The sequence below is a fragment of the Rhinoraja longicauda genome, chromosome 41 (assembly GCF_053455715.1).
Source record: "Rhinoraja longicauda isolate Sanriku21f chromosome 41, sRhiLon1.1, whole genome shotgun sequence".
NCBI classification, from domain to species: domain Eukaryota; kingdom Metazoa; phylum Chordata; class Chondrichthyes; order Rajiformes; family Arhynchobatidae; genus Rhinoraja; species Rhinoraja longicauda.
Genome location: NC_135993.1, coordinates 4,376,868 through 4,448,956, shown reverse-complemented (window position 1 = coordinate 4,448,956; position 72,089 = coordinate 4,376,868). Strand labels below are relative to the sequence as shown.

Here is a 72,089-nt window from a genome sequence, read left to right as displayed (position 1 = left end):
AAAACCCCCACTGTCTCTTTTGGTTTAGAGGTACAGCGCGGAAACAGGCCCTTTGGCACACCGAGTCCACACCGACCAGTGATCCCGCATATTAACTACCCTACACACACTGGTGACATTTTTTGAACCTTTACACCAAGCTAATTAACCTACAAACCCGTGCGTCTTTGGAGCGTGGGAGGAAATTGAGAATCGCAAGCAGCCATAGTCAGGATGGAACCCGGGTCTCTGGTGCTCTGAGCATGCTGCGCATTACTGTCGCCATGGTGGAGGGGGGGTGGATATTTGAACTGGAAAATGAAGTGCGTATCAAGTAATAAATAACATAAAATCAAACATATTCCATCAATGGACAGAGCTTTGCCATGGAAATGGAGACAATTTAGAATATTAGTTCATGTGGCAACATATCAGCATCTGCTATGCTACTTTGTGGTTTTTACTTTAGTCAATGGTGATGTTCAGAACAATGGAGGTAGGAGTCTTGAGTTCTTCAGGCCTTGCCTCGGTATTACCATGAAGAGATGGGCTAGTTTGGAGATACAGCACGGAAACAGGCCCTTCGGCTCACCGATCTACCTGTGTTTAGCCAGTATCCCTCAAAATCTTTTCCTATCCAAGTACTTGTACATACTGTCTTTTAAATGTTGTTATTGTTACTGTGTTGTTTGCTCTCTGGCAGCAATCTATGAATTGTTCTATGAATCCAACACCCTCTGTCTGAAAAGATTGCCCCTCAGGTTCCTATTAAATCTTTCCCCTTTCATCTTAAAACAATGCTCTCTAGTTCTCGATTCCTCTTGAGTTATTGAGTCTTTGCCTCAGTATTACCATGAAGTTACCATGCTAGTTTAGAAATACAGCATGGAAACAGGCCTTCCGGCCCATGGAGCCATGGAAACAGGCCTTCCGGCCCATGGAGCCATGGAAACAGGCCATCCGGCCCATGGAGTCTGCACCGACCAGTGATCCTGTACACCAGCACTATGCTACACACAGGGACAATTTACAATTTTTACCAAAGCCAATTGACCTACAAACCTGGGTATTTCCTCTGTGGTTGACAATAGCATTGTAGACATGAATGTCACTTTACATTTATCAACACAAGCCTGGCTGAACAGATGAAAAAAGTTAATTAGTACAAAATTTAGAGTCATAGATTCACTGAGTCAAACTGCCTAGAAACAAGCCCTTCTGCCCAACTTGTCAACGTCTATCAAGATTCAGACTTTAGACATTTGAGATACAGCACAGAAACAGGCCCTTCAGCCCAATAAGTCCGCGCTGACCAGTGATCACTGGTACACTGACACTATCCTACACATCAGTCACAATTTACAATTTTAACAAAGCCAATTAACCTACAAACCTGTACATCTTTGTAGTGTGGGAGGAAACCAGAGCACCCGGAGAAAACCCACGCTGTCATCATGAGAACATACAAACTCCATACAGATAGCACCGATAGTCAGAGTAGTGTAAGAAAATAACTGCAGATGCTGGTACAAATCGGAGGTATTTATTTCTCAAAATGCTGGAGTAACTCAGCACGTCAGGCAGCATCTCAGGAGAGAAGGAATGGGTGACGTTTCGGGTCGAGACCCTTCTTCAGTAGTCTTCACCGGTAGTCAGGATCAAACCCGGGTCTTTGGCACTGTAAGGCAACAGCTCTTCTGTTATGCCACTGTGCCATCCCTTGATGCCCCATCTAAGATACTACCATTTGCCCATGTTTGGCTCATATCCCTCAAAATCTTTCCTATCCATGTACCTATCCAACTATCTTTAAAATGTTGTTATTGTAATTGTGTTGACTGCTTTCTATCGCAACTCGTTCGATGTATCCACCACCCTCCGTATGAAAAGGTTGCCCCTCAGGTTCCTATTAAATCTTTCCCCTTTCATCTTAAACCTATGCCCTCTAGTTCTTGATTCCAATACACTGGAAAAAAAGACCCTGTGAATTCACCACATCTATTCCCTTCATGATTTTATACATGTCTAAGAGATCTATAAACCACTGAGTCCATCCAGCATTTTGTTTGTTTAGAAAAATATTTAGAACAGAGAATATGGAACAGTACAGCACAAAAACTGAACCTTCAGCCACAATATCTGTACTGAGCCAAACGTTCACTATCTACCTGCACATAAGCCATATCCCTCCATTTCCTGCATATTCTTATGCCTATCCAAAAGTCTTTTAAATGCCATTAATGTATCTGTTTCAACCACCACCGATTTCGCCACCCTCTGTATAAAAAAACATGTCCTATCCATCTTGGTACAGTGCATGGGGCTGCGGCTCGATCAGCTGAAGTGCCTGTTTCCGCGTTGTATCTCTAAACTAAACTAAACTAAAACATCTACTTTAAACTTGGCCCTTCCAACCTTAAAGCTATAAAAGATTCTGCCTGTCTACCCAATCTACGCCTCACAATTTTATATATTTCCATACATAATACAGAATATCAGACAAATTGTTGAAAGCTGGATCAATAATATATTTTAGAATGGAATTATATAAAGATAGAAATAAATCTAATAGAAAATGGTTGCGAGGTTCTTCAAAGGATGCTAAATCCTTCTCTCAGATACTAGTACCGATGTTAGCTTATGGGGCCGAATGGCAGGATCTTCTGCCGTTTAACGTGACCAGTTCTGTGTAGTCAGCGCGAATGGTAATAAACCAGAGCTGCCCTTTCAGTGTTTATACATCTGCGTGTGTCAGTGCGCGGGCGCAGGTGAAAATGTCCTTTAAAATCAGAGTGTTTCTGTTCCACCTCCTCACCAATGCGCTGGGACAAGTTGAATTAACATGCTGTCTCGTTAATGAAAGACTCTTCATTTTTGACAGGCCAACTGGCCCGGTGTTAGGGGCGGGACAGGCTGACGCTGTAAACAAAAGCATGTTTCGATATCAGTCGCGTTGGAGAGGCCAGGGCGATAAAAACGGACTAAGAATAGAGGTTTGAGAACATGCGAGGGCTGACGACATAATCCTGCAGTTGCTTTTTGTTTTAAAAGGAGAAACAAACCCAAATTTAAATTTAAAAAAACCTTTTACTTCGCTTCGCTTGGAAGCCGAGATGAAAAACAGGGCTTCTGAGGGGATTAGGAAGCAAATCAGAAGTCCCAGCTTCACTGGAGACAAGAAGACAAAGGGCGCAGCCAAGAACCAGAAGACCTGGGTGAGACTTGCAACGGTCTTCGCTTATCTCCTCTGCGTGTCCATGACCGCTGTGATACTGGTGATTTACTACACTTTGATCTGGGAGCCGGTCCAATCGAAACCGAGACCCCCCAATAGCAATTTGACTGCGGTTCACACAGTTGCAACCGGCAACTTCAGCGCCGGCCTCAGACGGAGAAGCGGTCTGAGGGATTTCAACAATCTCCGACGGCAGAGGAGCCATTTGCGAAGCAGAAGCGATCGGGCTGACAATCTGATCGACCCGGAGTCTTGGAGGGGTAGCAGCGAGGTTGACCTCCCGGGCTTGGTGGCCACGGACAGCAGCGGTGGGCATCTGAAGGCTACCGACCGCCGGGTGGGAAGTACCGCCAGTGAAGGAGTCAACGCAGTGGACAGTGCCGACGCTTGGACCGCAAGCAGCGGGGCAGAGGCCGTAATGGGGCGGCTATTCGGAGCCACGGACAGCGGCAAACTCAGAGCGGCAGCCGCGGGTAGAGCGAGTCCAGTCGGGGAATATTTCAGTGCCGCGGACAGCGACAAGCTCAGAGCTAGTCCAGGCAGGGACCATTTCAGCACCACGGACAGCGACAAGCTCAGAGCAGCGCCGGCTCACAGAGCGAGTCCAGTCGGGGAATATTTCAGCACCACGGACAGCGACAAGCTCAGAGCAGCAGCCGCGGGTAGAGCGAGTCCAGACGGGGACCATTTCAGCACCGCGGACAGCGGCAAGCTCAGAGCTAGTCCAGTCAGGGACCATTTCAGCACCACGGGAAGGCGATGGGTCGCTGAGATCGAGGAAATCAGCAGCTTAGACAGCCGCCCTCCCACCTTCCCAACACCGCCGGCGTCTGGCCAGAATAAAGGAACATTCACCGGGTCCAATGTGGCGCACACAGGCCGCCCAGCAAACACTGAGGTGGTCTCTAAACGATGGACCATCGTCAGTGGAGGGGAATTGATTCATGAGGCCAGTACTCTTTTTACCGGTATTAAAAACGGTAAGTTACAGGCGATGGGAAGGGACAGGACCCTGACGAAGGAAGCAGGGCGCAGCTTTTCTATGGAGTCCCGTAAGAGAGATGTAGAGGTCAGATCAACAGATGATCGTGGCAATTACCTGCGGCCTGAAGCAAGCGAAATTAAAATGGATGAAAATGATGATGTGATATCTTTCGGCAGATACAACCAGTCTGGAAACAACCTAACTACTGCCAAACCTACAAAAGATCCAGGGCTGTTTCACACTCGCTCTACAAGGGCAAGCAACAGTCAGTTGCAGGCCAAGCTCTCTCACAAGTCCACCCCTAACAATCTGACCGGGATACAAAGTATACTTGAAAGATTGCAAATTTTGCACACAACTAGGAAGGAAGAAATAGATGGTTCCAGCGGTTTAGATAGTGACAGAGTGGGTCGAATGCCCATCGAACGTCCAGCAGAAAGCATAATCCAGGCACCATTGCCACCACCATCTACCAACTCAGCAGAGAAATGGACCAGCAGTAAATCCACTCACACTGAATCATCTAATCTTGGAGTCCACCAAATTCTACAAAGCCACAACAAAGACAAGCAACAGTCCACACCTACTTGGAAGAGAAGGCAGATGGAGACAAATACAAATACTATAACTAACACTTTACCAACAGTCCCAATTACATAGCTATACATAACATATTTTTTTATCATAGAAGATACTTTGCAATATATTTTAATGGTCTAGAACAATATATATTGCAATATTTTTAGTTTTTGGTATTTCACACTTTAGCGGCAAAATTGAACGTTGTAGAAGATAAAACTGTCAAACATGATAGCATATTTAAGAAAAAGGTATTTTGCAATATGTTGAATATCAACTATCATTTTACATGCTTCTTTTATTGTACGTAGTTTTAGGAATATCATGCATTTGAAGTATTTTGTACTACAAGATTAAACCCATGGTATCTGTCTCAAATCCTGCCATTTTTCCATTTTGAATTTCAATATCATATTTATTATGTGAACTACTTATGTATGCTTGTCAAACTCTCTAATTGTACTTGTTAATCTATAGAGGAAGTGCATCAGCATTATTTACAGGAGGATGCAATTTTGTTGCAACAATTTAGGCGCATAATCTTTATCATAGATATCAGATTAGGTAACATATAGTGAGAACAAGGACAGAATGTATGATTTAAAAATAGGAATTTTAAGTCGATTAAATCTATGTCCTCTGGTCCATTTATACTCCACCATACGTTAACACCACTTCAAGAGAACCTGGTCTCGACTTCCCATTAACAATGAGATTGAGTAGAGTCACAGAGTCTTACAGTGTGGAAACAAGCCCTTCGGCCGAACGTGCCCACACTGACCAACATGCCCCATCTGCCTGCATTTGCCAATATCCTCTAAACCTGTCCTATCCAAGTACTTGTCTAAATGTTTCTTAAACATTGTGATAGTACCTGCCTTAACTATCTCCTCTGTCAGCTCGTTGCATACACCTACCACCCTTTGCATGAGAAAGTTACCCCTCAGATTCCCATCAAATCTTTCCACCCTCACCTGACACCTATGGTTCTTGATTCTGCGTGAGAAGATGTGCACCTACCCGATCCATTCCTCTCATGATTTCGTACGCCTTTTGTACAGTAAAGTGGGAAGGAATTGGTTTGAATTCTATGTGTTACCATTCAGAAATACACTCCCAACTTCCTCTGGCAGTTCTACAGGGAACATATTAGGCTTCACAAAGATTGATCACCACATTTACAACATCGTTACATGTACGGACTTATCCCGATACACAACGATGCAGAACATTCAAATGTTTTTTTTTCTAACTGTGAAATCTGCAATAAAATTGTACAAAAATAATTCAGCTGCAATATTTATTGAGCTGTCACTCTGGAAAGATTTTTAAATGGAATTGCATCTCGTTGGCTGTTTTTAAAATATATTAAACATCTAAATTGTAAACTGGTGCCTGTAATGAAGATCTGTGTTCCGATGCATCTGGATGTGGTGAAATGTGTGACTTCATTTATATAGCTCCTTTCACTGCCTCTTGATTTCCAGGACCTGGGGCCACAGTTTAAGAATAAGGGTTAGGCCATTTAGAACGGAGATGAGGAAAAACGTTTTCACTCAGAGAGTTGTAAATCTGTGGAATTCTCTGCCTCAGAAGGCAGTGGAGGCCAATTCTCTGGATGCTTTCAAGAGAGAGCTAGATAGAGCTCTTAATGATAGTGGAGTCAGGGGGTATGGGGAGAAGGCAGGAACGGGGTACTGATTGTGGATGATCACCCATAATCACATTAAATGGCGGTGCTGGCTTGAAGGGCCAAATGGCCTACACCTATTGTCTATTGTGGTCATGCAGGAGGTAGGACAGCTGATTTATACCGAGCAAGGTTTCACAAACAACAATGTGATATTGAGCAGTTTATTTTATAGATATTGTGGCAATATGTGTCATGATGTACATCTTATCTCCGTTATCTCCACTAAACCCCATTTTTGTCTCTTCATCATTGCTCTTTGTCCAACCATCTGCCTATTAAAAGCTCCCCTCCCCTGTTCCATCTATCACTTGCCAGATTGTATTCTTCTCCCCCCCCCCCCCCCCTCCCCACCAACCACAATCAGTCTGAAGCAGGGTGTCAATATCCATATTCTCCAGAGGGCGGCACGGTGGCGCAGCGGTAGAGTTGCTGCCTTACAGCAAATGCAGCGCCGGAGACTCAGGTTCGATCCTGACTACGGGCGCCGTCTGTACGGAGTTTGTACGTTCTCCCCGTGACCTGCGTGGGTTTTCTCCGAGATCTTCGGTTTCCTCCCACACTCCAAAGACGTACAGGTTAGTAGGTTAATTGACTGGGTAATATGTAAAAAATTGTCCCTAGTGTGTGTAGGATAGTGTTAATGTGCGGGGATCACTGGGCAGCACGGACTCGGTGGGCCGAAGGGCCTGTTTCCGCGCTGAATCTCTAAATCTAAAAAAAATGTCACCTGTCCCTGCCGAGTTACTCCAGCACTTTGTGTCTTATTTTTGGTAAACCAGCTTATTGCGAACAGTTTGTAAACAGTTCCTTGTGTCTCATTTGTACTTCCACGTAAGTTCCACAACTGGTCAATGTGAACTCCGAGATTTCCTCAGCTAGATTTTAACCAAAGAAAGAAACATAAAGGTAGACTAAAAGGATTCATTTCGACAGGCACATGGATAGGACAGGTTTAGAGGGATATGGGCCAAATGCAGGCAGGTGGGACTAGTATAGATGGGACATGTTGGTCAGTGTGGGAAAGTTGGGCCGTAGGGCCTGTTTCCACACTATCACTCCATGACTCTATGGCTCAAAATGAACCTAATGCCGTGAACAAACAAATTATTGTTCTCTCATCTCTTTTTAGAAGCTTTTACTTACTGTTCCAAGTTGCCTATGTACAGAACGTTTTAATATATAACTGATTCGGCACAGTAAATTGTCAGGCGAATCAGTAGAATATTCAATGATATAACCCATCTTCTGGTTATAGAGTCATAGTCATATAGCATGGAAACAGGCCCTTCAGCCCAACTTCCCCATACCGACCAATATGTCCCAGATACACTAGTCCCACCTGCACGCATTTGGTCCATATCCCTCCAAACTAGTCCTATCCAAGTACCTGTTTAACTGTTTCTTAAATATTGGGATAGTCCCAGCATTCACTACCTCCTCTGGCAGCTCGTTCCATACACCCACCATATTTTGTAAAAGTTACCCCTCAGATTCCTATTAAATCTTTTCCCCTTCACCTTGAACCTATGTCCTCTGGTCCTCGATTCCCCTACTCTGGGCAAGAGACTCTGTGCATCTACCCGATCTATTCCTCTCATGGTTTTATACACCTCTATAAGATCATCCCTCATCCTCCTGCGCTCCAAGGAATAGAGGCCCAGCCTGCTCAACCTCTCCCGAAGGCCGAGACCCTCTAGTCCTGGCAATGTCCTTGTAAGTCTCTGTCGGCTTTCCAGTTTGAAAATTTGAAAATGTGCACATTTGAAACACAGACAAGTTTTGTAAAAATAATAACATTCCAATATTTAAATCAGTTTCCGCTTTCTGTCCTATTTATATGTACCTGTGAACATTATGTTGTGCATCTGTCAAATCAGCGGGCAAGAGACTTAATGTGAACATCTTGAATACTTGGATCCATTTGTAAGTTCAAAGTAATCTTCTAAGACTAAAGATTACTCTTTGTGTGGGAAGGAACTGCAGATGCCGGTTTAAACCGAAGATAGACCCAAAATGCTAAGATTAACTCAACGGGACAGGCAGCATCTCTGGAGAGAAGGAACGGGTGACGTATTGGGTCGAGGCCCTTCAGACTGATGTCAGGGGAGTGGGAGGTACATAGATAAGGAAGTGTATAGATAAGGAAGTAATAGGTGTGAAAACTGGACAAAGGGAATAGAGATCAAGTGAAAATCGTACTATCACAACGTTTAAGAAGCATTTGCACACTAGACAATAGACAATAGGTGCAGGAGGAGGCCATTCGGCCCTTCGAGCCAGCACTGCCATTCAATGTGATCATGGCTGATCATTCTCAATCAGTACCCCGTTCCTGCCTTCTCCCCATACCCCCTGACTCCGCTATCATTAAGAGCTCTATCTAGCTCTCTCTTGAATGCATTCAGAGAATTGGCCTCCACTGCCTTCTGAGGCAGAGAATTCCACAGATTCACAACTCTCTGACTGAAAATGTTTTTCCTCATCTCAGTTCTAAATGGCCTACCCCTTATTCCTAAATTGTGGCCCCTTGTTCTGGACTCCCCCAACATTGGGAACATGTTTCCTGCCTCTAACGTGTCCAACCCCTTAATAATCATATACGTTTCGATAAGATCTCTTCTCATCCTTCTAAATTCCTTGGGTTTTGGATAGGACAGGTTTAGAGTGGTATGGGCCAAATGCAGGCAGATGGGACGAGTATAGATGGGACATATCGGTCGGCATGGGCAAGTTGGGCTGAAGGGCTGTTTCCACGCTGTAGACTCTACTGGAAACATCCTCTCCACATCCACTCCATCCAGGCCTTTCATAATAATCAGCAGTTGAATTTCTGAAAATCCTTCTGAAAAGCCTTAAAGGCAAAAAACATTGAGTGGACTTTTGAGTGTTTCTTGAATCCAAGGTTTGTGAAGTATATAAACTCATGAGAGAAATAGATGGGGTCGATGCACAGAGTCTCTTGCCCAGTGTAGGGCATTAAAGGACCAGAGGGCATAGATTTAAGGTGAAGAGGGAAAGATTTTATAGGATTCTGAGGGGTAACCTTTTCACATAAAGGGTGGTGGGTACATGGAACAAAATGCTAGAGGAGGTAGTTGAGGCAGGGACTATTGCAACTTGCAAGAAGAAATTAGGCTCGTACATGGATAGGACATGTTTAGGGGGATATGGGCCAAACGCAGGAAAATGGGACTAGTGTAGATGGGAGATGTTGGTTAGCATGGGCAAATTGGGCCAAAGAGCCTGTTTCCACACATGTATAACTCCATGACTTGTGCAGAGGTTGGTCAAGTGGTTGCAAGTACATAGCTCCATGTGCCACCCGGTGGCAGCGCTGAGAGTTGCAGGGCCACTGTGTGTTCTGTTGTGGGAACAGAGTATGGTATCTTAGATGAGCACCATTTAATAGACACTTGGAGTGGTAAATGGGCCATAAACGTTTGGTGGGCTATGGACCAAATGCTACTCACTTAGATGGGGCATTTTTGTCGGCATGGACGAGTTTAGTTTAGTTTAGTTAGAGATACACCGCGGAAACAGGCCCTTCGGCCCACCGAGTCCGCGCCGACCAGCGATCCCCGCACACTAGCACTGTCCTACACACACTAGGTGCAGTTTAAAATTTTACCAAAGCCACCTAACCAACAAACCTGTACGTCCTTGGAGGAACCGAAGTTTCCTGGGAAAACCCATGCGGTCACGGGGAGAACATACAAACTCCGTACAGACAGCAGAACCCCTTAGTTAGGATCGAACCAGGGAAACCAGTAAGGATGACTGGGGTGGGCGATGTACGGAGAGAGAGAGGGGCTTCAAGGGTTACTTGAAATTAGAGAAATCAAAATTCATACCGTCGGGTTATAAGCTGCCCAAACAAAATATGGGGTGCTGTTACTAATTTCAAGTAACCATTGTATTCCCCCTCTCTCCATCCCTCCCCCAACCTAGTCATCCCACTAGTTTCATTGTCGTTCTGCTTCGTTTCATTTTTTGTATTCCCTCGTTATCACCTCCTTTTTCACAGCCAACAATGGACCATTGTGGGCTCCATCTTTCCTTGAAAATCCGTGTTTGCTTTGATTTGTTCTTTTCATACCAGTCTTTCATTCTGTTCTTTTGTATTTCATACCTTCATATCATACCTTCAATTTCATACCTCTATCTCCCCTGTCCCCTGACCCTCATCTTGAAGAAGGCTCTGGACCCAAAACGTCACCTATTCCTTCTCTCCAGAGATACTGCCTGACCCGCTGAGTTACTCCAGCATTTTGTGTCTTATCTTCGGTGTAAACCGCCATCTGTAGTTCTTTCCTACTAAGAATCTTTCAGTCCTCTGTGTTCAAAATGCCCAGAGAACTCAGCAGATCAAATAAACGGTAGGAACACAACACTTCATCTAAAAATGGACAGAAGCCACCAGTAGACAACACGACTCATGAAGGAGGCAGCACACAGTAACAGGGTGAGAAATGTGCTTTGGTAGTGCTAAAAACGACAAAAGTCACCAATAAAATCTCTGCTGCGTTATAAATAGCTCATCTTTAACATATGATTCTCACTTGCTTACAACATAAGAGGGTCAGAACTTATACTTAAGCACCACAACAAAATATTTACCTGTTACACTGCAACAAGGTAAATTGGATAGGAAAAAAACTGCAGATGCTGGTTTAAATCGAAGGTAGACACAAAATGCTGGAGTAACTCAGTGGGTCAGGCAGCATCTCTGGAGAGAAGGAATGGGTGACGTTTCGGGTCAAGACCCTCCATTCACAAATTGTCCCTAGTTGTTGTAGGGTAGTGTTAGTGTGCGGGGATCACTGGTCGGTGTGGACTTGGTGGGCCGAGGGGCCTGTTTCCGCGCTGTATCTCTAAACTAAGCTAAACAAGAGGAAATACAGCAAATGTTTAATTACTGCCCTTTCCCAAAGCACTTGGAAGCAACACAGGCGGAGAATAACTTGCCTGTAATTGCTGCCTATTCAGTTCAGCATCAACAGTTATTATTTTTATCACCAACATTATGTAAGTGGGGGATGTTCAGACAGCACCTGAAGGGCTTATTAAAAACCAGGGACACAGCTTCAAACAAATGTGTCGTGCCACGTGCTGTGGTCTTTACAAGGGACAATGTTGTCTCCCCTAATAGGTCTTCACTGTAGACTGAATATAAATAGCCTGTTAAACTATACATCAATAGCCCTGACTTAAAACCCAGCGTTATTTAAGGTGGTCTAATCCTCAACACAGGCTACCACTGCCTGCTCCTATTAATAGACTGAAATCAAAGTGCTGGAGGAACTCAGCGGGTCAGGCAGCATCTCAGGAGAAGAAGAAATGGGTGAGGGTCTCGACCCGAAACGTCACCCATTCCTTCTCTCCTGAGATGCTGCCTGACCCGCTGAGTTACTCCAGCATTTTGTGATACCTTCTTAGTGAGTTAGATTGGTTTATTTTTACCGTGTACCGAGGTACAGTGAAAAGTCTTTGTTGCGTGCTAACCAGTCAGTGGAAAGACAATACATGATTACAATCGAGCCACTTACAGTGTATAGATACATGATAAGGGAATAACGTTTAGTGCGAGGCAAAGCCAGTAAAGTCCGATTAAAGATAGTCCAAGGGTCACCAATGAGGTAGATAGTAGTTCAAGTCTGCTCTCTAGATGTGGGTCCATTCCCTCCACTGATGCTGCCTGACTTGCCCGGTTTTCCGGCGCTTTTCTTGTGCTCAAGATTCCAGAGACCAGTTTCTTGTATCTCTTATTCAAAGGCACGGTGGCACAGCTGGTGGAGCCACTGCCTCACAGCCCCAGAGACCCGTGTTCGATACCGACCTCGGGTGCTGTCTGTATGGAGTTTGTCTGAAGAAGGGTCTCAACCCGAAAACGTCACCCATTCCTTCTCTCCAGAGATGCTGCCTGACCCGCTGACTTACTCCAGCATTGTGTGCCTATTTGGAGTTTGTACAGTATCAGGAGGGGGAGCTGATAGGGGTGTGAGAGACAGGTTATTGGGAAATCAGTGGTGGAACGTGAGTAGGGGATTGCTCAGATGCGGGTTTCCAGTCTTATTTGAAACATTAGACATGAATATTTAAACATAGAGATCTTAAAAAACTGATTGCTTCAAAGCTCAGGAAGCCAATTCATTGTTAGTTGGTGATACAGCGCGGAAACAGGCCCTTCGGCCCAACTTGCCCACACCGGCCAACACGCCCCATCTACACTAGTCCCACCTGCCCGCGTTTGGTCCGTATTCCTCCAAACCTGTCCTATCCATGTACCTGTCTGTTTCTTAAACGTTGTGACAGTCCCTGCCTCAACTGGCTCCTCTGGCAGCTCGCTCCATACACCTTCCATTCAATAGACAATAGGTGCAGGAGGAGGCCATTCGGCCCTTTGAGCCAGCACCGTCATTCAATGTGATCATGGCTGATCATTCTCAATCAATACCCCGTTCCTGCCTTCTCCCCATACCCCGACTCCGCTATCCTTAAGAGCTTTATCTAGCTCTCTCTTGAATGCATTGTTAGTTCACCTGTATCCACCCATGACTTGCCAGGCTTTGTCCTGACCCACCGCTCTTTTCCAGCTTTCACTGCCTCCATTCCACCAGTTTGAAGGGTCACGACCCAAAATGTCATCTGTTCATTCCCTTCACAGATGCTGCCCGACACGCCGGTTCCTCCAGCACTTTGTTTTTTTGCTCGATTCCGGCATTTGCAGTTCCTTGTGTCTCAACGCGGCACGGTGTCTCAGCGGTAGAGTTGCCGCCTTACAGCGTTTGCAGCACCGGAGACCTGGGTTCATTCCCGACTAAGGGTGCTGTTTGTATGGAGTTTGTACGTTCTCCCCGTGACCTGCGTGGGTTTTCTCCGAGATCTTCGGTTTCCTCCCACACTCCAAAGATGTACGTGTTTGTAGGTTAATTGGCTTGGTAAATGTAAAAATTGTATATTGTCCCTAGTGGGTGTAGGATATTGTTAATGTGCGGGGATCGCTGGTCGGCGCGGACCCGGTGGGCCGAAAGGGCCTGTTTCCACGTTGTATCTTTAAACTAAACTACAAAACTAAACTAACAGCTTCTAACATTTTTGTTGACCACAGATGTGAAGCTTACTAGCCTGCAGTTAGCTTTCTATTTCCTGTCTTGTTTAAATAATAAGCACAAAATGCTGGAGTAACTCAGCGGGGCAGGCAGCATCTCTGGAGAGAAGGAATGGGTGACGTTGCGGGTCGAGACCCTTCTTCAGACTGATGTCAGGGGGGCGGGACAAAGGAAGGATATAGGTGGAGACAGGAAGATAGAGGGAGAACTGGGAAGGGGATGGGAAGAGAGGGACAGAGGAACTATCTAAAGTTGGAGAAGTCAATGTTCACACCGCTGGGCCTCACTATGGCACTGGAGGAGGACCATGACAGAGAGGTCAGACTGGGAGAGGGAGGGGGAGTTGAAGTGCTCGGCCACCGGGAGATCAGGTTGGTTAAGGCGGACTGAGCGAAGGTGTTGAGCGAAACGATCGCCGAGCCTGCGTTTGGTTTCGCCGATGTAAAGAAGTAGACATCTAGAGCAGCGGATGCAATAGAGGAGATTGGAGGAAATGTAGAATGGTTCATTGTTAGCTCTGTGGAAGGTGAGAACGAGGCTTTCACTCAGTGATATTTAACAAGGCAATGAATCTAGTCGGAGAACTAAGATGGGGGAGGGATGGAGAGAAAGGGAAAGGAAGGATTGCTTGAAGTTGGAGATAGCGCAGCGGTAGAGTTGCTGCTTTACAGCGACTGCAGCGCCGGAGACTCAGGTTTGATCCTGACTACGGGTGCTGCACTGTAAGGAGTTTGTACGTTCTCCCCGTGACCTGCGTGGGTTTACTCCAAGATCTTCGGTTTCCTCCCACACTCCAAAGACGTACAGGTATGTAGGTTAATTGGCTGGGTAAATGTAAAAAATTGTCCCTAGTGGGTGTAGGATAGTGTTAATGTACGGGGATCGCTGGGCGGCACGAACTTGGAGGGCCGAAAAGGCCTGTTTCCGGCTGTATATATATGATATGATATGATATCAATATTCATACTGCATCTGCATAAACCAGCATCTGAGATTCCTTCCTACACATTGCTTAAACAATAGTTACACTTTTAATTTTCCAATCAAATGGAAGTTTTTTCAAAACTGGAGAATTTTGTAAGATTTAAACCACCACACCCATCGCCCACTTCTTTAATGGCAACAACCTCACCCACCACCCCACTACATTGCTCAGTGCACCAGACTGTGTTTTGATGGGCGGCACAGCGGTAGAGTTGCTGCCTCACAGCGCCAGAGACCCGGGTTCGATCCTGTCTACCATGGGTGCTGTCTGAGTGTCGAGTTTGTACGTTCTCCCCGTGACAGCGTGGGTTTTCTCCGGGTGCTCCGGTTTCCATAGACGGGGAGGTTTGTAGGTTAAGCGGCTCCTGTACAAATTGTCCCGTGTGTAGGATGTATGGTAGTGTGCGAGGATTGCTGTTCGGTGCGGACTCGGTGGGCCGAAGGGCCTGTTTCCACATTGTATCTCAAAATTAATGTCAAGATGGGGAGCGGGGGGGGGGGGGGGGGGGGGGTTGGGGGGAAGATGCTGGAGAGCGAAGAACAAGAGGGACGGGAGCCGTCGGGAGAGGAGATCTTCATGCGAGCCATGGTCCACTTTATCCTGGAGGCTCTGGGTGGGAGCATCACCAAGGATAGGAAGGAGTGTGGGAGTACAGAGAAGGTTCACCAGATTGATTCCTGGGATGGCAGGACTTTCACATGAAGAAAGACTGGATAGACTCGGCTTGTACTCACTAGAATTTAGAAGATTGAGGGGGGATCTTATAGAAACTTACAAAATTCTTAAGGGGTTGGACAGGCTAGATGCAGGAAGATTGTTCCCGATGTTGGGGAAGTCCAGAACAAGGGGTCACAGTTTAAGGATAAGGGGGATGTCTTTTGGGACCGAGATGAGAAAGTTTTTTTTCACACAGAGAGTGGTGAATCTGTGGAATTCTCTGCCACAGAAGGTGGTTGAGGCCAGTTCTTTGGCTATATTTAAGAGGGAGTTAGACGTGGCCCTTGTGGCTAAAGGGATCAGGGGGTATGGGGAGAAGGCAGGTACGGGATACTGAGTTGGATGATCAGCCATGATCATATTGAATGGCGGTGCAGGCTCGAAGGGCCGAATGGCCTACTCCTGCACCTATTTTCTATGTTTCCAGGACACTGCTCCTTAATACACCGATCAGCCAAAACATTATGACCCGATGAGCCAAAACATTATGACCACCTGCCTAATATGCTGTTGGTCCTCCGTGTGCAGCCCCATACGCAGCAGGGTGCAGTGCACTGTGTATTGTGACACATTCCTCCTGTGACCACCATTAAAATTCTCTTTGACTTGTGCCACATTCGACCTTCTGTCAGTTCGGACCAGACGGGATAGCCTTCGTTGCCCTCGCGCATCGATGAGCCTTGGGCGCCCAACACCCTGTCTGTTGCCGGTTTGTGGTTTGTCCCTCCTCGGACCACTGTCGGTCAGTACTCACCACTGCTGACCGGGAGCACCCCACAAGCCTTGCCGTTTCAGAGATGCTCTGACCCAGTCGTCTGGCCATAACAATTTAGCCCTTGTCAAAGTCGCTCCTTCCCATTTCTCCTGCATCAACACATCAACTTCAAGAACTGACTGTTCACTTGCTGCCTAAGATATCCCACCCCTTAACAAGATAATCAATGTTATTCACTTCGCCTGTCAGTGGTCATAATGTTTTGGCTGATCGGTGTATATGTCTATTGCAGAGAACGAGCCCAGGTGAAGTTCATTAAAACCCGCTACGACAGGTCTTATCCTTACCTTGCTTCTGTCTTGTTCACACTCAAAAATCATCTTCTTCTAACATGTTCATTTATGTTTTCAAATCCCTCTATAATCTTCACTCCTTAGTAGGGCAGTATGGTGGCGCAGCGGTAGAGTTGCTGCCTCACAGCGCCAGAGACCCGGGTTCGATCCCAACTACGGGTGCTGCCTGTACGGAGTTTGCATGTTCTCCCTGTGACTGCGTGGGTTTCCTCCCACATCACAAAGACATTCATGCCACTTTGTAGGTTAATCAGCCTCTGTAAATTGCCCCCAATGTGTTGGGAGAGAATTAGTGTACAAGGCCATTGTTGGTCAGTGTGGACTCGGTGGAACAAATGGCCTGTTTCTATGCTGTATGCCTCAGAAGGCAGTGGAGGCCAATTCTCTGAATGTATTCAAGAGAGAGCAGGATAGAGCTCTTAAGGATAGTGGAGTCAGGGGGTACGGGGAGAAGGCACGGGGTACTGATTGAGAATGATCAGCCATGATCACATTGAATGGTGGTGCTGGCTCGAAGGGCCGAATGGCCTCCTGCTGCACCTATTGTATCTCTAAACTAAACATCTTTTCTATTGAGTGTTTTAAAAAAAATCTTTCACTATGTTTGCAAATAGAATTTTTAAAAAGGTCAATTAATATTTTATATTATGTAAAATTGTTCCTTGTAAAACTTCTACAACTGGAAAGTGGGTAGTTGCCTCAATAATAGTGTTGATGCTTTTGGCAAATTTCAACGATGGGATGAAAAATGATTACTATTTCTAGGGGCAGTTACACTTGTTATTTTTAAATGAATAAAAGGAAAAAATGTATAATGAATGCTTATGCTGTTTTCCTCTTGAGATTGGGAGACAACAGAAGACTCCATTTTGGAATAACAAGGAACTGCAGATGCTGGTTTACACTAAAGAAAGACCCAAAATGCTGGAGTAATTCAGCAAGTCAGGCAGCATTTCATTGGAGACCCTCGGACTATCTTTAATCTGACTTTACTGGACTTTATCACGCACTAAACATTATTTCCTTTACCCTGTATCTGTCCACTGAGGACAGCTCGATTGTAATTATATATAGTCTTCCTACCTTCCTACACACTCCAAAGATGTACAGGTTTGTAGGTCGTGTTGGACGGAACAGCAGATGCTGGTTTATACTGAAGATAGACAGAAAATGCTGGAGTAACTCAGTGGGACAGACAGCATCCCTGGAGAAAAGGAATTAGTGATGTTTTGGGTTGGGTCTAAAGAAGGGTTTCCGACCCGAAACGTCACCCAATCTTTTTCTTCAGAGATGCCGCCTGACTTGCTGAGCTACTCCAGAATTTTGTGTCTATTTTCAGGTTTGCAGATTAATTGGCTTATGTAATACTGCAAGTTTTCCATCGTGTGTAGGATAGTATTCATGTACGGGGATTGTTGGCTATCGCGCACTCGGTGGGCCGAAGGGCCTATTTCTGTGCTGTATTTCCTAAGGCCAAATATGCTGCCTGACCCGCTGAGTTACTCCAGCACGGTGTCCTTTACTGCCTTCTTCTGTTCTTGCTTTTCGGTGGTTTGAAGAATGGTGTGGAATTAATGTGAAATAAGCTTGCACAGTTCAAGGACTAATTGGGAAAGTGTTTGAGCAAGTGTAGGGCCTGCGCTCGCCAATAGAAAGAACGACTCCCAATTAAGGATTGCCCCTTAGTTACTGGGGGCTGATGTAACTCAAAGTAAATGGCTCAGGGTCTCAAGGAGTATGGAATGTACTGTCACGGTCTGGTTTATGTAGAATATCTTATAATTTAAGGAGTGGCGCAGCGGTAGAGTTGCTGCCTCACAGCGCCGGAGACCTGGGTTTGATCCTGACTACGGGTGCTGTCTGTACGGAGTTTGTACGTTCTCCCCGTGACCTGCGCGGTTTTTCTCCGAGATTTTTGGTTTCCTCCCACACTCCAAAAACTTACAGGTTTGTAGGTTAATTGGCTTGGTATAAATGAAAAATATGTCCCTGGTGTAGAATAGTGTTAATGTGCGGGGATCGCTGGTCAGTGCGGAGTCGATGGGCCGAAGGGCCTGTTTCCGAGCTGCATCTCTAAACTAAACTACAATTTACCATACGTTTATTTGTTGTGAAGTTGGTTTACAACACCATTCAAAAGACATTTGGACGGGTAGATTTTTTTTTAGATTTAGAGATACAGCGCGGAAACAGGTCCTTCGGCCCACCGGGTCCGCGCCGCCCAGCGATCCCCGTACATTAACACTATCCTACACACACTAGGGACAATTTTTGCATTTACCCAGTCAATTAACCTACAAACCTGTACGTCTTTGGAGTGTGGGAGGAAACCGAAGATCTCCGAGAAAACCCACGCAGGTCACGGGGAGAACGTACAAACTCCGTACAGATGGCGCCCGTAGTCAGGATTGAACCCGAGTCTCCGGCGCTGCATTCGCTGCAAGGCAGCAACTCTACCGCTGCGCCACCGTGGGTACACAGAAAGGAAAGGTTTAAGGGATAAAGGGCCAAATGCAGGCAGGTGGGACTAGTATAGATGGGCGATCTTGGTTGGCATGGGCAAGTTGGACCAAAGGCACAAAGTGCTGGAGTAACTCAGCTGGTCAGGCAGCATCTCTGGAGAAGGTGGATAGGTGATGTTTCGGGTCGAGACCCTTCTTCAGACCCGCCTTGGACCAAAGGTCTTGTTTCCTTACTGTGTGGTAAGAATCTAATTGTTCCACCCTGATATACATGACAACCACTCGACTTTGAAACACACACACAAACACAAGGAATATAAAGCCAGTCAACTGCATATCAAATGGTTTTCAAATCTGTAATTAGAAAATTTAAAAACCTCATTAAATTCACCCTCTTGGCACAATGAAAAACACTTTTTTTTTAAACAGTAAAACAGTAAATCTTCTTGTAAAGTAGCTACTCAAGAAAATAAGTTGCAGCATTCTCAAAAAAAAAATACTGTAGTGTTACAAAAAAATGACAATATAAATATTCTTAAACAAACCCAGGCAGAGGTGTTCAGTAGTCACTTCATCCATCCATTCATTCTGATGAAGGCACATGCTGTAACATAGCTCAAATACAACTTCCAGGACAAATCTGTGCAACGGGCTTGTTGGGATATTGACCTTCACAAGAACGCTCCCACTTCCACAGTGAGGCTTCAGAGATGTTTAAGACCTGTTTAACTTGTAGCTGGTTCCACTGCGCAATGGCAAGCTGAGGAAGTTCAGGACTAGTGCTTGGTGGATCAGATGAGTAGACGAGTCTAGTTTAGAGATGCAGCGCGGAAACAGGCCCTTCGGACCGAGCCCGCGTCGACCAGCGATCCCCGCACACTTGCACTTCCCCTACACATCCTAGGAACAATTTCACATTTATACCCAGCCAATTAACCTACCAACCTGCACGTCTTTGGAGTTTGGGAGGAAACAGAAGATCCCGGAGGAAACCCGCGCAGGTCACGGGGAGAACGTACAAACTCCGCACAGACTAGCGTCGTGGTCAGGACTGAACCCGGGTCTCCGGCGCTGTGAGGCAGTAGCTCAACCCTAACTCCTGAAGTAGAGGGTAGAAGTCCAGTGGCCGAAGCAAACAAAAAGGACAGATCTGGCTCTGCGTTCCTCATCTCCACACTGTGGTCACTAGTGAGTTCTGGCCAGTGGTTAGTGGAGTATGGGAGTAGTGGAGCCAACAATGGGAACAGACCCTCGACAGCCTCGTTGACCAGTAGTTCAAATAGGACATAAACCCGGGTTAAGTCAAAACAAATCCTCGCACATTAATCTTCACACCCAAAATTCCAGCCAGTTAGCTCCAATAAATCTATGGTCCAAACTATTTTGTAAGTGTGAGAAAGTTACTTCGATTTCAAGATATTTGGAACTGCTGGGATTTTGCCGATTTACATTGTGATAGTTGCTGCCCTCCTTCAATGTAGAAGCCTTTCAGCTTGGCATTTCACGCATTGCTCTGGTGCTAAGAGTGGATCAATCTGCTGACTAGCATTACAAGAAAATCCATTCCCTCAGCCAGTCCTTCTGACCTGCATATGAAAAGTGCATCAAGCAGTTCTTAACCCTGGAGAGAAACTCTTAAGATTACTCTGAGATGGACAGAACTTAGAACGGGGTTTTACAACATTTTGGTTAATAGGATGAAACGGTTTACCTAAAGTAAGAACCAGACTGGTCAGAGGGACTGGCACATGCTGGGGATAGGCTTACACAAGGGATCTGACTCTGGCTCATGTTCTAATGGGACCAGACATCACGAGTCTCACCCACCTGCCCTCTTCCTTCATGGCCACAGCTGCAGGGTGTGAGTGAACAGATAGCTTCCCTTCAGAGACAAGTGGCCACACAATGTTGAAAGTGACTGCCAGTGATTTTTCACATGCATCACTTTTAGGTGACCATCCTGCACTCGCTGGAAAACATTATTGGCACAAGTTGCCACGGTTTGATCATCTGTTCCGTGTTCCTTTCCCCGATTAAATTTTCCATTGCTGCGAAACCATGACACCCGCCCAGAGCCCAAGACACCCATTTAGTCCCACATCGATGCCGGGAGGTGATGAAGGTGGAGCGTCCAGCACTGGTGATCGATCACCAAGGACACAGTTACCATTGTAATGACGTCACCTCCTGCAGAATTCACAGTCGACTCGGTTCCGAGACTTACGATGCAGTGCTTGGTGGAGGTCATGCGAAACGAGACTCGACTTTAAACTCGCTTCCACAGCCAGCTCAAAGCCTGCACCTACGACACACTTCTTAAAATGAAAACACTGGACCTATTGGAGAACCAAACCTGCAGTCCAACTGGAGTCATTAAACACGGCCTCCTTGGTCTACCAATATCCCAACAAATCTTGCAAAAGGTCAGGAGCACCCCTCTCCCTACTTGCATGTTACTCACTGGTGCAGCTATGACATCTTAACAGTGTTTAAAAATCAAATCTTGATTTAGTAGTGAAATATACACACTTTTTTTTACATATAATATAAAATTCCAGTGTAGCTCCTCTCAGCTGTTTCATAGTGTATAAACTACATTACTTAACCGTTAACAGTCTTTTTCTTTTAAGTTACACTTTACGAGTCGGAACAAAGAGTCGTCGTTCAGTAGTATCGACACCGTTCCTTTGTGGTTCTGCCCCGCTGAGAAACGGCGGTGTTGAGATTCCGACAGGGGGTACAGTTGGAAACACACTCCCCCACAGAGAGACGACATCTCTCGGGGCCCAGACAGCAACTCACCCATCTCTCGTAAATGCCAAATGTTTTATTTATGAGATATAGGCTTCCTAGTTTTTAGAGAAAAAAAAATCACAGATTTTCGTTGCTCCCGTTTGTGCTGGGCGACTGACTCATAAACCCCTCGCTCATTTAGTCCGATTCATTCTCATCAGTAGTACGATGCACGAGGAGTGGCCCGCCTTGCTCAGGAAGGGGTGCTTCAGTAGCTCAGTAGCCATCGCCCTCTGCGAGGGGTCCCGAACCAGCAGCCGGTCCAGAAACCCCTTCAGGAGGGGCGAGACCTAGGAGAGATCAGGGAGAGAGAGAGACAGGGTTCAGGCAACAATGAAACAACAACAACAACAGAGAAGGAGGGGGGGTTCATCTCCCCACCTGAATCAAAAAAACGAGTTAGATAAAGCTCCAGGGGCTAGCGGAATCAGGGGATATGGGGAGAAGGCAGGCACGGGTTACTGATTGTGGATGATCAGCCATGATCATATTGAATGGCGGTGCAGGCTCGAAGGGCCGAATGGCCTCCTCCTGCACCTATTTTCTATGTTTCTATGATCACAATGAATGGTGGTGCTGGCTCGAAGGGCTGAATGGCCTCCTCTTATGTTTCCATGTTTCTACCCTCTGTGGAATTATTTGCCACAGAAGACTGTGGAGGCCAAGTCAGTGGATATTTTTAAGACAGAGATAGATAGATTCTTGATTATTATGGGTGTCAGAGGTTATGGGGAGAAGGCGGGAGAATGAGTTAGGAGGGAGAGATTGAATGACGGAGTAGGCTTGATGGGCCGAATGGCCTAATTCTGCTCCTATCACTTATGACCTTATGTTGTATAAGAAGATAACTGCAGATGCTGGTACAAATCGAAGGTATTTATTCACCAAATGCTGGAGTAACTCAGCGGGTCAGGCAGCATCTCGGGAGAGAAGGAATGGGTGACGTTTCGGGTCGAGACCCTTCTTCAGACTTATGACCTTATGTTGTACTTGCTGCTGGCAACAGCCTGGCCCGGCAAGGGAGGAGCGGGAGAAAGGGAACACGTCTCAAATTGCAGAGGGGGCTTCAGGCAGCAGGCACTGTCCGGTCCATCACAGGTACTGACCCTACAGGGCGGAAACAGGCCCTTCGGCCCACCGAGTCCGCACCGACCAGCGATCCCCGCACATTGACACTGTCCTACACTAGAGACAAGTTTTACATTTACACCAACCCGATCAACCTACAAACCTGTACGTCTTTGGAGTGCGGGAGGAAACCGAAGATCTCGGAGAAAACCCACCCGGTCACGGGGAGAACGTACAAACTCCGTACAGACGGCGCCCGTGGTCGGGTCTCCGGCGTTGCAAGCGCTGTAAGGCAGCGACTCATGATTAAATGATTGGGGTCAGGGTAGAACCAAGGGCCAGAAGGAACAATGGGTGTGGACTCGGTGGGACAGAGGGCCAGTTTCCATGCTGTATCTCTAAAGTAAACTGAGATCCCGCCTCTGGGGAAGAAAAGATGTTATCAAACTGATCTCCCGGTGGCCGAGCACTTCAACTCCCCCTCCCACTCCCAGTCTGACCTTTCTGTCATGGGCCTCCTCCAGTGCCATAGTGAGGCCCACCGGAAATTGGAGGAACAGCACCTCATATTTCGCCTGGGCAGCTTGCAGCCCAGCGGTATGAACATCGACTTCTCCAACTTTAGATAGTCCCTCTGTCCCTCTCTTCCCCTCCTCCTTCCCAGATCTCCCCCTATCTTCCTGTCTCCACCTACATCCTTCCTTTGTCCCGCCCCCCCTGACATCAGTCTGAAGAAGGGTCTCGACCCGAAACGTCACCCATTCCTTCTCTCCCGAGATGCTGCCTGACCTGCTGAGTTACTCCAGCATTTTGTGAATAAGACGTTATCAATACTTGGCTGGGGCCAAGGCTGCACGTTACCTTCTGCCCATTCTTCAGTTTGGGAGGCAGGTTGTCCCGTATCATTTTCATGGCCTTCAGAGGTGGTTCATTGAAGTAGGGTGGCTCCCCATCGACCATCTCTATCACCATTATCCCCAGAGACCAGATATCAACCTGCAAACAACGGCAGAGGGTGTGCCATGTGTGTTAGCGGGCAACACAGAAACCCCTTTCACCCAAAACCCCCGCAAAACTCAAAATAAACTGAGGGAAAGGTTATTGGATTCAGAAAAGCTCTCAGAATGCAAGGCACTGATTAGATAACACCAATATGGGGAGAAGGCAGGCACAGGATACTGAGTTGGATGATCAGCCATGATCATATTGAATGGCGGTGCAGGCTCGAAGGGCCGAATGGCCTACTCCTGCACCTATTTTCTATGTTTCTATGATCACAATGAATGGCGGTGCTGGCTCGAAGGGCCGAATGGCCTCCTCTTATGTTTCCATGTTTCTACCCTCTGTGGAATTCTTTGCCACAGAAGGCCGTGGAGGCCAAGTCGGCGGATATTTTTAAGGCAGAGAGAGATAGATTCTTGATTATTATGGGTGTCAGAGGTTATGGGGAGAACCCCAGGAGAATGGGGTTAGGAGGGACAAATAAAGCTATCTTGAATCTTGAATCTTGATGTGTCTAATACAACGGTTAGAAACATTCTTATAAAAAGTTACAGTCTAAAGATAAAATTCCTTTTCTTTCACCCACGCTCTCAAAAATACAACAAAACCATCACATCCTCACTGCAGACCTCTCATTCATCGACTTAATTTACACCTCACGCCGCCTCGGCAAGGCCACCAGCATAATCAATAGGTGCAGGAGGAGGCCATTCGGCCCATCGAGCCAGCACCGCCATTCGATGTGATCATGGCTGATCATTCTCAATCAGTACCCGGTTCCTGCCTTCTCGCCATACCCCCTGACTCCGCTATCCTTAAGAGCTCTATCCAGCTCTCTCTTGAATGCATTCAGAGAATTGGCCTCCACTGCCTTCTGAGGCAGAGAATCAAGGAACAGTCTCACAAGGGTTGCCAACTTCCTCACTCCCAAACACGGGACAAGGGGTGACGTCACCGCCCCGCGCCCCACATGACCTCACCCAGCCAGCGGCCACGTGCTCCCGCTCCACCAATGTGTGTCTATCTTCAGTATATACCAGCATCTGCAGTTCCTTTCTGCACTACAGCACAGGACCCAGGTACACTTGAATATATTTTTGCAAACTCTAACCTGCATTTTGAAATCCGTTTCTGACAAGGATAAGTAAGATTAGCGAGAACACCAATTTGCCTACCTCTGGTCCATACGGCAACCGGGAGATCAGCTCTGGTGCCATCCAGTAAGGGGTGCCCACCAGTGACTTGCGCCTGGGCACATCCTTCGATACCTGGGCACAGAAGCCAAAGTCTGAAAGCTTCACCTTCAAGGCAAACAGAGAGCACAAAGGTCAGTAACAACCTGCAAATTACAGTGTCCAATTACAGATTCAGCAACAGTTTCTTCCCAGCTATTGTCAGGCAACTGAACCATCCTATCACCAACTAGAGAGCGGTCCTGACCTCCCATCTACCTCATTGGAGACCCTCGGACTATCTTTAATCGGACTTTATCTTTAAGAGCTCTATCTCGCTCTCTCTTGAATGCATTCAGAGAATTGGCCTCCACCGCCTTCTGAGGCAGAGAATTCCACTCTGTGTCTGTATTTCTCTCTGTGTCTGCATTTCTTTCTCTCTCCCATTCTCTCTGACTGAAAAGGTTTTTCCTCATCTCCGTTCTAAATGGCCTACCCCTTATTCTTAAACTGTGGGCCCTTGTTCTGGACTCCCCCAACATTGGGAACATGTTTCCTGCCTCTAACGTGTCCAACCCCTTAATAATCTTATACGTTTCGATAAGATCTCCTCTCATCCTTCTAAATTCCAGTGTATACAAGCCATGATCAGCCATGATCACAATGAATGGCGGTGCTGGCTCGAAGGGCCAAATGGTCTCCTCCTGCACCTATTTTCTATGTTTCTATGTTAATCATGAAACGTTGTTTCGCAGGATAACATGCAGCGAAAAAAACTTTTCACCGTGACAATAAAATAACCTAAATTTCCAAATCCCTGTATATCAAACTGCACTGATATACTGATAGGATACGATATGATAGAACTTTATTTATCCCGGGAGGGAAATTGGTTTGCCAACAGTCATAAAACACAAGAGACATGAAACATGAAGTTAAAGTGATGTGTGGAAAGTCCAGGATTGGGGACGTGGGAAGATTGGGGAGGGGGAAGGGGGTCAGTCTACCCCAGGAGAGCAGAGGGAGGGTGCACTGTAGGGTGTTGCAGCGGGCTGGTGAGCGAGCGGGTCGAGCGCGGTCTGCCGGAGTACCACGGGCCAGGCGGCTGGAGGGAGCCGAATGCATCGCGCTGGGCCAGGCCGACCCCTACACCATCTGTCCAGTGCCGCCACGACACCGGGCCTGATAGCGAGAACATTTAAAAAATATTACAGATCTCCTTGGACCAGGATGAGGAGAATGAGTTTGAGAGGGAGAGATAGAAAGAAAAAATAGGTGCAGGAGTAGGCCATTCGGCCCTTCGAGCCATTCAATATGATCATGGCTGATCATCCAACTCAGTATCCCGTACCTGCCTTCTCTCCATACCCCCTGATCCTTTAGCCACAAGGGCCACATCTAACTCCCTCTTAAATATAGCCAATGAACTGGCCTCAACTACCTTCTGTGGCAGAGAATTCCACAGATTCACCACTCTCTGTGTGAAAAAAAACTTTCTCATCTCGGTCCTAAAAGACTTCCCCCTTATCCTTAAACTGTGACCCCTTGTTCTGGACTTCCCCAACATCGGGAACAATCTTCCTGCATCTAGCCTGTCCAACCCCTTAAGAATTTTGTACGTTTCTATAAGATCCCCCCTCAATCTTCTAAATTCCAGCGAGATAGATCGGGCATGATTGAATGGCAGAGTGGACTTGATGGGTTAAATGGCCTAATTCTGCTCCTGTCACTTATGACTTGGAAGTTGCAGGAAGGCACCGGAACGTGGCGACCAGGTGCTTTCCCAGAAGAGGATATATCGTATGATACGAGTTGATTTGACGGGATAGCGTGCAGCGCAAGCATTTCGCTGTACGCCTGTGCACGTGACGACAAAAACCAAACCGAAACATATGGGTGCAAGTAAGGAAACTGCCGTTAGGAAGAGAGTTAATGCAGTAATTCAAGGAACTGCAGATGCTGGTTTACACCAAAGGCAGATACAAAGTGCTGGAGTAACTCAGGGGCTCGGGCAGTATCTCTGGAGAAAAAGGATGGCTGGCGTTTCGGGTCGGGATGAAGAATAGTCAGAAGAAGGGTCCCATAGAAACATAGAAAAAAGGTGCAGGAGGAGGTCATTTGGCCCTTCGAGCCAGCACTGTCATTCATTGTGATCATGGCTGATCATCCACAATCAGTAACCCGTACCTGCCTTCTCCCCATATCCCTTGATTCCGCTAGCCCCTAGAGCTCTATCTAACTCTCTTTTAAATTCATCCAGTGAATTGACCTCCACTGCCTTCTGTGGCAGAGAATTCCACAAATTCACAACTATCTGGGTGAAAAAGTTTCTTCTCAACCCGAATAGACCCAAAACATCAGCCATTTATTTCTCCAGAGATGCTGTCTGACCTGCTGAGTTACACCAGCACTTTGTGTTCATCGTTAATACAATAATTGTCTCTGTATGAATTTTTTTTCCCCCCAAGTTTGCAAAGAAAATATTTCATTCCTTGAAATATAAACTCTCGTTTTCTTTTATTGCTGCCATTCTCACTGTTCTCACTGGAGCCTTTAATGTGCAGGCCCAGAACAGGCTGTCCATTTGCCAAGAACGATCACCGTAAACATTGGATCGCAATGCTGGGCTGACAGATTGCTGGCCAATTTCCCATTTTTAAACAAACGCAAAACAAAATGCATGTCCCAACATACAGGGAGACAGTGATCACAGAAACCATTAAACCACTGGAAGAATGTGTTTTCAATTTTGTAACAACTTAAATGTCAACACAAATAAAGAAACTCTGACTTAATTCCTCCGCAATTTTACGATAAAACTTTCCAGCCTTCAACTTGTCACCAGTGAGAGGAAGGATGCCATTAAGTTAGAAAGGGTGCACAGGAAATTCACCAGGATGTTATCTAGATAGGCAGCGGTAGAGTTGTTGCCTTACAGCGCCAGAGACCCGGGTTCAATCCGGACGGACTACAGGTGCTGTCTCTATGGATTTTGTACGTTCTCCCAGTGACCTGCGTGGGCTTTCTCCGGGTGCTCCGGTTTCCTCCCACTTTCCAAAGATGTACAGGTTTTAGAAGGATGAGGGGGGATCTTATTGAAACATATAAGATAATTAGGGGATTGGACACATTAGAGGCAGGAAACATGCTCCCAATGTTGGGGGAGTCCAGAACAAGTGGCCACAGTTTAAGAATAAGGGGTAGGCCATTTAGAACGGAGATGAGGAAAAACTTTTTCAGTCAGAGAGTGGTGAAGGTGTGGAATTCTCTGCCTCAGAAGGCAGTGGAGGCCAGTTCGTTGGATGCTTTCAAGAGAGAGCTGGATAGAGCTCTTAAGGATAGTGGAGTGAGGAGGTATGGGGAGAAGGCAGGAACGGGGTACTGATTGAGAGTGATCAGCCATGATCGCATTGAATGGCGGTGCTGGCTCGAAGGGCTGAATGGCCTACTCCTGCACCTATTGTCTATTGAAGGTTAATTGGCTTTGGTTAATTGTAAATTGTCCCCAGTGTGTGTAGGATCGCGCTAGTATACGGGGTGACACCTGGTTGGCACGGACTCGGTGGGCCGAAGGGCCTGTTTCCGCACTGTATCTCTAAACTAAACTAAACTTGCTGACTTGAACTATGGGGAACGTAGTGTAAGAAAATAACTGCAGATGCTGGTACAAATCGAAGGTATTTATTTCACAAAATGCTGGAGTAACTCAGCAGGTCAGGCAGCATCTCAGGAGAGAAGGAATGGGTGACAATAGACAATAGACAATAGGTGCAGGAGTAGGCCATTCAGCCCTTCGAGCCAGCACCGCCATTCAATGCGATCATGGCTGATCACTCTCAATCAGTACCCCGTTCCTGCCTTCTCCCCATACCCCCTGACTCCGCTATCCTTAAGAGCTCTATCCAGCTCTCTCTTGAAAGCATCCAACGAACTGGCCTCCACTGCCTTCTGAGGCAGAGAATTCCACACCTTCACCACTCTCTGACTGAAAAAGTTCTTCCTCATCTCCGTTCTAAATGGCCTACCCCTTATTCTTAAACTGTGGCCCCTTGTTCTGGACTCCCCCAACATTGGGAACATGTTTCCTGCCTCTAATGTGTCCAATCCCCTAATTATCTTATATGTTTCAATAAGATCCCCCCTCATCCTTCTAAATTCCAGTGTATACAAGCCCAATCGCTCCAGCCTTTCAACATACGACAGTCCCGCCATTCCGGAATGAATCTAGTGAACCTACGCTGCACGCCCTCCATAGCAAGAATATCCTTCCTCAAATTTGGAGACCAAAACTGCACACAGTACTCCAGGTGCGGTCTCACCAGGGCCCGGTACAACTGTAGAAGGACCTCTTTGCTCCTATACTCAAGTCCTCTTGTTACGAAGGCCAACATTCCATTGGCTTTCTTCACTGCCTGCTGTACCTGCATGCTTCCTTTCATTGACTGATGCACTGGGACACCCAGATCTCGTTGAACTCCCCCTCCTCCTAACTTGACACCATTCAGATAATAATCTGCCTTTCTATTCTTACTTCCAAAGTGAATAACCTCACACTTATCTACATTAAACTGCATCTGCCATGTATCCGCCCACTCACACAACCTGTCCAAGTCACCCTGTAGCCTTATTGCATCTTCCTCACAATTCACACTACCCCCCAGCTTAGTATCATCTGCAAATTTGCTAATGGTACTTTTAATCCCTTCGTCTAAGTCATGTAGGATTTTTTTTTTAGATTTAGATTTTTTAGATTTAGAGATACAGCGCGGAAACAGGCCCTTCGGCCCACCGAGTCCGTGCCGCCCAGCGCTCCCCACACATTAACACTATCCTACACACACTAGGGACAATTTTTACATTTGCCCAGCCAATTAACCTACATACCTGTACGTCTTTGGAGTGTGGGAGGAAACCGAAGATCTCGGAGAAAACCCACGCAGGTCACGGGGAGAACGTACAAACTCCGTACAGACGGCGCCCGTAATCAGAATCGAACCTGAGACTCCGGCGCTGCATTCGCTGTAAGGCAGCAACTCTACCGCTGCGCCACCGTGCCGCCCGAGGGGTGAGCTTACTGAAGTGTACAAGGTCGTCAGGGCCATGGATAAAGTGAGCGCTATCTTTTTCCCCACAATGTGGCGAATTTTAGACCTTAGGCTTAAGGTGAGAGGAATTTAAGAGGGACCTCAGGTACAACTGTTTCCACTCAAAGGATAGTCCATGTCTGAAATATGGTCTGCCAGAGGAAGCTATAGAAACGGATGAAATTGTGACTTTAAAAAGACATTTTGACAGATATATGGAGAGGAAGCGTTTAGCGAGCAATGGGCCAAATGCAGATATATTGGACTAGCCCACGATGCCAACATGGACAAACTGGGCCAAAGGGTCTACAGCTCGATGTTCCCATTGCAGTTCCTCACGTGGCCACAAAGGGGCAACACACCCAATCGAAGCAAACTTTCAGCTTTGTTATTTGCATTTGATTGGAGGCCAGAGTTACCTCCTCCCCCCACAAAACAAAATCATTCCCTCTGGTAACGAGATCTCCTGCACAGTGCATGTTCCACACTGCTGGGTGCACAGTGCATGTTCCACACTGCTGGGTGCACAGTGCATGTTCCACACTGCTGGGTGCACAGTGCATGTTCCACACTGCTGGGTGCACAGTGCATGTTCCACACTGCTGGGTGCACAGTGCATGTTCCACACTGCTGGGTGCACAGTGCATGTTCCACACTGCTGGGTGCACAGTGCATGTTCCACACTGCTGGGTGCACAGTGCATGTTCCACACTGCTGGGTGCACAGTGCATGTTCCACACTGCTGGGTGCACAGCAACGGAACCTGCTCATTGCCAAAGCACAGCCCAACACACACACACAGGGTGGAGGGGAGAGGGAGAGAGGGGGAGAGGGTGGAGGGGAGAAGGGAGAGAGAGAGGGGGAGGGAGAGAGAGAGAGGGTGGAGGGGAGAGAGAGAGAGAGCGGGGAGAGAGAGAGAGAGGAGAGATAGAGAGGGTGGAGAGAGAGAGAGGGTGGAGGGGAGAGAGGGTGGAGGGGGGAGAGAGAGAGAGTGGAGGAGAGAGAGGGTGGAGGAGAGAGAGGGTGGAGGAGAGAGAGGGTGGAGGAGAGAGAGGGTGGAGGAGAGAGAGAGTGGAGGAGAGAGAGAGAGAGAGGGTGGAGGGGAGAGAGGGTGGATAAAGAGAAGGTGGAGGAGAGAGAGGTGGAGGAGAGAAGGTGGAGGAGAGAGAGAGGGTGGAGGAGAGAGAGAGGGTGGAGGAGAGAGAGAGGGTGGAGGAGAGAGAGAGGGTGGAGGAGAGAGAGAGAGAGTGGAGGAGAGAGAGAGAGAGTGGAGGAGAGAGAGAGTGGAGGAGAGAGAGAGTGGAGGAGAGAGAGAGTGGAGGAGAGAGAGAGTGGAGGAGAGAGAGAGTGGAGGAGAGAGAATGGAGGAGAGAGGGTGGAGGGGAGAGAGAGGGTGGAGAAAGAAGGTGGAGGAGAGAGAGAGAGGTGGGGGAGAGAAGGTGGAGGAGAGAGAGGGTTGAGGAGAGGGAGAGGGTGGAGGAGAGAGAGAGGGTGGAGGAGAGAGAGAGAGAGAGTGGAGGAGAGAGAGAGAGAGAGAGGGTGGAGGAGAGAGAGAGAGAGTGGAGGAGAGAGAGAGAGAGAGAGAGAGAGAGAGAGAGAGAGAGAGAGAGAGAGAGAGAGGGGGTGGGAGAGGGTGGAGGAGAGAGAGGGTGGCAGGACCAAACTGCCCCCCTGGATACAAGGTTTGACCACACTCATTGATTAGGTCTGTGGTTCAATAATCTATATACTAAATCTCTTGTTTGTTTGTTTGTTCCTGAACTACACCCAAAACGGTACACGATACAATTTTAGGCCCACCTTTCTCACAAGTAAGGCCCACCTTACTCACCACTCATTTGGTGCTAATGGAAGAAGTTTCATTGAAATCGGTGGTACATTTTTATTCACATTTTAAAGTTTAAATCTATCTAGGGAGGGAGGGGGGATAGAGGGAGGGGGGGGGTGGAGGGAGGGGGGGGGTGGAGGGAGGGGGGGGGGGGGGTGGAGGGAGGGGGGGTGGAGGGAGGGGGGGATGGAGGGATGGGGGGGGATGGGGGGATGGAGGGAGGGGGGGGTGGAGGGAGGGGGGGGGGATGGAGGGAGGGGGAGTGGAGGGAGGGGGGGGTGGAGGGAGGGGGGGGATGGAGGGATGGGGGGGGATGGAGGGAGGGGGGGATGGAGGGAGGGGGGATGGAGGGAGGGGGGGATGGAGGGAGGGGGGGATGGAGGGAGGGGGGGGATGGAGGGAGGGGGGGATGGAGGGAGGGGGGGGATGGAGGGAGGGGGGGAATGGAGGGATGGGGGGGGATGGAGGGAGGGGGGGATGGAGGGAGGGGGGGGATGGAGGGATGGGGGGGATGGAGGGAGGGGGAGGAGAGGGTGCTGCACCAATGCAGGAAAGGTTTGGGCCCAACAGATCCACTTGGTCTAGTTCCCACTTAAAATGGTGCTGATCAAAGATCAAGGAAAAACAGAGCCCTTTTTGGAGAGCATTTTAGTATGAGTAAGAACAGAGACCCAGACACTAGTTAAAACAGTCAGATATGAGGGAGTGAATTGACGAGTTACACACAAAATGAAAGTTAGTCCATTCTGTCTCAGTATAATGTCACCTCAATCATTTGAAGATTGATAAAATGATTTATAGAGACCTTCAATGGATTATCAAAGATAGACACAAAATGCTGGAGTAACTTAGTGGGTCAGGCAGCATCTCTGGAGAGAATGAATGAATCTCTCCACCCCTCCCCCACTCAAGTCGCACCAGCTTCTCGTTCTCACCCAACAACGGCCTGCTTCCTTTATCACCGTCACTTTTTTTGCATATCTTTCATCCGTTGTTCTATATCTCTCTCTCAACATCATTGTCTATATCTCTCGTTTCCCTTTCCTCAGCCTCTCAGTCTGAAGATGGGTCTCGACCCAAAACGTCACCCATTCCTTCTCCCCAGAGATGCTGCCTGAGTTACTCCAGCTTTTTGTGTCCATCCTCGGTTTAAACCAGCATCTGCAGTTCCTTCCTGCACACGAATGGGTGAAGACTGAAGAAGGGTCTCGACCCGAAACGTCACCCATTCCTTCTCTCCGGAGATGCTGCCTGACCCGCTGAGTTACTCCAGCGTTTTGTATCTATCTTCAGTGTAAACCAGCATCTGCAGTTCCTTCCTCCCTGCACAATGGATTATCAAAGCTACCAGTGGACTATAATGTAAATGAGACTGTGAGGAGACACAGTTTGCTTAGACATGCTGTGTGTTTGTTGCTTATACCTACCCTTCCATCGTGAGTCAAGAGAATGGAGTCACTCTTGATGTCCCTGTGAATCACACCCTGTGCGTGGAGCACGGCCAACCCCTTTAACACGGACAGGCAGACAGTGGCTATTTGTTCTTCGTTCATCCTGTGGCACAGAATCCAACAGTCATTATCAGGCACCAGCGGTCTGAATTCATAATTTAGAACAGATTCTGTCATCCGAATACTCTTCCTTATTTCAATAACATTTTAAGGGCTAGCATGGTAGCACAGCTGGTGGAGTGGCTGCCCTCACAGCGCCAGAGACCCGGGTTCCATCCTGACCTCGGGTGCCATCTGTGTGGAGTTTGCACGCACTCCCTGTGACCTCGTGGGGTTTCAATAGACAATAGGTGCAGGAGGAGGCCATTCGGCCCTTCGAGCCAGCACCACCATTCAATGTGATCATGGCTGATCATTCTCAATCAGTACCCCGTTCCTGCCTTCTCCCCATACCCCCTGACTCCGCTATCCTTAAGAGCTCTATCTAGCTCTCTCTTGAATGCATTCAGAGAATTGGCCTCCACTGCCTTCTGAGGCAGAGAATTCCACAGATTCACAACTCTCTGACTGAAAAAGTTTTTCCTCATCTCGGTTCTAAATGGCCTACCCCTTATTCTTAAACTGTTTGGCCCCTTGTTCTGGACTCCCTCAACATTGGGAACATGTTTCCTGTCTCTAACGTGTCCAACCCCTTAATAATCTTATACGTTTCGATAAGATCCCCTCTCATCCTTCTAAATTCCAGTGTCCAACCCCTTAATAATCTTATACGTTTCGATAAGATCCCCTCTCATCCTTCTAAATTCCAGTGTATACAAGCCTAGTCGCTGCAGTCTTTCAACATACGACAGTCCCGCCATTCCGGGAGTTAACCCACGCTGCATGCCCTCAATAGCCTCCCACGTCCCACAGAAGTGTGGGTTTGCGGGTTAATTGGCCTCCCCGTGATGAGCCCTGTCAAACGACCTCAGTCAGGCGAACGTCAACAAACGGAGACAGCAGAAGCAGCTTCACAACGTCTGCTGCCTCAAACGCAAGAAGAAGAAGGCCCTCTGTGAACTGCTTCTAGCGTGCAGTGAGTGCATGAGAAAGAGGGATAACACAGAAATAGTGTGAACTGGTGATCGACGGTCAGTATGTATCTTTCAATCAATCAAACTGCAACATCAGTGCCAAATATTATGAACCAAAGCTACGTAGGACCGAATGCAAGGAAGCAGACCGTTGTCGGGGAGACTACATTTTAGACTTTCGAGAAGCAGCATAGAAACAGGCCCTTTAACCCAGAGGCCACACCGACCAGCACGAACACCATCACACACACACACACACACACATGGGACAATTTACAATTTTACTGAAACCAATTAACCTACAAACCCTGTAGTGTGGAGAGTGGGAGCACCCGGAGAAATCCCACGCGGTCACGGGGAGAACGTACAAACTCTGTACAGACAGCACCCGTAGTCAGGATCGAGCCCGGGTTCTGCCCCTAGTGTGTAGGATATTGTTAGCGTGCGGGGATCGTTGTTCGGCGCGGACTCGGTGGGCCGAAGGGCATGTTTCCGCGCTGTAACCCTAAACTAAACGAGCACAGATGAAAGATCTTTCAAAGAAAATCAGCTTATTTATTCAGAACTGCTGTATCCCTTGGTAAGATGGGTCATGAACCGCACTGACTTACGGCTTAGTGTATGATGTTTTAACTTTGCGAGTATGTGCACTCTACACTCTTCCTCTTCTCAGAGAGTCCCACAGCGCAGGAGGCCAGCGTTCAGCCAATCGTGGCCCTTCCGTAACCTTGGAAACTTTTTAATTAAATCTCCTCGCAATTTTCTTTTGAAAGTTAGCGCTGGGTGGTGGCCAGACGAGACCTGACAAGTGCCCCGGCCGTTTGGGGAGCGGATCAGAGACGAACAACAAGGCTAGACCCGGAGAGAGGATGAAGAGGATTCTCTCCCTAGTTCCCCCACCACAACGTTTGAGTGCCCGACCTGAACGCAGTGCCTTATCGGAGTGACAGGGAACATTTGCTGCCCTTGGTGTCGTGTATCGCAACCGAGAGTGGTCTGCTGTTGGGCCTGGCATCAAACCGTCTCCCAGTGTTCAGAGAGATTTGCGTTTCTATAGCAACTTTCTCGTCCCTTTCAGACCAGTCCAAAGTACTTTGCAGTCAATTAATTACTTTTAAAGATAGAAACTGCTGCACTGCAAGTCACACAGTGGCTGGTTTGTATTCAGCAAGCTCTTACAAATAACGAGAACAGTCTGTTCTGCGGACATTTTAACAGGGAGAGAAAGACTGTCTCTCTCTCTCCTGATCTTTAAACGAGAACCATGGGATCTCTAAGATCCATATCAGGGGGCAATAAAAGTACCCTCTTTACTACCCTGTCAATTTCAAATAGTGAAAGGCCTGGATAGAGTGGATGAGGAGAGGATGTTTCCACTAGTGGGAGAGAGTCTAGGACTAGAGGCCACAGCCTCAGAATAAAAGGATGTACCTTGAGAAAGGATATGAGGAGGAATTTCTTTAGTCAGAGGGTGGTCAATCTGTGGAATTAATTGACACAGACGGCTGTGGAGGCCAAGTCAGTGGATAATTCTTTTGTTTATTGATTTATTTTTATGTTTTATTTACTCTGTAAAGCGTCTTTGAGTTTCCAGAAAAGCGCTATATAAATTAAATGTATTATTATTATTATTATTATTATTATTATTATTAGTATTTTAAAGGCAGAGATGGATAGATTCTTGACTAGTACAGGTGTCAGGGGTTATGGGGAGAAGGCAGGAGAATGGGGTTGAGAGGGAGAGATAGATCGGCCATGACTGAATGGTGGGGTAGACTTGATGGGCCGAATGGCCTAATTTGCTCCCATCACTTATGAATCTTATTGGGGGCTTTGTCTTTTGTGGCTTAAAAACTATCTTTACAAAATCAGTGCAGCACGCTCTCAGCCCATCACTAAAGCACAGGCCTGGGGGTTGAGTTGGCGAATGTGGAGAGAGTTTCTGACACAGTGCAGCTGAGTTGATGCAACTCATGATCCATACCTGGTGTGGGTTACGATGTCGGTCAGCGCCCCTCCCTCCAGGAATTCCATCACCACCCACAGCTCATCGTCAACCAGATAGCTGTTGTACATTTCCACCACGTTTTCGTGATGGTAGTCACGCATTATCACAACCTGCAGAGGGGGGGAGAGAGAGGAGGCAAGTGACTGTCATGGCCGCCACCCCAACCCCGGGCACTTTCCCCTGCAACCGCACGAGATGCAACACCTGTCCCTTTACCTCCCCCCTCAACTCCATCCAAGGACCCAAACAGTCTTTCCAGGTGAAACAAAGGTTCACCTGCACCTCCTCTAACCTCATCTATTGCATCCGCTGCTCCAGATGTCAACTTATTTACATCGGTGAAACCAAGCGCAGGCTCGGCGATCGCTTCGCTCAACACCTGCGCTCGGTCCGCATTAACCAAACTGATCTCCCAGTGGCCGAGCACTTCAACTCCCCCTCCCATTCCCAGTCTGACCTTTCTGTCATGGGCCTCCTCCAGTGCCATAGTGAGGCCCACCGGAAATTGGAGGAACAGCACCTCATATTTCGCCTGGGCAGTTTGCAGCCCAGTGGTATGAACATCGACTTCTCCAACTTTAGATAGTTCCTCTGTCCCTCCCTTCCCCTCCTCCTTCCCAGATCTCCCTCTATCTTCCTGTCTCCACCTATATCCTTCCTTTGTCCCGCCCCCGACATCAGTCTGAAGAAGGGTCTCGACCCGAAACGTCACCCATTCCTTCTCTCCCGAGATGCTGCCTGACCTGCTGAGTTACTCCAGCATTTTGTAAATAAATGGCCGCCACTGAGATTACCTCACGCAGAAAACGCAACCGCAAGGACACAAGGCCTTTCTCAAGTCAGGATTAATGCTCCACAGCTTATTGGCTTCGCACAACAGCCAGATCTGATGTGTAGGAAGAAAAACCCCGCAGATGCTGGTTTAAATCGAAGATAGACACAAAAAGCTGGGTCAAAAAACTCAGTGTGTCAGACAGCATCTCTGGAGGAAAGGAATAGGTGACGTTTCGGGTTGAGACCCAAAGGGTCTCGACCCGAAACGTCACCTATTCCTTTTTGTGTAGGAAAGAAAACTGCAGATGCTGGTTTAAATCGAAGGTAGACACAAAATGCCGGAGTAACTCAGTGGGTCACGCAGCATCTCAGGAGAGAAGGAATGGGTGACGTTTCAATAGACAATAGGTGCAGGAGTAGGCCATTCGGCCTTTCGAGCCAGCACCGCCATTCAATGATGGTAGTCACTTCTTCAGTCTGAAGAAGGGTCTCGACCCGAAACGCCACCCGTTCCCTCTCTCCAAGATGCTGCCTGACCCGTTGAGTTACTCCAGCATTCCGTGTCTACCAGCGAGATCTGATGTTGCAGAACACAGAGATCGGAGAGAAGGGAGCACGGTAGCACAGCGGCAGAGTTGCTGCCTTTCAGTGCCAGAAACCCGGGTTCGATCCTGACTATGGGTGCTGTCTGTACGGAGTTTGTACGTTCTCCCCGTGACCTGCGTGGGTTCTGTCTGGGTGCTCCAGTTTCCTCCCACACTCCAAAGACATACAGGTTGGTAGATTAATTGGCTTGGTATAATTGTAAATTGTTCCTAGTAGGACAGGGTTGGTGTGTGGGGATCGCTGGTCGGAATGGATTCAGTGGGCCGAAGGGCCTGTTCCATGTGCTGTATCTCTAAACTAAACTAAATCTTTAAGTACAGGTGCACAATTCCCTAAAGGTGTCGAGTCAGGTGGGCAACCTGGTGAAGGAGGCATTTGAAATGTTTGCCTACATCAAGTGCAAAGGTTGGAGCATGATGACTCCGGGTGCTGTCTGTGCGGAGTTTGTACGTTCTCCCCGTGACCTGCGTGAACTTTCCCCGAGATCTTCGGTTTCCTCCCACACTCCAAAGACGTACAGGGTTGCAGATTAATTGGCTTCAGTAAAATTATAAAATTCTTCGTATGTTGCAAAACATACTTGGCTAATAAAGTATGATTGTGATTTGTCCCTGGTGTGTGGGATAGTGTTAGTGTGCGGGGATCGCTGGTCGGCGCGGACCCGGTGGGCCGAAGGGCCTGTTTCTGTGCTGCATCTCTAAATTAAACTAAACGAAACAGGGAGAAGAGCAACAGACCCAGGCCACTGGCAGTCAGTCTTTGATAGTATCGCAGGGTGTCAAGTCTTTGATAGTATCGCAGCGTGTCAAGTCTTTGATAGTATCGCAGCGTGTCAAGTCTTTGATAGTATCGCAGCGTGTCAAGACACACCTGGGATACTATTCAAAGGTATTTTTATTCACAAAATGCTGGAGTAACTCAGCAGGTCAGGCAGCATCTCAGGAGAGAAGGAATGGGTGGCGTTTAGGGTCGAGACCCTTCTTCAGACTGATACTATTAATTGGTTAAAGCCTGGTGTAAGTTGTTGAAGGGTTGAGGAAGATGAGGTGGGGACTGTGGGTGTCAGGTTCGATCCCGACCGTGGATGCTATCTGGGTGAGTTTGCTCGTCCGCCCCGTGACCACGTGGGTTTTCTCCCACATCCCAAAGGCGTGAAAGTTTGTAGGTTAATTGGCCTCTGAAAAAAATCGACTTTGTCACGTAAGGAATGGATGCTAAAGTGGGATAACATAGAACTAATGTGAACGGGGTGATCGATGTTCAGCATGCACTCGCTGGGCTGAAGGGCCATTTCAAGGCTGTATTTCTAAACAAAAATAATAAACTGGGATATGAATAGCCCTAGTTAATTCGATATGTTGATGGTCTTCCTGAAGGATCGGGAAGGGGAACTCCAATTGCTCGGTACCTGGGTATAAAGGGGAAGGGCGGGAACAGGCACCTCTGCTGGAATTGTTTTCTAATTGCAAGTTAGAACGTGTCCAAGCACAGGGCAAGGCGGGGGAAATTCCAGCGCTGTCAAGCAGCCAAATACTATACACAGTTCAGGAGAAGGGATAACACTCAGGTAAGGGCAAGGGAGTGAAATAAGGAGGGGGGTGTGAAGCGCAAACGAGATCGAGAGAGAGAGAGTAAGAGTGAGAGAGCAAAATGGGGAAAGGCGGGAAGAGAACATGCAAGAGGGGGTGAGAGGGGAGAGGGAGGAGGGAAGAGCAGGGAGGGGGAGGGGGGGGAAGGGGGGAGGGGGAGGAAAGGGGGGCAGGGGAGAAGGAGGGGGAGGAAGGGGGGCAGGGAAGGGGGGAGGAAGGGGGCAGGGGAAAGAGGGGGAGGAAGGGGGGAGGGGAGGAAGGGGGGGAGGGGAGGAAGGGGGGAAGGGGAGGAAGGGGGAAGGGGAGGAAGGGGAGGAAGGTGGAGGGGGAGGAAGGGGAGAGGGGGAGAGAGGGGAGGAGGGGAGGAAGGGGGGAGGGGGAGGAAGGGGGAGGAGGGGGAAGGAAGGAGGGGGAGGAGGGAGAAGGAGGGGGAGGGGGAGGAAGGAGAGGGGAGGGGGAGGGAGGAGGAGGGGGGAGGGGGAGCGAGGAGGGGAGAGGGGGAGGAAGGGGGGAGGAAGGGGGGAGGGGGCCAGGGGGAGGGAGGAGGGGGAGGGCAGGGAAAGGAGTGATAGACCAGAGGAGAAAGAGAGCGGAGGGAGAAAGAGAGCGGGGGAGTGAGAGTTGGAGGATGCAGAGAGGACAGTGCAGTAGAGTGGGACTTTCTGAGTCAAGGTGTACAGGCTGGGAGGTTGGGAGGAGTAAACCGCTGTGAGTGCTTGTGGCCGAGTTTGGCTGAAGACACTGTGCCCTCTCCCGGTGGTTACGTGTGCCATTAGACTGTGTGCAGGGGAAGCCTGGGTCCACAGGGCCCCTCTCTCCCCCACACAAGGGCCCCTCCCCTCCCCTCCTCCACACAAGGGCCCCGTCTCCCCCACACAAGGGCCCCTCCCCCCAACACACAAGGGCCCCTCCCCCCACACACAAGGGCCCCTCCCCCCCCCACACACAAGGGCCCCTCTCTCCCCCCACACAAGGGCCCCTCCCCCCCACACACAAGGGCCCCTCTCTCCGCCCCACACAAGGGCCCCTCTCTCCCCCCCCCACACACAAGGGCCCCTCTCTCCCCCCCCACACACAAGGGCCCCTCTCTCCCTCCCCACACAAGGGCCCCTCTCTCCCCCACACAAGGGCCCCCCTCTCCCCCCACACAAGGGCCCCTCCCCCCCATACAAGGGCCCCTCTCCCCACACACAAGGGCCCCTCCCCCCCACACACAAGGGCCCCTCCCCCCCACACAAAGGGCCCCTCCCCCACACAAGGGCCCCTCTCCCCCACACAAGGGCCCCTCCCCCACACAAGGGCCCCTCCCCCACACAAGGGCCCCCCCACACAAGGGCCCCTCCCCCCACACAAGGGCCCCTCCCCCCCACAAGGGCCCCTCCCCCACACACAAGGGCCCCTCCCCCACACAAGGGCACCTCCCCCCACACAAGGGCCCCTCTCTCCGCGGGTGGAGCCACACTCTACCTCGTTGAAGAGCAGCTCCCTTCGCTGCTGCTTCCGCAGGTCCATCTTCTTCACGGCGACCAGCTTGCCGGTGGTCTTGACCGTGGCGATGCAGACGATGCCGGTGGACCCCTCGCCGATCTTGATGAAGTTGTCCAGGTAGGTGCGTGGGTCCCCCGGGTCCACCACCATCTGCAGGGCGGCCCGGAACTGCTCGTGGGACACCCGCTGGGGCTCGCGCTGGGGGGACCGCAGGTCGGGGCCGGGGGACGGGGCCGGGGAGCTGGGGGCCAAGTGCGTGTCGGACGCGTGGGGGGCCGGGCCGCCGGGGTCCACGAGGGCCCTTTGAAGTGACCCTGCTCCGGTTTACTCGGGCTGAGCTTGGCGACGTTGGGGCCATTGTGTCGGAGGTCATGGGGTATTCCAACCCGGAGGTCAACCTGAAGACAAGGGGAGAAGACAACTTTAGATAGTTCCTCTGACCCTCTCTTCCCCTCCTCCTTCCCAGATCTCCCTCGGACTTTGCTGGCTTTACCTTGCACTAAACGTTATTCCCTTATCATGTATCTGTAACTCCCTCTCCCATTCCCAGTCTGACCTTTCTGTCATGGGCCTCCTCCAGTGCCATAGTGAGGCCCACCGGAAATTGAGGAACAGCACCTCATATTTCGCCTAGGCAGCTTGCAGCCCAGCGGTATGAACATCGACTTCTCCAACTTTAGGTAGTTCCTCTGTCCCTCTCTTCCCCTCCTCCTTCCCAGATCTCCCTCTATCTTCCTGTCTCCACCTATATCCTTCCTTTATCCCGCCCCCCCCCCCCTGACATCAGTCTGAAGAAGGGTCTCGACCCGAAACGTCGCCCATTCCTTCTCTCCTGAGATGCTGCCTGACCCGCTCAGTTACTCCAGCATTTTGTGAATAAATACCTTCGATTTGTACCAGCATCTGCAGTTATTTTCTTATACAAGTTAGAGAGAGCCTGTTACATCCACCACAGACATCTACGTGCCCCGCGGTACCTAACCTAGCCCAAAACTGGCCCAATTTGATGAGTTCTCCAGCACTTTGTATTTTGCCATCAAAAATTAACACTGAATTAACGTCTTAGAACTTAGCACATTCACACTAAAAGATAGAGGGGAATGGAGAGAGAGAGAGGAGAGAGGGAATGAGAGGGGAAGTTGGTAACCTGAGGTAGACACAGAGGTACCTCATCACACAGCCCTGCCTGACAAATTTACACACAATACTAAGCTGCATCCTGTGCATCAGAAGTATCAAACCCCTTGGTCTCTCACTCAATGACGTGGTCAATAGACAATAGGTGCGGGAGGAGGCCATTTGGCCCTTCGAGCCAGCACCGACATTCAATGTGATCATGGCTGATCACTCTCAATCAGTACCCCGTTCCTCTGCCTTCTCCCTATACCCCCTGACTCCGCTATCCTTAAGAGCTCTATCTAGCTCTCGCTTGAATGCAGGTGCTGTGTGTACGGAGTTTGTACGTTGTCCCCGTGACCTGTGTGGGTTTTCTCCGGGATCTCCGGTTTCCACCCACACTTCAAAGACGTACAGGATCAAACCCGGGTCTCTGGCGCTGTAAGGCAGTAACTCTACCGCTGAACCACTGTGCTGCCCACAGTCTCAATATAGACAATAGGTGCAGGAGGAGGCCATTCGGCCCTTCGAGCCAGCACCGCCATTCAATGTGATCATGGCTGATCATTCTCAATCGGTACCCCCGTTCCTGCCTTCTCCCCATACCCCCTGACTCCACTATCCTTAAGAGCTCTATCCAGCTCTCTCTTGAATGCATTCAGAGAATTGGCCTCCACTGCCTTCTGAGGCAGAGAATTCCACAGATTCACAACTCTCTGACTGAAAAAGTTTTTCCTCATCTCAGTTCTAAATGGCCTACCCCTTATTCTTAAACTGTGGCCCCTTGTTCTGGACTCCCCCAACATTGGGAACATGTTTCCTGCCTCTAACGTGTCCAACCCCTTAATGATCTTATACGTTTCGATAAGAGTCTAACACCGGCCCCACAACACACCAATAGCTCAGAGACTAAATAAGTAACCTAGAGGAGACTGATTGGCCAGACATCTCACTGAAGAAGGATCTCGACCCGAAACGTCACCCATTCCTTCACTCCAGAGATGCTGCCTGTCCCGCTGAGTTACTCCAGCATTTTGTGTCGACCTTCAACCTACAAACCTGTACATCTTTGGAGTGTGTGAGGAAACCTGAGCCCCCTGGAGAAAACCCACGTGGTCACTGGGAGAAAATGTAAACTCCGTACAGTACCGACAGCAGCCGAAGTCAGGATAGAACCGGGGAGCGCTGTGAGGCAGCAACTCTACCGCTGCGCCACCGTGTGTCCAACTGCTTGAGAACGTCTGTCCAGGACAGGTGACACCACAGGCCGAGACTAGACCTCACACCAACAACTCAACCGGTCACTTCCAGCAACCTCACGTTTAAATGGGGTCATCTTTTACTCTTCTAAAATTCAGAGAGCATGTTACACTTACAGACATCTTCCCCAATAGGTCACAAATGCTCCAACTACGGGAATCAACCTAGCAGATAGACCACAGAGTGCTGGAGCAACTCAGCGGGTCAGGCAGCATCTCTGGAGAAAAGGGTCAGGATCCGCCTACAAAATCCTGAAGAAGGGTTCCGACCCGAAACATCACCAGTTCCTTTTCTCCAGAGATGCTGAGTTGCTCCTTGCATTGCGTGTCTCTACCTTTGGTTATCAGCCAGCACCTGAAGTTCCCCCCTTACCAATCCAACCCAGCAGGTTAGATAAGAAAAAGCCAGGAAATGGCCTCGCTGGCTGGGGAAATGGGGCGAGGCTTGGAACCAGGGCTGAGAGGCATCGGCGGAGGTGACAGCAGGAAGGAGGACGGGAGAGAGACAGGAGGAAGGAGAAAGAGAGGGAAGAGAAAAGTCAACCTATGATAGCTTTTCCTGCAGCTCCCTCAGTTCTTGGATGACTCCATTAATTGCTTCTCCTGCACGACATCCAGATGCACACAGCCTTTACTCTACACAATTCCCACTGTATCCCAGCATACTAGAAAGACCCAGCACGGAAACAGAAAAATCATGCACGCACCATGGTCGATAACATTTCCTCATTGAAATTTAACCGTCACCTTTGGCAGCTTTAAACCCTGGTTACATTCAATGGTCTGATGTCACAGCAGGCCAAGCATCATAATAAAACTGCTCAAAAGCCTCAATATATCTCGTTAAATTAAATCTTCCACCACACGCTAGCATTGGCATGGGGGGAGCCTTGGTACACGGCCTTGCACGTCTGCAGAGAACGCTAGTTGAGAACTAGGAACGTCGGAACAAAGGCTGTGAAAGGCAGGAGATGGGGAATGTTGACACAAGAGGCCGCTGGAATGGCGAGGAAAAACACAAAGGGCCGGAAGAACTCAGCGGGTCGGGCAGCATCTGCAGAGCAAATGGGCAGTTGACATTTGGGGTCAAGACCCTTCTCAAGACTCGGCCCAAAGACTGTAATATATTCTCTTCCCCCTTCCCTGCACCCCCCCCCCCAACCCCCCAAAGTCTGCTTCACAGAATTGAACATTATTGCTCTAAATGGAATGCAATGACATCTTCGTATATATCCAAACTTAATGCATCTTTCATATTGAAAGTGAATGGGATTACTTTCCTTTCTGACACAATTCTGCTTGTATATTTAATCAAAGGAATAGCAGTTCTTAATGATAGCGGAGTCAAGGGATATGGGGACAAGGCAGGAACGGGGCACTGTTTGTGGATGATCAGCCATGATCACAGTGAATGGCGGTGCTGGCTCGAAGGGCTGAATGGCCTCCTCCTGCACCTATTGTCTATTGAATAACTGTACAAGGGACACAAGGTGCTGGATCAACAGTAGGTGAGGCAGCATCCCTCGAGAACATGGATAGCTTTGGGTACAGATTGAGGGAAAAGCTGGAAAAGGGGAGAGGCAGGACAAAGCATGGCAGGTAATAGGTTGACATGTATGTGGGGTGGTGGGGGGACAGGTAGATGGTTGGAACAATGACCAGAGACAAGGTATTGTGAGCAGTTGTGGGCCCCATATCTGACAAAGGGTGTGCTGGCATTGGAGAGGGTCCAGAGGAGGTTTACGAGAATGATCCCAGGGACGATTGGGTTAACATATGACGAACTTTTGGCCGGGCCTGTACTAGCTGCAATTCAGAAGGACGAGGGGGGACCTCATTGAAACTCACCGAATAGTGAAAGGCCTGGATAGAGTGGATGCAGAGAGGGTGTTTCCACTAGTGGGAGAGTCTCGGATCAGAGGCCACAGCCTCAGGCTAAAAAGGCGCGCCTTTAGAAAGGTCAATGGATATTTTCATGGCAGAGAATGATAGATTCTTGATTAGTACGGGTGTCAGGGGTTGTGGGGAGAAAGCAGGAGAAAGGGGTGGAGGGGGAAAGATAGATCAGCCACGATTGAATGGCAGAGTAGACTTGACAATAGACAATAGGTGCAGGAGGAGGCCATTTGGCCCCTTCGAGCCAGCACCGCCATTCAATGTGATCATGGCTGATCATTCTCAATCAGTACCCCGTTCCTGCCTTCTCCCCATACCCCCTGACTCCGCTATCCTTAAGAGCTCTATGTAGCTCTCTCTTGAATGCATTCAGAGAATTGGCCTCCACTGCCTTCTGAGGCAGAGAATTCCACAGATTCACAACTCTCTGACTTAAAAGGTTTTTCCTCATCTCAGTTCTAAATGGCCTACCCCTTATTCTTAAACTGTGGCCCCGGTTCTGGACTCCCCCAACATTGGGAACATGTTTCCTGCCTCTAACGTGTCCAACCCCTTAATAATCTTATTGATGGGCTGAATGGCCTAATTCTGCTCCTGTAACGTATGATCTCATGAGATAAGAATGGCAGGTGTGAGTCGTTGTGGGCGGACGGTGTGTGAACAGAGGTGGTGCAAGGTGGCGTACAGACCTGGCTGCTGGTACCCCTGTTGGCCCCTGCATCGGCCATTGGGTAGGTGTTGAAGGGTCTCCCCGAGTGGTGCTGGCTCTTCAACGTTCCATCGGCATCGGGGACGTTTGGAGAGCGGACGTTCGGCCCGGAGAGGGGCCGCTTGTCGCGCGGGGACTGCGGGCTGATCTCGCCGGTGTACGTGGACTTCGGCCTCTTGTCGGCGCCGTCGTTCCTCTCCCGCCTCGCCGCGTGTTCCGGCTCGCTGACGTGGTTGGCCTCGGGGTGGCCTCTGCGGATGTCCGCCTGGCGGCTCCTGGCGTCGGGGGCCCGGTGGTGATCGGGGCGGGGCTCCTTGTCCCGGTGTCCGGGCCGGCCGCTGCCAGTCCTGCCCGGCTCCTGCCCCCTGGGTTGCTGGGGGTACACCCGCCCATCGTCCCGCTGCCGGCGCCGGTCGTCCCGGCCCTGGTCCCTCTCGTCCCGCGAGCCCGGCCTGCCCCCGTCAGTTCTCGCCCTGTGCTCGTGATACCTGTCCGGCTCCGGGGGGTAGGCGGTCCTGGGGTGGGAGTCAGGCATCCCGTTCCTGTGCACGCCATCCTGCGCCTGGTCACGGTGGGGCAGTGATGGCGGGCTCCCTCTCCGCAGCGAGTTGGAACGCGTGACAGAAACATTCTCAAATTCATCCAGAAGCCAGTTCAGTGAGCCGTCGATTCCAATCTTGCTGCCTCGAACAATGGCCTGTGGGAGGAACGTGAAGAATGAAGAATACAACAACCATTTTAATTCACAGAAATAATCACCGAGGAACTCACCTTCCACCCCATCAGCATATAATCCTCCAACATCCTCGCCACCTCCAATGGAATCCCACCACTGGCCACATCTTCCCATCTCCACCCCTTTCTGCGTTCCCATGGACCGTTCCCTCTGCAACTCCCTGGTCAACTTGTCCCTTCCCACCCAAACCACCCCCTCCCCTGAAATCGCAGGAGATGCAACACCTGTCCATTTACCTCCCACACTCGACTTCATCCAAGGGCCCAAACAGTCTTTCCAGGTGAGGCAGAGGTGCTAATATGTGCTTATGTATAGTGATACTTGTACTGAACTGTATACAAAAATGAATATCACTGTACATGTGACTATAGACAATAGACAATAGGTGCAGGAGGCCATTCGGCCCTTCGAGCCAGCACCGCCATTCAATGTGATCATGGCTGATCATTCTTAATCAGTACCCCGTTCCTGCCTTCTCCCCATACCCCCTGACTCCGCTATCATTAAGAGCTCTATCTAGCTCTTGAATGCATTCAGAGAATTGGCCTCCACTGCCCTCTGAGGCAGAGAATTCCACAGATTCACAACTCTCTGACTGAAAAGGTTTTTCCTCAACTCCGTTCTAAATGGCCTACCCCTTATTCTTAAACTGTGGCCCCTTGTTCTGGACTCCCCCAACATTGGGAACATGTTTCCTGCCTCTGACGTGTCCAACCCCTTAATAATCTTTGGAGTGTGGGAGGAAACTGGAGCATAGATTCGATAAGATCAAAGACAAAGTTTCATACCGTGCTATCGCCCCACCTACCATAGTCTGAACAAGCTTTTACATGGTTTGACAACACCAGGAACAGTTCCTCTCTACATTCTTTCCTAGTATGTAGAAAGGAACTGCAGATGCTGGTTTATGCCAAAGAGAGACACAATGGGGCGGCACGGTGGCGCAGCGGTAGAGTTGCTGCTTTACAGCGAATGCAGCGCCGGAGACTCAGGTTCGATCCCGACTACGGGTGCTGCACTGTAAGGAGTTTGTACGTTCTCCCCGTGACCTGCGTGGGTGTTCTCCGAGATCTTCGGTTTCCTCCCACACTCCAAAGACGTACAGGTATGTAGGTTAATTGGCTGGGTAAATGTAAAAATTGTCCCTAGTGGGTGTAGGATAGTGTTAATGTGCGGGGATCGCTGGGCGGCACGGACTTGGAGGGCCGAAAAGGCCTGTTTCCGGCTGTATATATATGATGATCATGAAGAATGTGCTGGAGTAATTCAACGGGTCAGGCAGCGTCACTGGGGGAACAAAGCGTAGTGATTTTCCAGGTCAGGCCACTTCCTCAACCAGCAACTTTGCGTCTATCTTCTTTCCCAGCCGATAGGTCTAAGCGCTCTGACATGTGCTGCAACTTGTAACAGGACCAGAGATCGAACTGCAGCCCCCTCGTCACCCTTATCCGAGTGTTCTCTGATGCAAGGAAACGTCCCAGTGGAATGCTGCACAGAGAGTCAACCAACAGGCCCCCCCTTTGCCACCGACAGCCCAGCCTGAGGGGCTGCAGCACTGTGGTGCGGCGATGGAGTTGGTGTCTCACACCGCCCGCCATTCAATCCTGATCCTGACTACGGGTGCTGTCTGCACAAGAGTTTGTACATTCTCCCCGTCGGTGGTCAGAGTGGCGCAGCGGTAGAGCTGCTGCCTTACAGCGCTGGCAGCACCAGAGACCCGGGTTCAATCCCGACTACGGGTGCTGTCTGTACGGAGTTTGTACGTTCTCCTCGTGACCGCGTGGGTTTTCTCCGAGATCTTCGGTTTCCTCCCACACTCCAAACACGTACAGTTATGTAGGTTAATTGGCTTGGTGTATGTGTAAATTGTCCCTAGTGTGTGTAGGACAGTGTTGATATGTGGGGATTGCTGGTCAGTGCAGACTCAGTGGGCCGAAAGGCCTGTTTCCTAGGGCTTCAGTGGGCCGAAGGGCCTCTTTCCTAGGGCCTCAGTGGGCCGAAGGGCCTGTTTCCCAGGGCCTCAGTGGGCCGAAGGGCCTGTTTCCTAGGGCCGAAGGGCCTGTTTCCTAGGGCCTCAGTGGACCGAAGGGCCTGTTTCCTAGGGCCTCAGTGGGCTAAAGGGCGCTGTACCTCTAAACTAAAAAAACTATACCTGTGTAGGTTTTCTCCGGGTGCTCCGGTTTCCACCCACACTCCAAAGACCAAGAGGGTTTGTACGCTAATTGGCTCATCATCATATCATCATATCATATATATACAGCCGGAAACAGGCCTTTTCGGCCCTCCAAGTCCGTGCCGCCCAGCGATCCCCGTACATTAACACTATCCTACACCCACTAGGGCCAATTTTTACATTTACCCAGCCAATTAACCTACATACCTGTACGTCTTTGGAGTGTGGGAGGAAACCGAAGATCTCGGAGAAAACCCACGCAGGTCACGGGGAGAACGTACAAACTCCTTACAGTGCAGCACCCGTAGTCAGGATCGAACCTGAATCTCCGGCGCTGCATTCGCTGTAAAGCAGCAACTCTACCGCTCAGTACAATTGTAAATTGTCCCTAGTGTGTCAGATAGTACTGCTGTGTGGGAATTGCTGGACGGCACAGATTGAAGGCCCTGTTTCCGCACTGTATCTCTAAACTAAATTAAAATGGAAACCATTTACAATTTTCACGGGCTCAGCAGCCAGTACTAAAATTAATCAAACTGGCTGGAAGTCTTTTCTCAAAATAAATGCTGGGGTAATATGATAGAGTCGTTTAAGGTTATGAAGAGATTTTGGCATGGTAGATGTTGTGAAGAGATAAGTTTCACTTGCGCAAGAGGGTAGAAATACCACACAGTCACAACTGGAGAATCCAGGGAAGCTTCTTTACATAGAAACAAATAAAATAGGTGCAGGAGTAGGCCATTCGGCGCTTCGAGCCTGCACCGCCATTCAATATGATCATGGCTGACCATCCAACTCAGTATCCTGTACCTGCCTTCTCTCCATACCCCCTGCTCCCTTTAGCCACAAGGGCCACATCTAACTCCCTCTTAAATATAGCCGATGCACTGGCCTCAACTACCTTCTGTGGCAGAGAATTCCACAGATTCACCACTCTCTGTGTGAAAAAAAACTTTCTCATCTCGGTCCTGAAAGACTTCCCCCTTATCCTTAAACTGTGACCCCTTGTTCTGGACTTCCCCAACATCGGGAACAATCTTCCTGCATCTAGCCTGTCCAACCCCTTAAGAATTTTGTAAGTTTCTATAAGATCCCCCCTCAATCTTCTAAATCTTCTAAATTCCAGCGATTTACTGTGAGAATGGACAGGGTGTGGAACATGTGCCCATAATGAATGCTTGAAGTGATTAGTGTAGAAACATTGGGGGAAGCTGGATGAACGTGACAAAGCTAATGTCGGCCCACCGAGTCCGCGCCGAACAGCAATCCCCACACATCAACACTATCCTACACACTCGAGGGACAATTTCACCAAGGCAATCAACCGACAAACCTGTACGTCTTTGGAGTGTGGGAGGAAACCGGAGCACCCGGGGAAAACCCACGCAGGTCACAGGGACAAGGTACAAACTCCGTACAGACAAGCACCCATAGTCAGGATCAATAGACAATAGGTCTATTCGAGCCAGCACCGTCATTCAATGTGATCATGGCTGATCATTCTCAATCAGTACCCCGTTCCTGCCTTCTCCCCATACCCCCTGACTCCACTATCCTTAAGAGCTCTATCTAGCTCTCTCTTGAATGCATTCAGAGAATTGGCCTCCACTGCCTTCTGAGGCAGAGAATTCCACAGATTCACAACTCTCTGACTGAAAAAGTTTTTCCTCATCTCAGTTCTAAATGGCCTACCCCTTATTCTTAAACTGTGGCCCCTTGTTCTGGACTCCCCCAACATTGGGAACATGTTTCCTGCCTCTAACGTGTCCAACCCCTTAATAATCTTATACGTTTCGATAAGATCTCCTCTCATCCTTCTAAATTCTAGTGTATAATGGATCGAATCCAGATCTCTAGCTTTGTAAGGCAGCAACTCTACCGCTGTGCCACCGTCCCGCGCTTAGTGTTAAATGGAGAGAGAAGGCTCGTTACAGCGTAACCTTGATGTCAAATGGCCTCTTTATGCACTATTATTTTGCAATATACTTAGATTCATCTTCAAGATCAATACTCACAGTGTTGCATTGTACTGTGGGAGAGGAAGCCAGTCTTAACACACAATCAAGGTAGGGTTGAATTCTATTTCTAATTCTAGTTCTATTTCTCTCTTGGACAGTGCCGTATTAACATTAAAGGCTGGTGTTGCCAGCACCTTACAGGTGAGGTCACCACATGCACCACTCAGAAACCTCGGCATTCTTACTGTACTCCCGACTGAAGTCAAAACCCAAAGTGCTGGAGGAGCTCAGCGGGTCAGGCGGCACCCATGGACGGAATGGATAGGCAGCATTTCGGGTCGGGACCCTTCAGTCTGGATTGCATTTTAATCAATGGCCAATTTGTTTAGAGGTGCAGCGCGGAAACAGGCCATTCGGCCCACCAAGTCCGCGCCGACCAGCGATCCCCGCACATTAACACTGCTCTACACACACTAGGGACAATGTACACTTACACCAAGCCAATTAACCTACAAACCTGTAGGTCTTTGGAGTGTGGGAGGAAACCGAAGATCTCGGAGAAAACCCAGGCGGTTGACAGGGAGAACGTACAAACTCCGTACAGACAGCACCCGTAGTCAGGGTCAAACCCGGGTCTCTGGCGCTGCAAGCGCTGTCAGGCAGCAACTCTGCTGCCACGCCACTGTGCAAGTGGATTATTACTGGTCAGGGACTGCCTTAAATGATGAGTGGAGTGGACTATTAGCACAATACTTCCATGGGTTTAACTTGTCCAGCACAGACAGGGCCTGTTCCTGTGCTGTACTGCAACACAGCCGATGTTGATTCAAAAGTCAGACACAGCTGTGGAAAAGCTTGACGGCATAACAGATATAAGCTTACATAGTATCTCTAGATCACAGTGCACACTTATCAGGGAATCTGTTCACAGCTAAATGTACAGCCAGATTCCTTCCATTTTCATCACCCTGAATCTGACATCTCCAGAGTACAAAGGAATGTGACTGGGGTGATTATCGACAGAAGATCAGAAGTGAGTGAGTGCAGGACAGACAGGCTCTGGCATTCTGGAAGCTTCCAAGATGGCGCCCAACCCAGGTGACTATTTGCATGCTAGCCACAGAAGCTGATCTACAATCACATATTACAATCGTGCCACACTCTTAAATCTCTACACTGTAAATAGCTTGATAGCAAACATGCGTCATCTTTCCACTGACTGGTTAGCACGGAACAAAAAGCTTTTCACTGTACCTCGGTGCACGTGTCAATAAAGTTTGTTCAAACAGCGTTACCTCAGGGACTGTTCTGTCCAGTGAGGATGAGATGTTGATACAGTCTCAGCCATTTATTGAACTGAGGTGAATAGGGGAGGGGAGGAGGAAGGGAGCTGGATGTGATGTGCAGGTTTGTAGATTAATTGGCCTCTGAGTTGCCCCTGGCGTGCAGGGAGTGGATGCGAAAGTGGGACAACAGAACTAGTGTGAACGGGTGATTGATGGCCTCGGTCGGCTGAAGGGCCCGTTTCCACGCTCGATCTCGGAACTAAACTGATGTTAGCTGTGGAACTGCAGCCGTCTGTGGGAGGAATAAAATAGTGAGAACACTCGAGTCACACCACTTTGCAGGGCGACTGCTGGAGGTGGTGTTGGCGGAGTGGAGGAGGCCAAGGGAGGTCCTACAGCAGCGGTCTGGCGAGCGAGTGGATCCAGCGCAGGGAGCTGACGGCATGGCGCTGGGCCAGGCCGACCCCTACACCATCCACCCAGTGCTGCCACCATGGCTTAAAGTGAGAATATACAACATTGCGTAGCTACTTGGGCCAAGATCGGACTTTTCAGAGACTTTGACGATAGACAATAGGTGCAGGAGGAGGCCATTCGGCCCTTCGAGCCAGCACCGCCATTCAATGTGATCATGGCTGATCATCCACAATCAGTACCCCGTTCCTGCCTTCTCCCCATACCCCCTGACTCCGCTGTCAATAAGAGCTCTATCTACCTTCAAGATGGCGTCAGAACGAGGTGATTCCGTGTGCTGTTCCCGAAGAGCATCTATTCCTTTCACTGCATCTCACAAGTGACAATAATAAGTCAGAGAGTTGTGAATCTGTGGAATTCTCTGCCTCAGAAGGCAGTGGAGGCTAATTCTCTGAATGCATTCAAGAGAGAGCTAGATAGAGCTCTTAAGGATAGCGGAGTCAGGGGGGTATGGGGAGAAGGCAGGAACGGGGTACTGATTGAGAATGATCAGCCATGATCACATTGAATAGCGGTGCTGGCTCGAAGGGCCGAATGGCCTACTCCTGCACATATTGTCTATAATAAATTAAACTAAATTAACCGTTCATAAGGCAAAGCTAGACACAAAATGCTGGAGTAACTCAGCGGGTCAGGCAGCATCTCTGGAGAGAAGGAATAGGTGACGTTTCGGGTCGAGACCCTTCTGCTGACCGAGCGTCAGTGGAGAGGGAAACTGGAGGTATCTAGTTAACAAAACGGACACGGTGGGCCGAAGGGCCTGTTTCTGCACTGCATCTCTAAACTAAACTAATGAAAGGCAGGGGAGCTGCCCATAGTCCAGGTTTGTTGAATCACATGAAATAGAAATAGATTATGAACAATTCAATCGATATCAACCCTGCAGCCTTGATGATAAATGCTGAGTAGTCTCTTTATGTATTACCGGCAAGGCTTTCTATTTACACAGAAAAAAAACACACGGTATTCACAATGCAATCATCAAACTGGAAGTAGTACAGCTCAAGTCCCATGGGGCTTACTCATTCACTGTGAATCAGGGGCTATGGACAGGACACAATATTTCATTCAGTGGCAATCTGGGCAGTGAGCCAGTTTGTAGTTAGACTGCAGATAGATTTGCAAGGGCAGGGAGACAAAGGGCTGGGTAAAGGCGGGTACCACCCCTTTCCCCTCCCCCCAAATATTTATACACGCAGAATTAAAAATGGGAATTCAAGGAGGAAAAAATGGGAATTGTAAATGACCCCCAATAGTGAAGAGAGGCAATAATATTTATCGCAATGAATCTGGAACAAATTAAAAAGCCAGGCCAGTATGTAAAAGCATGGATAAACACAAAATACTGGAGTAACTGTGGGTTAAGCAGCAACTCTGGAGAAAAGGAATAGGTGATGTTTCAGGTCAAGGTGTACATCCACTTTGGGTCTTATTTTTGTTGTAAACCAGCATCTAAAGAAGGGTCTCGACCCGAAACGTCACCCATTCCTTCTCTCCAGAGATGCTGCCTGTCTCGTTGAGTTACCACCGTATTTTGTGTCTATCTACAGTTCCTTCCTACGCATGTAAAATCATGAACTACAACACAACAGCATAAGAGTCACGAACATCAGCTTTCAAGTACAGACAGAAAATCAGACCGAATTAAGATGTGGAAAGGGTGTGGTTATTCCCTATCAGTGCTTACACAAGATAAGAATTTGCACGCAATTTGATTTTCTGACCAATTCATTTTAACGAGCAGAATTTAATGGTCTGAAGTGGCCTTGTCAATAGTTCAGGAGAAGGATGGGGAAGGGAGGTGGAGCTCCTGGACTGAAGCCATAATAACAGTCGAGTTATGATTAAAAAGTTTAAACGTGTCAAACCTAATCTAGTTGCACTTCCAGGGTGATACCCAGTTTGAGATTTTCCTCAAGGGAAGACAGCTGAGTTTGGAAATTCAACACACACACGCACACAGTGCCTCTCAGTCACTACATCAATATCACAATACATCTCCCACCCACCAGGTTCTTTTGCGTTGCTAGTCCAGGTACTTCGCATCATAAATTAAACAGCATTTTTTAACAACACAATATTGTGCTGCCCAGGTAGAATTTAATCTTTATGGCAAAAGCATGGTCAAAGAGTTGGGTTTTGAGGGTGGAATGTCAAGTAGATTGTTGGTCAACCTACAATTAACCAATTGGATAGGAAGGAACTGCAGATGCTGGTTAAATGAAAGGGCCTGTGAGGTTTCTTGGACTTTGGTAGGGAGGGAGGGATTGGACCAGGGGAGATAGGATGGAGTCTAGGCATGTGGAAATTAATTCAGTGGGACAGGAGCAGGCAGAAACGATGGATCTTGGGGAGAAGATAAAACCGGGCCGTGCAGGGCTGAAACAAAGGGCGTGTGAGGAGTCTTGGACATGGGTAGGGAGGGATTGGACCAGAGGGAATAGGATGGTGCCAATTCCTTCTATCCAGAGATGCTGCCTGTCCCGCTGAGTTACTCCAGCATTGTGTGTCTATTAACCAATTGGAGGTTAATTGGCTTCTACAAGCTGCTTCTGGTGTATAGGGAGTGGGTGCGAAAGTGGGATAACATAGAACTAGTGTGAACGGGGATCGATGGTCGACATGGACTTGTTGGGCTGAAGGGCCTTATCCCGTGCAGCACCTCTAAATCAAAGGAAGTATCTCATCTGTGGAAATGCCTCTCTGCCTCAGAAGGCAGTGGAGGCCAATTCTCTGAATGCATTCAAGAGAGAGAAAGATAGAGCTCTTAAGGATAGCGGAGTCAGGGGGTATGGGGAGGAATGGGGTACTGATTGAGAATGATCAGCCATGATCACATTGAATGGCGGTGCTGGCTCGAAGGGCCGAATGGCCTACTCCTCCAATAGACCTAGTGTCTATTGTCTATTGAAAACTCAGTACATTGGCTCTCAATGACTAATACATTTTCTCCACTTATTAACTTGTTCAATTGAAAGTTCTGAACTGTAACGTTGAAGAGCTACCTAATGACATAAAAGTCATCCAATGAACGCATAGCTTTTCCTTCTTTAATCGACTGCTCAAATTCAGAATCTAAAAGACACTCATTAAAGGAGACATTATCCATCCAGTTTTATTCCAAATCCGGCCCCACAGAACTTCACTGCATTTTCTGGAAAAAAAGAAAAATGTGCCCATTTCTTTTCCAAATGCATTACGTGAGTCTGCACTATTTCACAGCTCATTGTAAAACAGTCAATGACTACATTATGACTTTCACCCTCTCGAGCTTGTAGCTCCCGACCAGATTTATAGCCGTGTGCACAATGAACATAATTAACAAAGTTATTTAGAGGTTTGGTAAAAAATTAAACCAACCACAGTTCAACAAGTATGCAGTCATCAATCCCGAAAGAAGAAGTAATTGGAACACGACTTCACCACAGAATCACACCTGAGCATTTTACACAAAGTGCTGGAGCAACTCTGCGGGTCAGGCAGCAGCTGTGGAGAACGGAGAGGTGATATTTTGGGTCGGCACGCTTATTGAGAAGGATGCTGCCTGACCCGCTGAGTTACTCCAGCAATTGTACGTTCCCCCCGTGACCGGCGTGGGTTTTCTCCGGGTGACACTGGAATTTAGAAGGATGAGAGGAGATCTTATCGAAACGTACAAGATCATTAAGAGGTTGGACACGTTAGAGGCAGGAAACATGTTCCCAATGTTGGGGGAGTCCAGAACAAGGGGCCACAGGTTAAGAATAAGGGGTAGGCCATTTAGAACTGAGATGAGGAAAAACTTTTTCTGTCAGAGAGTTGTGAATCTGTGGAATTCTCTGCCTCAGAAGGCAGTGGAGGCCAATTCTCTGAATGCATTCAAGAGAGAGCTGGATAGAGCTCTTAAGGATAGCGGAGTCAGAGGGCATGGGGAGAAGGCAGGAACGTGGTACTGATTGAGAATGATCAGCCATGATCACATTGAATGGCGGTGCTGGCTCGAAGGGCCAAATGGCCTCCTCCTGCACCCATTGCCTATTGTCTACTCTCACACTCCAAAGACGTACAGGCTTGTGGGGGGGTGGGGAGGGGGGGGGGGGGGGATATGCAGATGCTGGTTAAAATCGAAGGTAGACACAAAATGCTGCAGTAACTCAGCGGGTCAGGCAGCATCTCGGGAGAGAAGGAATGGGTGACGTTTCGGGTCGAGATCCTTAGTTGGCTTTGGTAAAATTGTCCCTAATGTTCACTAGTGCTAGTGTACGGGGTATTTATTCACAAAATGCTGGAGTAACTCAGCAGGTCAGGCAGCATCTCGGGAGAGAAGGAATGGGTGACGTTTTGGGTCGAGACCCTTCTTCAGACACTGGATAGAGTGATCCTGGTCGGGGTGATCACTAGTCGGGGTGGACTGAAGGCCCGTTTCCGCGCTGTATCCCCAAACTAAAAACTAAAGTAAAATTGTGCTTTTCAAGTTACCACCATCTGCAGTCCCTTGCATCTACTAATCATTTTATGTCGGTTTGAAGGAGAGAAGGGGGTGATGTTTATGTGAGGATCTGACACACGCCTGATCCATTTTATTTAATGCAACCAACTAGATAAAATAACTTCATCCCCCGCATGACTGAAGAGGGTGAATTAATCAATCCTGACTCCACAGTATTCCAGCACATTAACTCTCCAAACAGTGAATGTGGCATAAACTGACATCATTTTAATTCGGCATTGACAATATATTTAAAAAAAATTGATTTGAGTCCCAACAAACGCTTCTCAGTTTAGAAAAAAGATGATGTTATCTTTAATGAGCAAGTAGCAAGTCACATCATCCATTTGGTGGAATGTTTCTACAGCCCCAGTACCAGTCAGATACAGGCACCGGCTGACAGTAGATACACTGAGGCCGACGTGAGAGCACATTTTTTATTCTCCCCGTCTCACAAGTCAGCCGTGTCCTTTCACGACTACCTTGAGGCCCCAGAAACCTGCACTTACTCAACATTAAGACGGGAAACACAGCATCATATCAGCGCAAAAAAAATGATAAAGCAACAGAACGTCACCTCAAATTCTGAATCACCCGCTAATACCCAGTAATTATCAACATCGAGTGAAATAGAACAGATTATTAAAGAATGCAGCTCAAAGTACCAAGAATGATAAAAGAATGCAAGAGGAAACAAGAAAGGATATTGAAATTTTTCACACAAATTACACACATCAGGTGTTACTTTGACAGATGTGGATTAATGACTCAACCAAGCTGTTTTTTGATTTTATTTTTCTTATCCATTCTTTCAGGGTTGCTGTCAAGGACGGCATTTATTGTAAAATGCTGGAGTAGCTCAGCAGGTCAGGCAGCATCTCGGGAGAGAAGGAATGGGTGACGTTTCGGGTCGAGACCCTTCAGAGTCGGATTGGGAATGGGAGAGAATATGTGGGAAGGCAAAAGGTGATGAATGTGGAAGAAAATGAGAATTCAGAGCTTGAGTAATGATAAGTAACACAGCACATAAAAGATGCGTATAAAATATTGTTAGCCATGATACAAATTAATGTGTGGGAAGGTATTTATTCACAAAATGCTGGAGTAACTCAGCAGGTCAGGCAGCATCTCTGGAGAGAAGGAATGGGCGACGTTTCGGGTCGAGACCCTTCTTCAGTCTGGAGAAGGGTCACGACCCGAAACGTCACCCATTCCTTCTCTCCCGAGATGCTGCCTGACCTGCTGAGTTACTCCAGCATTTTGTGAATAAATCGATTTGTACCAGCATCTGCAGTTATTTTCTTATACAGCATTTATCGTACATCCACAACTGCCCCAGAGAAAATCTATAGGAGGGAACTGGAGATGCTGGTTTACACCGAAGAAAGACACACAAACGCTGGAGTAACTCAGAGGGTCGGGCAGCTTCTCTGGAGGAAAGGAATAGGTGACTTTTTGGGTCGTTGCCGATTACAATCGAGCCGTCCACAGTGGACAGATACGGGGAAAGTGATCAAGGGAATAATAAAACTTTAAATAAGTGTTTCCCAGCATTGAAATTCAAAATCACAAGAACATTCCTCAAACCTCTGGCAATTGTGAGTAAAATTTCACATTTTGGGAGATGAGGAACATCTTGAAATAGACACAAAATGCTGGAGTAACTCAGCAGGACAGGCAGCATCTCTGGATAGAAGGAATGGGTGACGTTTCGGGTCGAGAAACTTCTTCAGCCTGGGGAAGGGTCCCGAACCGAAATGTCACCCATTCCTTCTCTCCAGAGATGCTGCCTGACCCGCTGAGTTACTCCAGCATTTTGTGTCTATCTTCGGTATAAAGCAGCATCTAAAATAGGTAGGGGGGGGGGGGGGGGAGGGGGGAGTGCTGCCAGTGGTGAGCTGAGCTTGTTGAGAGGGATCAGATGCAGCACACACATTTTAATATCACAAGTCAAATTTGGAATGGCAAGTTGGGCAGCGGTAGAGTTACTGACTTACAGCGCCAGAGACCCAGGTTCAATCCTGACCATGTCTGCTGTCTGCACGGAGTTTGAACATTCTCCCCTAGGCCGCGTGGGTTTCTCCGGTTTCCTCCCACACTCCTAATATATGTAGTATAGAAACATAGAAACATAAAAAATAGGTGCAGGAGTAGGCCATTCGGCCCTTCGAGCCTGCACCGCCATTCAATATGACCATGGCTGATCATCCAGCTCAGTATCCCGTACCTGCCTTCTCTCCATACCCCCTGATCCCTTTAGCCACAAGGGCCACATCTAACTCCCTCTTAAATATAGCCAATGAACTGGCCTCAACTACCTTCTGTGGCAGAGAATTCCACAGACTCACCACTCTCTGTGCGAAGAAATGTTTTCTCATCTCGGTCCTAAAAGACTTCCCCCTTATCCTTAAGCTGTGACCCCTGGTTCTGGACTTCCCCAACATCAGGAACAATCTTCCCGCATCTAGCCTCTCCAACCCCTTAAGAATTTTATATGTTTCTATAAGATCCCCCCTCAGTCTTCTAAATTCCAGCGAGTATAAGCCGAGTCTATCCAGTCTTTCTTCATATGAAAGTCCTGCCATCCCAGGGATAATGTTAGTGTGCGGCGATCGCTGGTTGGCACGGACCTGGTGGGCCGAAGGGCCTGTTTCCGCTCTGTATCTCTAAGCTGTACTAAAGGACATTCACCAACATCTATGGAAAATCAAAACGTCAACCTCTATAATTTATTTGAACTTCCCAATGCAAAGGCCCGAATCTAATTTATCCCAATAACGAGCAAACAAAATATAGATGCACAGGGTGTGACAACCAAATGTCACCTGCTTTCGTTTTGCCTTTCAGAATTAATGACTTCACTGGGGATGAAAGTTGGGAGAAACACTGAGTTCCAACAACAATGCAAGAAAACCAGTTTCGCAGAAACACATAGTTGAATGGATGATTAATAAAACATGTTTTTTTTTTCTTCTGCTGGCCAATTAGCAGAGCGAACAGAAGGCCGCCAATTAAGTTTGCTCACTATTACTGCCGTCTGACCTGATCAGCATTTTCTCCCCGCTGTTCAGATTTCCAACACTGTAGTAGCCGGTATTTGCTTGGATGGTCTGACCCTCAAAGCTGGGCAGTTACTCCAGCACTTTTATTTTTGTAAACCAACATCTGCAGGCCCTTGTGTCTACCGCTACCGCTAACCAGTCTCTGGATGCTTTCAAGAGAGAGTTAGATAGGGCTCTTAAAGATAGCTGAGTCAAGGGATATGGAGAGAAGGCCGGAACGGGGTACTGATTGTGGATGATCAGCCATGATCACAGTGAATGGCAGTGCTGGCTCGAAGGGCCGAATGGCCTACTCCTGCACCTATTGTCTATAACAGTATACAACTTGTTTATATGTAGGAAGGAACTGCAGAAGCTGGTTTAAACTGAAGATAGACACAAAAAGCTGCAGTAACTCAGCAGGTCAGACAGCATCTCTGGAGAAGAGAAATAGGTGACTTTTCAGGTCGAGACCCTTCTTCAGTCTGAAGAACTGAAGAAGGGTCTCGACCCGAAACGTCACGTATTCCTTTTCTCCAGAGATGCTGTCTGACCCGCAAAGTTACTCCAGCTTTGTGCATGCAACTTGTTTATAATCTTTTTTTCTCTATTTTAATACTGATTAAAACTAATTTAAATATTAATACTCTATATTAATAATAAGACTGTGACCTGGAATCTCATCAGGATTACTTCAGAATGGAAATGCTCAGACCCATTTGCATTGTCAGTTTGATAAGTATAAAATGTTTTTCTCTGGATCATAAGCTAATTTTGCATATATGATCTGAAATTGCAATAAAACAATAACATTTGGTCTTCTCTTTCAATTATTCCTCAGAAGGCAGTGGAGGTCAATTCTCTGAATGCATTCAAGAGGGAGTTAGATAGAGCTCTTAAGGATAGCGGAGTCAGGGGGTATGGGGAGAAGGCAGGAACGGGGTACTGATTAAAAATGATCAGCCATGATCACATTGAATGGCGGTGCTGGCTCGAAGGGCCGAATGGCCTACTCCTGCACCTATTGTCTAATGAAGAGTTAATAATTGCTCTCAAGATCAGAATTCCATCAGTCTCATAGGGTAGACGCAATTCACCACCTGATTTCAAGGTGTTCATAAAATCTAGGAGCAGAATTACGCCATTTGGCCCATCAAGTCCACTCCACCATTCAATCATGGCTGATCTTACTTTCCCTCTCAACCCCATTCTCCTGCCTTCTCCCCATAACCCCTGACACCCGTACTAATCAAGAATCTATCAATCTGCCTTAAAAATATCCATTGACTTGGCCTCCACAGCCTTCTTGTGGCAATGAATTCCACACGGTGCATGTTGTTCTGATTTCTCCTCCTCACTTTAAGGGACAAGCAAGGCCCATTGCAATATTCAACTCAAAGACCGGATGGGAACAGCAAGTTCAGCACTGACAAGGAACAAAATCCAGGATCACACAACATCTGACATTCAACTGGGACCTGAAATTGCTGTCAAATCTAGCGACTCTGTACACTGTCTCAGTATACTATCACTGCACAGGGGTGGGAGATTGCAACCTTCGTAGTCCACCCTGTTTTGACTAATGCAATCAACCCGACGTGCACAATCTGATAGATGTAGTGTTTTGGTGTCACTGTTGACAATGCCACTAGTGACCCTCCCTGCATACGCAGTAGGGAGAGGATGTGGAAAGATTGGAAGCACCATCGAGGCTGACCCTGACCTTCCCATTCACGCTGACTTGAACAATCTGCCCAACACGCGCCTGAAGTCCCGCAAACCCTTCTGGTCTCCAGCCAAATCCCTGGAAGACTTTTGACCGCACGATTGAGCGGCGCAGAGCCTGGAGAAACGGCAACACCAACAACGGAGAGGTCATCACAGACCCCACAGTGAAACCTCCGGGATTTGACCTCCATGGCAAGCAAGGGTCTCAATGGTACTTTCATGAAAAGTCACCTATTTCTCTTCTCCAGAGATGCTGTTCTGACCTGCTGAGTTACTGCAGCTTTTTGTGTCTGTCTTCAGTTTAAACCAGCTTCTGCAGTTCCTTCCTACATATAAACAAGTTGTATACTGTTATAGACAGTAGGTGCAGGAGTAGGCCATTCGGCCCTTCGAGGATCCGCACCCGCCATGCAAGAACAGCCCATCACCTGCACAAGTGGGGGATGACAGACAGGCGGCCCTGCTTGCCACTGCGGATATCCAGACCAGACCATCCCACACATGGTGAACGGCTGCTCACTGAGGCTGTTCCCTGGTGGCATCAAGGCCATCCACCCAGCAACTGATGCTGCTGCCCTGGCCTGGATGTCCACCCTTGACCTACAACTTTAGGCTGTGCACGCCACACGCAAGAAGAAGACACACTTCTACTGTATCTGAGATGTTCACCTAAGATGTATCTAAGTGTTTATGTATAGTGATACTTGTACTGAACTGTATACAATAATTAATTTCACTGTACCTCTGTATGTGTGACATAAAGTACCATTCAACTTCTCTCAGCCGTTTTTCCCACACCTGACACTATTCACATTCATAAGTGATAGGAGCAAAATTAGGCCATTCGGCCCATCAAGTCTACTCTGCCATTCAATCATGGCTAATCAATCTCCCCCACCTAACCCCATTCCCCTGCCTTATCCCCATAATCCCTGACACTCTGCTGTCTTATTTAATTCATGATGCTACAAACTCCACAGACTACCGTAGAAAGCATTTTTATCAGGATACATCACAGCTTGGTTTGGGAACAGCTCCACCCAAGACCGCAAGGAATTGCAGTGAATTGTGGACGCAGCCCAGACCATCACACAAACCAACCTCCCTTCTATCGACTCAATTTATACTTTACGCTGCCTCGGCAAGGCCAGCAGCATAAACAAGGATCAGTCACACCCTGGCCACTCCCTCTTCTCCCCTCAGGCGAAAGGTATGAAAACGCACACCTCCAGATTCAGAGACAGTTTCTTCCCAGTGTGAAGAAGGGTCTCGTCCCGAAACGTCACCCATTCCTTCTCTCCTGAGATGCTGCCTGACCCGCTGAGTTACTCCAGCATTTTGTGAATAAATACCTTCGATTTGTACCAGCATCTGCAGTTATTTTCTTACACTAATATGTATCTGTACACTGTCAGTGGCTTGATTGTAATCATGCATGGTCTTTCCGCTAACTGGTTAGCACGCAACAAAAGCCTTTCGCTGTACGAGGTACACGCTGACCCGAGCAGTGACCGCGCTGTGAACCTACCTTACGGGGGGCCAGCTGGATGGGTGTGATGTACGAGGGATCGACCATCGGCTTGGGCCTCTTGGCCGTGTCCTCAATGAGGCTTTGCCACTGTCGGGGGAGCCCGGTGAACTTCTGTTCCTCCTGGTCAAAGCCGGTGTGGACCCGGTGCTCGAAATTCACCGGCGCCGAGATCTCCACCCGCTTCTTCTTCTTGCCGAACATGTTGGAGATGATTGTCTAGTCCTGGCAAATTGAAGCAAAACAATTTGAAGCAAAACAAAGCAAAGCAAAAACCGTAAGCTATGCTTTTGAGATCAATGCGTAAAAAGTGAACTTACAGCCACAGAGTGATACAGTGCGGAAACAGGCCCTTCGGCCCAAAATGCCCACTCCGGTCAACATGTCCCAGCTACACTAGTCCCACCTGCCTGCGTTTGGTCAATATCCCTCCAAACCTGTCCTATCCATATACCTGTCTAACTGTTTCAGGGTCTGAAGAAGGGTTACATTGAGAACAGCATAATATTGGCATCACTATTAGCACACTCTTATACAAACACCTGAAGGTGTTTGTTGCTGGTTTAAATAGGTGAATATATTACCTTATAATGGTCCCAAGCCACAGAGATCAGACACCTCTAGTTTACCAAAGTCACTAAATTTTGCTTCGATATAGACAATAGGTGAGGAGGACGCCATTCGGCCCTTCGAGCCAGCACCGCCATTCAATGTGATCATGGCTGATCATTCTCAATCAGTACCCCGTTCCTGCCTTCTCCCCATACCCACTGACTCCGCTATCCTTAAGAGCTCTATCCAGCTCTCTCTTGTCATAAATAAGTTTTCAGACGTTAGCCAACTCCGAATGGCTGGGATTATGCCACCAAAATATCTCTTGGTTGCGTTACCTTAAGGCTGTTGGGCTCTCTGGAACACAAAATGGCGTCACGGTGGCGCAGCAGTAGAGTTGCTGCCTCACAGTGCCTGAGACCCGGGTTCGATCCTGACTACGGGTGCTGTCTGTTCAGTGTTTGTACATTCGCCCCGTGACCTGCATGGGTTTTCCCCGGGTGTTCCTTTTCCCTCTCACACTCCAAAGGCAAACAGGTTTGCAGGTTATATAAGAAAATAACTACAGATACTGGTACAAATCAATTCACGGTCAAGCAGAGACACATCAGTCTGAAGAAGGGTCTCGACCCGAAACGTCACCCATTCCTTCTCTCCCGAGATGCTGCCTGACCTGCTGAGTTACTCCAACATTTTGTGAATAAATACCTCAGGTTTGCAGGTTAATTGGCTTGGTATAATTGTAAATTGTCCCTAGTGTGTAGGATAGTGTAAGTGTGCAGGGACCGCTGGTCAGCACGGACTCGGTGGGCTGAAGGGCCTGTTTCCACGCTGTGTTTCTAAACCAAACTAAACCACAGAACACAAGAAAATGCAGGCAATAACAGTGGACCCATCAGCCCCTCAAGTCCACCCCATCATTCAATATGATCATTGCAGACTGCCAAAGATCTCATCTCATCTGCGCTGGTTTCCCACAGCCCTCATTTTCTGAGCTTTTAAAAACTTATCTAGCTCTTCAAATATGCCCATCGATCTAGTCTTCCACACCCTCTGGGGTAGAGAATTCAAAGCCACAACATCGAAGCCAATGTGCTGGAGTTCGAAAGGGTAATTAAAAAAACAAAACAATCACATGACCTACATACCAAATAGCCCCAAACAAGACCTTTGAGCCTTAATGTTTCTGACACTGGTTTATCAGGTGTTTCTAGAGTTGAAAAATGCAACAAACGTTTATTTCTCCCTCTTGTCCCCAATTCTCTGCAGTTATTTTAACATCTGTAACAGGGAGGCCTGGGAGAGAATCGTATTAATGTGATTTAAGCCTCTCTAGCAAACAAAAAAAAAACCTCGGCCGGTGGTGCAGCTTGTATACGGAGAAACATTAACATCCCTGGCAGTTTTCAAGATCAAAAGATAATTTGGAGAAACAGGCAAGCAAGATTAGAAGCATCGTCATTTGCAGAATTGAGATTGAGAGATATTGCATGCTTACATGCCCTGCAGTCCTCACTGACCAACAACCTCCCATTTATACTAATCCTACATCAACACTTAAAAAAAGTTCCTCTCCACATTCTCATCAACTCCCCCCAGATTCTATCTCCCACAGAAGGGGCAATTTTAAGAGTCAATTAAGGTAACAACCTGTGTAGGAACCCGTGTGGTATCTCAGCTGCACGGAGGCAGAGAGGAAAGCTCTTCAGCGGGCAGTCCACAGAGCTCAGAGGACCATCGGAACACAGCTACCAGCCTTGGAGGGCATCTACAACACACGATGCCTCAGAAAAGCCACCAGCATCCACAAAGACTCTTCACACCCCTGCAACAGTCTGTTCGAACTTCTACCATCGGGCAGACGATACAAGGCCTTCTACGCCCGCACCTCCAGACTCAGGAACAGCTTCATCCCCATGGCCATAGCTGCTATGAACCGGTCCTGCTGAGATTGTCTATTGTCTATTGAGCCGGATGGTCACATCGCACAGTGAACCGGCACAGACCTACTTGCACTTTATTCTGTTTTAAAACTGTTCTAATTTGTTTCATTGGGTTGTTTAAATTAATACTGACTAGCTAATTAATTTATTGCATCGTATGGGAGGCGCATTCCCAATCTCGTTGTACCCCTGTACAATGACAACAAAGATATATTGTATTGTATTGTAGGAAGGAACTGCAGATGATTGTTTACATCGACACACAATGCTGGAGCAATTCAACAGCATAGGCAGCTTCTTTGGAGAGAAGGAATGGGTGACGTTTCGTGTCAAGACCCTTCTTCAGACGACCTGTACGTCTTTGGGTTGTGGAAGGAAAACAACGCACCTGGGACAACCCACACGGTTTAAGAGAGAAGGTGCAAACTCCACAGAGACAGCATCCGAGGTCAGGGTCGAATCTGGGTCTCTGCCGCTGAGAGGTAGCAGTTCTACTGGCTGCGCCACAGTGCTGCCTATCATCAAACCAGATTGATATCTTAGTTTAGTTTAGTTCGGAGATACAGCGTGGAAACAGGCCTTTCAGCCTACTGAGTCTGCGCCGACCAGCGATCCCCGCACGTTAACACTACCCTATGTACATTAGGGACATTTTTTCACATTTATACCAAGCCAATTAATCTACAAACTTGTACGTCTTTGGAGTGTGGGAGGAAACCGAAGATCTGGGAGAAAATCCATGCAGGACACGTGGAGAACGTACAAACTCCGTACAGACAGCACCCGTAGTCGGGATCGAACCCGGGTCTCTGGCGCTGCGAGGCAGTAGTTCTACCGCTGCGCCACCGTGCCGCCCAAATCTTACCCTCAAACTGTATAGAAATGAACTCTGAGATTTTCCAGAGTCCCAAGACCTTGGACGTATCAACCTGCTGTTATAAACAGACAGCCCTGGACTGGGCAAAGTGGCAGGGTGAAGCTAAACACCTCCACAGATGGGCTAAATGGGCCATTTCTCTGGACTAACCCAATAACATTGTGTTCAAAGAGGAAGAAGCATTCATATCTGAAGAGCCACAACAAGAGGTAAAATGAAACCAAAGCAAACGACAACAAAAAATTTTTTTGAGAGAACATCTCTATCAGCAGTCTGCAGAATTTGTCATCAAAGCTCCATTCAGTAAAAATTATTATCACAGTTAAAAAAAAAAATTTAATTAAGATTTCCAGAAATCTAAGGCCAGTATATTTGTGAAGACTTGAACCCCAGTTTACATTATAATTGTAAGTATAGATAGTTACGAGTGTAGATAAGGGGAGAAAACAATACCTCTTAGGTTGCCACAAAATGCTGGAGTAACTCAGCGGGTCAGGCAGCATCTCGGGTGAAAAGGAATGGGTGAAGGTTCGAGGGGTCTCGACCCGAAACGTCACCCATTCCTTCTCTCCCGAGATGCTGCCTGACCCGCTGAGTTACAAAAGGGTCTCGACCCGAAATGTCACCCATTCCTTCTCTCCCGAGATGCTGCCTGACCCGCTGAGTTACTCCAGCATTTTGTGCCTACCTTCGATTTAAACAAGCATCCGCAGTTGTTTTTTCCTCAACAATACCTCTTCTTGGTCGATCCAGCGACGGAAAATACTGCAGCGACTGAAAGAGGCAGCGAGGAGCGGGGATTCCTTCCCAGGTAGTCACTGAATCACGGTGATTAGCTTGGGCTGCAAGCAAGCGTACCTTTGAATCGAGTGCACATTCTGCCCTGGAAAGAGAGCCCAGAGACAATGGGGTTATCAGGAGGATTGTTCTCAGCACATACAGAAAGGCACCATTTTTCACAGACAAGAATCAGGATTAATTCACTGAACAATGGAAACCAGATTAACCAGCTGCTCTGCAGCAAAAAAAAATTAAACATCATTGTGTAGTCAGCACATAGCAACGCGATCTAGATTTAAAAGCGCAGAGTGCTTCTGAAAACATCTGTGAAGGGGGCAACACATTCACAATCAAAGGATCAGCTCGTGAGCAGATGAGCGGATGGAATATGATTTTACCTTTGACCAGCAAGTAACTCAGCGGGTCGGGAAGCATCTCTGGTCTCGACCCGAAACGTCACCCATTTCTTTTCTCCAGAGATGCTGCCTGACCCGCTGAGTTACTCCAGCATTTTGTGTCTGTCTTCTGGACAACTAGTTTCTGGTCACCAGTCCCTGATCAGTCGGAAGAAGGGTCCCAACCCGAAACATCATCATCTACCCCATCTACAAATCATCTATCCAGGGATACTTCTTGACCCGCTGAGTTCCTCCAATACTTTTCTCGTAAACCAGCATCTGCAGTTCCTCGTGAAGATGTTTAAAATATCCTGCACTGTCCTCATTGGGAACCAAACATGCTGCAGAGAAAGATGCAGAATGTGTGACTAGAGTTCTGAACGCTTCATTCAGAGCGAGATGCTGAAGAGTCCCTTAAAAGCCCCAACACCCTCCAAGGACAGAGGGGTAGTTATTGGAATTTAGAAGGATGAGAGGAGATCTTATCGAAATGTATAAGATTATTAAGGGGTTGGACATGTTAGAGGCAGGAAACATGTTCCCAATGTTGGGCGAGTCCAGAACAAGGGCCCACAGTTTAAGAATAAGGGGTAGGTCATTTAGAACTGAAATGAGGAAAACCTTTTTCAGTCAGAGAGTTGTGAATCTGTGGAATTCTCTGCCTCAGAAGGCAGTGGAGGCCAATTCTCTGAATGCATTCAAGAGAGAGCTAGATAGAGCTCTTAAGGATAGCGGAGTCAGGGGGTATGGGGAGAAGGCAGGAATGGGGTACTGATTGAGAATGATCAGCCATGATCACATTGAATGGCGGTGCTGGCTCAAAGGGCCGAATGGCCTCCTCCTGCACCTATTGTCTATTGCCCAGTCTGTCACGGGTACTGAACTCCCCATCATCGAACAGATCGATAGGATGCACTGCCTCAAAAGGGCAGCCTACATCAAAAGCCCCACACCACCCTGGCCATGCTCTCATCCTGCTCCTTCCACAGGGAGGGTCTACAAGGTTGAGATCTATGACCTCCATGTTCATGAATTGCATCTTTGCAGCATCCATCAGCCTCTTGAACACCGCACAATGCTGACCTCAGCAACTGTGAGCGTCTATGGACTGTGCCATTAGTATTACCGTTATTAATTTATAGAGTCAGAGTTACACAGCTTTTAAAAAGGACCTTCAGTGCAACTTGTTCATGCCGACCGTTATGGTGATGGGGAGAAGGCAGGAGAATGGGGTTAGGAGGGAGAGATAGATCAGCCATGATTGAATGGCGGAGTAGACTCGATGGGCCGAATGGCATAATTCTACTCCTACCTATGACCTTGTGACCAACATGCCCCATCTACACTAGTCCCACCTGCCCGAACTTGGCACCTTCTAAACCTGTAACATAGTGGGACAGGTAGCACCCATGGAGAGAAGGAATGGGTGACGTTTCAGGTCGAGACCCTTATCATATACATACAGCCGGAAACAGGCCTTTTTTCGGCCCTCCAAGTCCGTGCCGCCCAGCGATCCCCGTACATTAACACTATCCTACACCCACTAGGGACAATTTTTACATTTACCCAGCCAATTAACCTACATACCTGTACGTCTTTGGAGTGTGGGAGGAAACCGAAGATCTCGGAGTAAACCCACGCAGGTCACGGGGAGAACGTACAAACTCCTTACAGTGCAGCACCCGTAGTCAGGATCGAACCTGAGTCTCCGGCGCTGCATTCGCTGTAAAGCAGCAACTCTACCGCTGCGCTACCGTGCCGCCCTGACTGATGAATACTCTGACTGATGAAGGCCCAATGAGCTTGACCACAAATTGACTTTTTAAGATTATATTTATTTGTGTGTATTGCAAATACGGGCCTGTTAAACTGCTGCAAGAATGAATTTCAACGTTGCTACGTAGGACAGTTAAACACTCTCAACACAGTTGGACAGCCAAAGGCAATTTCAAGCTCATTTTTTCTGCTTCTAGTCTGCAATCCTTGGTGAATTTATCGTTTCAAATTTACCCTACGGCCACAACAGCGAACACGTCGCTCCTGAATTGGCCGAGACTCCAATAGCAGAATTACACAACCTCCCAGCTCATTAAAGTTAATTAAAACTGCCTTCAATCAACGCATTGGCTTCCATGTAAATGACTGTTTTATTAAAAATGGGACCTCAGCAGATTTCTCCACGCTGGTCAATACGGCATGAGATGTCACTGTGGGTATAGCAGTAGGTGTTAGAATCCTTGACGTAGACACAAAATGCTGGAGTCACTCAGCGGGACGGGCAGCATCTCTGGAGAGAAGGAATGGGAGACGTTTCGGGTCGAGACCTTTCTTCAGTCTGAAGAAAGGTCTCGACTACAGGTACTGTCTGTACAGAGTTTGTACATTCCCTGTGATCGCGTGTGTTTTCCCCGTGTGCTCCAGTTTCCTCCCACACTCCACACCTGCATAATACGGAGAGTTTCAATCCCTACGCTCTCGAGCACATAAAATGCCTGCATTCACTTCGCACAGATATCCACTGCCATTCATCGTACAAATAACGATTTTCCATAATGTAGGAGAGGCATTAAATAAATTACAGTGCCTCAGAATGGAAAGAGAACTGGAAATTCCAACTGAAAATAACAAATTCTAGACTAGGTAATTAACTCAAGTATAGTAATAGTCACCGTGCTAAATAAAACAATTGTGGAACCGAAGTGAAAGGATGCTATAAAACAGAAAATGGGAATGTAGTGAATTCACATACAAATCAGTATAGAGCAGGATATAGACAGGATGGAAATAAACACAATTCAAACAGTACAGTAGCAAACTTAATACCCAGTCAAAGCAGCTGGTGGGAAAACACAATTAAAATGGCCCTGCGCTGCTAAGGTATAGTGTCGACTAACTAGGACGCCACGCTGGAATAGCAGCAGAGTTGCTGCCTTATAGCACCAGAGATCCTGACCACGGGCACTTGTCTTTACGGAGTTTGTACGTTCTCCCCGTGACCCGTGAGGGTTTTGTTCGAGTTCCTCAGTTTCCTCCCACGCTCCAAAGATGTACAGGTTTGCAGGTTAATTGACTGGGTATAAATGTAAAATTGTCCCTCGTGTGTGAGGGGAAGTGTTAAGGTGCGGGGATCGCTGGGCGGCGCGGACTCGGTGGGCCGAAGGGCCTGTTTCCGCACTGTATCTCTAAATCTAAATCTAAAACACAATTAAAATGGCCCTGCACTGCTAAGGTATAGTGTCGACTAACTAGGGCATCACGCTGGAATAGTGGTAGATTTGCTGCCTTATAGCACCAGAGACCCAGGTTCGATCCTGATTACGGGCACTTGTCTTTACGTTCTCCCTGTGACCTGCAAGGGTTTTGTCCGAGTTCCCCGGTTTCCTCCCACGCTTCGTAGGTTAATTGGCTTGGTATCAATGTAAAATTGTCCCTCGTGTGCGAGAAGTGTTTATGTGCGGGGATCGCTGGCCGGCGCGGACTCGGTGGGCCGAAGAGCCTGTTTCTGCGCTGTATCTCTAAACTAACCTAAATAATGCCACTGGTTGCCGAAGTAATGGGATAAAATGGGAAGTCAGAAGAACCGCGAACACAAAAGCTACGAGGCAGGTGTGATGGCAACTGAGATGAGGAATCAACAGAGGGTGACTGATGTCCCGGTGGCCGAGCACTTCAACTCCCCCTCCCACTCCCAGTCTGACCTTTCTGTCATGGGCCTCCTCCAGTGCCATAGTGAGGCCCACCGGAAATTGGAGGAACAGCACCTCATATTTCGCCAGGGCAGCTTGCAGCCCAGCGGTATGAACATTGACTTCTCCAACTTTAGATAGTTCCTCTGTCCCTCTCTTCCCCTCCCCCTTCCCAGATCTCCCTCTATCTTCCTGTCTCCACCTATATCCCTCCTTTGTCCCGCCCCCCCTGACATCAGTCTGAAGAAGGGTCTCGACCCGAAACGTCACCCATTCCTTCTCTCCCGAGATGCTGCCTGACCTGCTGAGTTACTCCAGCATTTTGTGAATAAATACACTAATCAGACGCAACACTCGAACATTGTTGTGCTAAGTCTGGAGAGCCAACCTGTGGCAAGAATAGAATTGCTGTGGGACTGCCTCATGTACAGAGAAGGCTGAAGGACCTTGACCCCTGACAGTAACTGGATGCCCATACAAGGAACTGTAGGTGCTGGTTTACAAAAAAAGACACAAAGTGCGGTAGTAACTCAGCGGGTCAGGCAGCATCTCTGGAGAAAAATATATTTTCCTACGGAGAAAAATATATTTTCCTGCAGAGAAAAATATTTTTTTCCCCCAGAGATGCTGCCCGACCCGCTGAGTTACTCCAGCACTTTATGTCCATCTTTTGGTATAAACCAGGATCTGCAGCTCCAAGTTTCTGCAGGAATACTAATGCCTCCTGTTCAGA

At 48.2% G+C, this 72,089-nt stretch overlaps 1 protein-coding gene across 1 annotated transcript; it reads right to left on the bottom strand.

The window, feature by feature from the left end:
- Positions 1–19,194: 19,194 nt before the first annotated feature.
- Positions 19,195–64,030, bottom strand: LOC144611678 (serine/threonine-protein kinase PAK 4-like). Its single transcript, XM_078430896.1, is given in 10 exon segments — positions 19,195–21,895; positions 23,535–23,669; positions 24,851–24,976; positions 33,187–33,313; positions 36,268–36,401; positions 40,728–41,044; positions 41,047–41,146; positions 45,709–46,425; positions 63,121–63,345; positions 64,011–64,030. Coding segments are annotated over 9 exon segments (2,016 nt in total). The 5' UTR covers positions 63,325–63,345; positions 64,011–64,030; the 3' UTR covers positions 19,195–21,739.
- Positions 64,031–72,089: the final 8,059 nt, after the last annotated feature.